Genomic DNA, 61,308 nt, shown 5'->3' with positions numbered 1-61,308 from the left:
CCCATCGTAAATAGGAAAATTTCCCAATGCATGAGGTCCCAATATTTTTCATTCATTAATCCATGTAAATCAACTCTTTCTATTTTCCTTCTTATCATATCATTTTATAACATGGCCTTTAAAACATATATCGGGTTGAATACCGTATCGAAATATATTTACTGTGTATCATTCCTATCATACATCATATTATGTTACATCATGTAAATAACACGTCCTTCAATATATCATATCATATCATGCATGTATCATATCACAAGGCTTATGGCAGGGTATGTTATATGAAAGTGGGTCGTCATGGAAAAATAGATTATTATAAAGTAGTGAACCATTTTCATTTACACTATTTGGCAAAGAGTAAAAGCTCTTTCCCATGGAGGCTTCTATAATAAGAATAACCCTACATAATTAACTTTATAAGGAAATATAAAAATAATGAGAGAAAGCTTAACTTGCATACCTGATGATGCCTGTAGTTGATGGACGAACAAGTTCTTCTTCTCTTCAATATCAAAGTGAAATGTCCATGTTAAGAAGATGAGAAATTGTTTGCCAATCTTCTCCTTTTCCTTCTTAGTACCTCTCTATCATTTTGGGGCTACCCCAAATTCTCAAGAATGGCAAAGAGCTAACATGGTGGCTATCAATACTGATCTGAGGTTTGGACAGTTGTAAACGGATAATCGTGAGAGTGTGAAGTCGCTTATCCATTTGGGTAGGGTTATTAAATTTAGACATGTGCTTATGTGAAGTTCTCTAAGAGTCGTCACATATTGTATCCCATTAGGTAAATAGTCCAATTTAGGAATTCCAAAAATATATAGAACGTAGAGACTTCGAAACTCTTTCCATAGTACATCATTAGTAGGATGTTGTGCAAAAGCAGAAGACATATTTAAACTTTTGCAATATTTGATTTCAAGATGTTTGAGATTTGTGAAATGATAGAATAACTCTTTTGGCAGAAAATCAAGATCATCAATGTTACTAAGATGAAAATAAGACACTTTAGTCTGAGTAGAAGAACACTCTTCAACACAATAATTGATCGTCCTTTCGATTACCACATTAAATAGTTGTAAACTAATTCCACTCAGATATAGTGCCTTCAAAGGTGCTTGCCAAGGAATTGAAGCCAAATGAGGACAACCAACAATCACAAGTTCACAAAGGCAGGACATTGTTATAGGAAATGATGCAATGTTCGGCGAAGCTTCCGATGAATTTTCACTCTTCCACCATCCTTTTAAATTGTGCATGTCTACAATGCTTAACTCTTGGAGGGATGGAAAAAACATTGATGAAGAAGGATATTCATTGTTGTCAATGTAATCAATATTGGGTAATGATTTAAGACTCAAATACTTGAGAAAAGGAAATTGATCAAATTGTGGGAGAGCTTGCAATTTGAAGCAATCTAAAAGGTTTATGCTGACCAAGTTAAAAAGGGTATTAGAGGATAGCCAATCACATAGTCTGACTTCTGGATATCCGCATATGTGTATCATTCGAACCTTTGAATGTGGTTGTAAGCATTTCAAAACCTCTTTGCACTCATTGTCCAAGACATTATTCATATGTTGTTCCTCGTAATAGGTCCAAGCTAACATCAAATTTTGAACACCCAACTTCAATCCCAAGTTAAAAGAACACTTTTCCAAATCATCAGCGGTACAAACTTCCAAACCTTTAATAATTAATGAGCCCTTCAAGTTCTTCAGTCTATTCAACTCGCTTAAATCACAACCCGTATCTTTCTTCAGTACAAACAAATTCATTGTTTGAAGTCTAGTAAGCTCGCCTAGTCCTTTAGGCATATGAGTCAAAGCATTGCAACCACGTAAATCAAGATGCTTAAGGTTGACACATTTTTTAATATCTTTCGGCAGTTCTCTTAATAGAGAGTAATCTTGAAGGATAAGTGTTTCCAAATTGTGCAATGCAGCAATAGAATCTGGGAGGAACTTTATCTTCCGATTTCTAGTAAGGCTTAGATACCTCAGCTTCATCCAATTTCTTGCATCTTTCGGCAACTCTCGTAGACACTCACACTCATCAAGGATGAGTGTTTCCAAATTGTACAATTTAGTTATGGAATTCGGAAGAAACTCAAGTTCACGTAGACATATGTTCAGATATCTTAAATGTTTCAACTTGCCAATAGATCTGAGCAATGCTTTAAAAGTACCAGGAAAGCTCACATTCAAATTCAAACTCAACGTCCTTAATCGCAAAAACATTGAAGGGATTGGGTTAAGGACTTTTTCGCCATGCATACCTCGAGCATGAATAATTAATGTTCTTACATTCTTTGCCGCTAACAATAATTCTAGGGACTTCAATTGTATACCGAACTGATGGCAAATATTGATGTGTCGGGTACTTTCATCGACGACGCTGTTCTCATCCATAGAAATGTATTAATTTTTTACTCTTGAACAAGCAAGATCATGTATCAAGTCGTGCATCTTAAACTGTATTATGTCACCCATTTCATTTATTGTGACGTCTTGAAAGAATGACCTTAATAATAATGTTATGAAATATTCTTCACCAATATCATTTGACTCAACTGTGCCAATTGATTGAATGAAACCTTGCGCCACCCATTGCTTTATCACTTCATCCTTCTGAATGTTATAATCTTTGGGAAACAAAGCACAGTATAAAAAACATTGTTTCAAACTAGGTTCGAGATGGCTATAACTGAGCTCCAAAATTGATAGCATGAATTCTGTCTCTTTTGTTTGCTCCAAAACTCGAGAAAGCTCCATATTTTTGAAATTCAACCAAAGATGATGTTCTGGTTTCTTGGCATATAAAAGACGTCCTATCGTTCTTATTGCAAGAGGAAGACCTTTTAACTTTACCACAATCTCCTCCCCAATTTCGATTAGATCTGAATTTTCAAGTTCTTTTTCTAATCCTTCGCCTCCAAAAGCCATTTTTTTGAATAATAGCCAAGCATTCTTGTCATCCAATGCTCTTAAAGTATAACATGAGGTTGTATCAAAAGTGTTCGCAACTTGCCCATGACGTGTTGTGATCAAAATTTTACTACCTGATGCACCACCCATTAATAATCCTTTGAGAGTAACCCATTTCTCGTATTTTTCATTCCACACATCATCCATGATGAGTAAGAACTTTTTCCCATCAATATGCTTTCGAAGTTCCCTTTGCAACAATTCCAGTTGAAGATTTTCAGGTTTCTTTCTTGTTACCGACTCTATAATCTTTTCAACAATAATTTTTACTCCAAACTCTTCAGAAATACACACCCATAGTTTCATCTCAAAATGTTTCGTGGTGCTTTCATTATTGTAGACAGATTGAGCAAGTGCGGTCTTTCCTAACCCTCCCATTCCAACTATGGCAATCACTACAATATTCTCCTTGGTTTTAGGATTTGTATTTAGGAGAAGATCTATAATTATAATTACTTTCTTGTCGTCATCCCTTCCCACCACTTCATCATCACATATGAAAGAGGAAGTCTCTCGACTCTTCCTCAACTCATCATCTCGAGTATTCATCATACGCTCAGAGAAATGGAATTGGTTTTTATCAGCATCAACAGATTTCAATTTCTCTTTAATGTCTTTAATTTTGTGACTCATTTTAAACCGGAATGCAATTTGATGAGGCAGAGAGAAAACTTCACGTACCTTTTTTCGTCCCTCTTTTAGCTTCGGCCATAACTTGTTGCCTCAAGGTTTCATAAGCGAACTCGTCAATCAAGTCATCGACATCGTAGAAAGCCTCGTTGACCCTTGAAATCCAATTCTTCACTGCATGGGTGTTGGATTGTTGCTCCTCTGCATCAAGAAGCAAAGCTTCCATGGCTGAAATAGTATGTTTCAGCTGGTTAAGCTCGTCATCCACACCCCAAAGCAATTGAAACTTAGGGGTGGATTGTGAGATTCCACGTCGGTTTGGGAGGAGAACCAAACATTTATTTATAAGGGTAGAAACATCTCCCTAGTACATGTGTTTGGTGCGTAAACCTCTATCCTAATATATTTATATTTTTCATTATTAAAACATATTTTGTTCATTGAAATTAAAATAAATAAATAAATAAAACTAAAAGTTTCAATAATGCATGAGAGCACGGATCACGGCCGCATGCCACCAAAATTTTGTCTTCATTCAATAATAATAATAATAATAATAATAATAATAATATAACCAACCAAGTAAAAATAGTATTTATAAATTTAATTTTAAAATAATCAACCAATGTGTTAAACTTGGGCTTTTCTTTTGTTAGGAAAAAAACTGGGCTTTTTTCTAGTTTTATCCGGGCCCAAAAGCCCAAATCGGATAAGAAAATAAATGATTTCCGCAGCCAGGATTCGAACCTGGATTTCTCAACAGAAATTTTCCAGTTGTGCTACTGCGGATTTTGATTGACTAATGCAAAGTAAATTATATATACTTTCAAAAAAAATTTGGGGTAATGAATTATTGATTATATTTTTTCTCTTAGGACGAATCGTTATCTAAAATGTGCATGATATGAGAAAACTTATTAACTTCGTATTATTCTACACTTAATTAATTATAAAGAAGGATTATTAACTATTATGAACTAATAACCTTAAATTTGATTGGTTGTTAGAGTTGGTCTTCGGTCAACGCTCTCGGTTGTCAATCCTAATTTGCTAGGATTAAAGATCGATGACCAAAATTAGGATCAATGATGGAGGTCAACAACTAAAATCATGTATCAGTGATCAACAATTTGGACATTGTGTTTTACCATACTTTTCATTGATTTTCTATTTATATTTTGATTTTATATTATACTTTCAAATTTTATGAGTTAGTTCATACATTTGTGGAGTTAATCGTCTCATTTGTGTTCATGTATATAACAATATGCAAAAAAGAAAAAGAAAAAAAAAACTCACGATAAGGATTTGAAGATCTAATATCGAAAGCTTTCGATGTGAGCAATAAAAAAAGGATTAAAGTGATGAAGACAATTAGAAGTATCTACGAGGGAGCTTACATTTGGCTTTTCGAAATCCCCCATTTGTTGTTATGTAAGCATGCATTTAGTGGCTACTCCCATCCCAAAACATCACGTGTGAAGCTTTGATTGCCACCATATTAGAAGTTAGAGGCAAAGTGATCATTGATATCGTTGAATGGATTAAACTTGATCTTCTGAGATGATTCGAAGAACATAAAAGATAAAATGAAGAATGTGGAGGGAAGAATGTGTTTGAAAATTCAAAAGGAATTACTTGGGCCGGAGAAGAAAATTTTGAGGTTAATTGGGGTGGTAGCGGGATATACCTAATGAACTTAAGTATAGAAATTGTTTATCTTGGAAATAAGAGTTCGACTAGAATTCCACGTAAACATGTTATTATTTTCATATTTTATTAGTCTAATATAATTGATAAGGTGGATGATTGCTTCTCTATAACCAGGTATGAAATAATAATTAAAAAAAAATTATGCTTAAGTAACGAGAATATAATCTAACGATAGATATTAGTTTTTTTTAAGATTAATAGTCAATGATTTTCTCTTCATTAATTAACGAGAATTATATGTTCCGCCCCAAACATACTTAGATTTTGTTTATTTGAGTAATTAAGTTGAAGATTAAATTACATTTTTTTTAAAATATAAATTATATTGAAAATTTAAAATTATTAATTAAATAAATCTTTAAAAAAACATATAAACTAAAAAATAAATGAGATTTTTTTTTTTTTTTCAGGATAAAGATTGATTTTGTTGGGGAAAATATGATATAAATAAAGAGGAAAATATAAATCTATGAAAGATTTAAACTTCATAAAAGAGGTGTACTTTTTTTTTGTTCTATTTATATTATTATTTCTTCCTTAAATTATTTATTTATCTTGATTTTTTTTTAACTCGTCTCTTTTTTTTTTTTTTATATGATTTTTTCTAATTCTTTAAATTATTTATATATATTATTTATTTTTTCAAATTTTCTTATAAATTATTTATTTGAGAATAATTATTAATATTAACGTTTAAACAAAAGGCATATTATTTATGATATATTTATCCATGAATTAAAATTAAATTAAAATTTAATGGATTAAAATTATTTTAATAATTTAATTTAATAAAAATAAACTAACAAAAGTAATAAAATAAAATTGGACTATGAAAAAAATTATGAAATTCTTAAAAGTAATTCATCTTTGTTAGAAGTACGTAATAAAATTATTGAAAATATTTTATTTTATGAAACTCTAGTAACATTTTCTATGCAATACCAAACACCGTTATTTGATTCGTCGTCATCTTGTCCTCTGACATTCTATTACGAGGCATCTTATTCTCCATAAAAAAAAAAAACTCCGACCCCTATATTAACCATACAAAAATTAAAGGGAGATCCCTCTGCTTTTAATTTTTTTCAAAAACACTATTACATCATATCTAAACATACGGTTCAAAGAATAAATTCTTTTAGATATGACAAAAATACTTTTACCATGTCAAAAGCATCTTGGGACGTAGATTCACGATAAGTTTGAGATAACCTCTAAAAGAAAAATTGGATATTTGATTACTCGTTAACTATACATAATTATTTTTATAAAGTTGAGATTAAATTAACAGTTTAGTTATAATTCTTCAACTTTGTATTTGTTTAATCCATACACATTAAAAACTGTCTAATAAATTCTTAAACTTTTAATTTAATAAATTTTCAAAATTTTAATTTTGAATCAAATAACTTACTAGTAAAATATAATTTAAAAATCTAATAAATCTTACTTTTAATTTTTTTAATTTATTCTAACACAAAATTTAGGTAAGAAAATTAATACTAAGATAGAAATAGTGAAGGGCAAAACAGGAAATTTGGCGAAGTTAATTTTGTACGTTGAAGTCTTCAAATAAAACGCGCGTCATCTACAGATGCCATAATCGATTCAGGGACTTGAAATGGAGGAACGTCCCTTTGTTATTTCTACAGAACCACAGCAGGTTCGTCTTCTTTCTCTCTTATCCTTCGATGCGTATTTGTTAATCGATTAGTTATGAATATTTGTATCCGTTTTATACACTCGATTCATTCATTTGTTATTCTTTCCTGTGATTTTGGAGTTGATATGAAGTGGGGAACACTCTTCTGTTAGGATTCTATAATCTTGTTTCTTGCATTTGTGCATTGCCGTTTTCCTGCAAATCTGTCTACTGGCCTTTTGTTTGTTTTGATTCATGTACTGTTTTGTTTTCGTCTGAAAACTCCTTTTTAGAAGTTTTGATTGAAGGAATTGTTATGGTTGGGGTGTGTTTTTAGTGAGGAATTGAACATGGATTAACTTTTGATTGTTGTGATAATTGGTTTGAGGAATTGAATGAATGGTTTTTCTATGTTGCGTACTTTGTTTATGGGTCTTTGAGCCCTTCCTTCCAATGTAGTTTTTGTTTGCTTTTAGTGGATGGGGCTCCGTTGGTTTCTACAAATACATCTAGAGATTTGCAGGAAGGTTTTGTGCCTCCAAGTTGTGTTCAAACCATCTCTTAAGATCAATTATTCAAAGGAACAGAACACCCAACAGCTATCTTATAAGGGCCAATCAATTTAAACTATTATCAAAAGGAAAGAATTATGAAATCTGTATAAAAGTGGAGATTTCCCACATGAATTATTTGCATGATGCTTGTCCTTGTCTTGTAAGGTGGAGGATGGAGGTGAAAGTCCGAGGTACACTATTGATGAAGCTCTTGTATCCATGGGTTTTGGGAATTACCAAATTCTTGTGCTTGTTTATGCTGGAATGGGATGGGTTTCAGAAGCTATGGAAATGATGTTACTCTCCTTTGTTGGACCTGCAGTTCAGTCTGCGTGGAGCCTTTCTCCCCGTGAAGAGTCTTTGATTACCAGTGTGGTTTTTGCAGGCATGTTAGTTGGGGCCTATTCATGGGGCATAGTTTCTGATATCTACGGACGAAGGCAGGTCTCCTTTATTCTAATATCATTTCACTTTCATTTACATATGTGTAAGCTTGATGATGCGACTTCCTTCCACTTCTTAATACATTTTGAACAATCTACTTGCATCCTTGGCTTTCAATTTGAACAATCTTTGGACTGATACTTATAAAAAATTGTATTATATTCCGAACTTTGAAATTGAGTTCTTATGATATAGAACTGAACGTTTATGACAATCTTGATTCTATATTTCCTTTGGTTTTTCTCATTCAGGAAAGGTTTCTTCATTACAGCAACAATCACTTCCATCGCTGGATTTCTAAGTGTTTTTGCCCCAAATTATATATCTTTGTTGATTCTTCGCTGTCTAGTTGGCGTTGGGTTGGGAGGTGGCCCTGTACTTGCATCCTGGTTCTTGGAATTCATTCCTGCTCCTGAAAGAGGCACGTGGATGGTTATTTTTTCAGCATTCTGGACCATTGGAACAATCCTTGAAGCTTCATTGGCATGGGTATAATCTAGCTTTCAGTTATGTTCCAGTGCATGTTCATTTCTAGTCAAGCAACTTTGCAGACGATATCTAATTTTGGAGATTAGGGTGATTTGCCTGCGATGAGCGATGAGACTGAACTCCGAAGTGAGGTAGACACGAGGCAGTGTGTCAGTAAGGACGCTGAACCCCAAAGGGGTGGATTGTGAGATCCCACGTCGGTTGGGGAGGAGAACGAAACATTTTTTAGAAGGGTGTGGAAACCTCTCCCTAATGACTAGTTTTAAAAATTTTGAGGGGAGGAAAGCCTAAAGAGGACAATATCTGCTAGCGGTGGGGTTCGCTGGTTACAATTTTCTTATTTTATTTATTTTTGTATAGTCTATGCTTTTCAGCCGAGACCATTAAAATGGTTGCAGTCACCTTTATGTATGCCCTCTTACTTGCAGATGGTCATGCCAAAATTGGGCTGGAGGTGGCTCCTCGCACTTTCTTCTTTTCCTTCATTTCTCCTACTACTCTTCTACCAATTTACTCCGGAGTCCCCACGATATCTCATTTTACAAGGTAGAACAAGTGATGCAGCTATTATTTTAGAGAAAATAGCACGACGTAATAGAACAAATCTCCCTCCTGGTGTTCTTGTTTCTAGTGACACATGTGATTTTGAGAAGCAACGTATTCCCCTGGAAGTTGCACAATTGCTTTCACCAACACAAACGAAAGTTGAAACTTCTCAAGCAACAAAATTTAATATGGTGGGTCTCTCTCCATTGTTAAAGCTTCTTTCTCGAGAACTGATTGTGTCTACATTACTCCTTTGGGTGGTTTTCTTTGGCAATGCCTTCTCTTACTATGGCCTCGTGTTGCTGACCTCTGAGTTGACTGGGACAGATAGCTGTACGTCTACTGATTTACATCTAAAAGAACATGAAGATTTCCACTTCAGAGATGTCTTTATCTCTAGTTTTGCAGGTAACAGTCTTCTGGTTTTTCCAAAGTTTCCTCTAGTTAGGGGCAACCCTTTGTTGCGTGGATGATAATCTAACCACAAATTTTCTTTGAAGAGTTACCTGGTCTATTATTATCAGCTGTCATGGTTGACAAAATCGGGCGTAAGCTATCGATGTCTTCACTGTTCTTCCTGGGCGCCACATTTCTATTTCCCCTAGCGTTTTATAGGATTGATGGATTGACAACGAGCCTTTTGTTTGGAGCTCGCGTATGTATCACATCTACATTCACAGTTGTCTGTATATATGCTCCTGAGGTAAGTTGGAACACTAAACTTTACATTGCCAAGATAACATTGTGATGTTTTAAGAGAATGGTCTGTTGTTGTCTGCTTTTTAAGAGAATGGTCTGTTGTTGTCTGCTTTTGATACTATGGTTTTTTTTATCTGGACTTGCTTTCTCCTATCATATGCCTTTCTTCTTTAAAACTGAACTCTTTTACTCTTTTATGTTATGGATTGTCATAGATTTACTCTCTTATAAGAACATCTTTATTTTCCTCCATGTTTACGTTTTTTGGTATAACAATGGTTCTTGTCTTGAGATTTTTATGTAGTTTTTCTCAAGCTCTTTCTTATTTATACTCTTACAATCTATGCAATCCTCAGATATATCCGACCTCAATCCGAACAACTGGTTTTGGGGTTGCTAGCTCTATTGGAAGAATAGGGGGAATGTTATGCCCTCTTGTGGCAGTAGCTTTGGTTAAAGGATGCCATCAAACAGCGGCCATTGTTTTGTTTGAGATTGTATTTTTTGTGTCAGGGATCTGTGTTGTGTTCTTCCCATTTGAAACCAAGGGACAAGATCTTCCTGAAACAATGTAGCTGGAAAGCTCAGAAATCATACTGATCACATAGTTCTAGTAGGACTCGATCTCGGCCCCATTACCTTTGTTCATTATCTGCTGCTATAGATGTCGTTGAAGAGACCGTATCCTTCAGTATCGACTCTGCACTCGTCGTGCACATGTATAATACAAGGTGTACCATATTTGTATTCTCAAACTCTTAGATGGATAAAATGTAGGATGACACTAGAATAAGCATACTTCATATGAATATTTATGTTCCGATTAAATTCATGTGGTTTAGACACTTGTTGTAATATCTTTCACGTGTACTAAACACATAGTCGTCTCTTTTGTCGAAGATCTCACATTGAAAAGCTGAAGAGACTTAGAAACTTCTCCCATGGAGTTAATAATGGTTCAAAATAGAGATGTTTATTTTACTCGTAAGGTCATAGCCATGTGGGGACTCGCCCCAAATGGAGAGGGGATTCCCAATTTAGACGGAGAATGAGGGAGGAACAGGGATACATCCCATTAGATAAATTGGGTCAGAGTCGGGATTATATTCTCTACTCCCGTCTTCGCCTTATCCGGCTCGATCCGGTCTAAAAACTATATTTTCTTAGGGTTTAGTTTAAGGTTGAAATGGTAAATTGGTGGGTGTGATAAAAGCAGGGCCAGAAACTAGTTATCCTTTTTCTTCCCATCCTATTATATTCAAGCCATCCATATCAACACGTGGATCAACGCCGATCTTCAAAAAAGCGTTTCAAAAATCAACACACATTATCCAGAAGAAGAGGAAGATGATTCGATTCTCGAAGGCCAGAGCAGAGTAGAGTCAAAATCGAATCCAAAACTTCAGAATGATAAGCCATGTAAAAGGTCCATTTCCACCGATACCAGCCCTAGCGCATCCAAATTGGAACAGCGCCGTCGTCCGATTCACCGCTCCGCTTGCGCTGACCAGAGCCAGTTGCCGGATTGCAACCACTGCGGCGGCGATTTTAGCAGCCGCAGTCGTGATTGTTTCGCCGGCGCCGTCAGCCGCTATCGAGAGTAGCAGCAACTTATCGGAACAACAAGAAGAAAGTACTACGCTGTCTAACATTCCGCAGACGCTTTCCGGCGAGTGCGCGCAGCCGAGCGACTGTAAGAAGGCGAGAATTCAACGGCCGAAGTCGAGGAAGGCGGAATCGTGCACGATTAAGTGCGTTGGAACTTGCATTCGAGGCGGCGATGGATCACCCGGAGAAGGCCCTCTGAACATCAGAAGGTGAGTATAGATTATTGGAAAATGGCAATTGATGAACACACACAAAATTTGTAGGAAATTAAGCGGAATTCTTAGTGTTTGATCTCTGGAATTTCTTCGTTTATTGTTTACAGACCGATTGTTGTTTTCAAGCAAGGTTTTCGAAGTCGTCAATACTGGTACGTATGCCTCTTTGAATCTCAAAGTAATTTTAATTTTATTCCATTTTTGTTTGAGCAAAAAGTCAGTAAATGAAACATTTGAAACCAAGTTTAAAATTGAAGAAAAAAGGGTTACCCATTGGGGATTACCATCAACTAGAGGCCAGTGATCACAACGACCATTTCAGTAATGGTCAGTTGTTGCTGGACTCGATTTCTTGCCGCCGGTCCTGGACACTAGTCATTGTTCGCTCGGTCCCAATCATTGTTCATCAGCCCCCAATCTCTGTTCTCCTATCACCAGCCATCGATCACCAATCCCCAGTCTCAGTCGATGGTCTTTGATCCCAGATGCTACTTATTGGTCCCTGATCTCAATTGGGCCATTGGCGACCCTTGATCACAGTCATTAGTCAGTGATCCTCAACCTTGTTGCTACGATTGACAATTGGGTTCGGTAATTGTTAACCACCTACCACTGTCGGTGACCAACTCTAACCACCACTAAAATTTGAAGTTACTAGTTCGTATCTCGTGTTTGCATATATTAGGTTATCGAAGAAGTCATGTCCCTTGGATGATAAAAGTCTCACATCGGCTAATTGACTGATCATGAGTTTATAATAAAAAAAACTCTCTCAATGAAGCCTTTTGAAAAAGCTCAAAGCAAAGTCACAAAAACTTACACTCAAAGTCAACAATATCATATCATTGTGGAGAGTCGTGTATTCTTTTAGAACCTATTTTTGAACCTTCTTAATAATCGGTTAAGTTTTGGGGATTTTGCAGTTTGGTGGAGTGTTCAGATATCTGCAATTTGATAGGCGATGGTGATGATGGACCTTGACTACACTTTTTTTTCTGTGCTATTTTATTACTTTCATTACAACCTTAAATTCATCTTTTTCATTCTCAAAATTAGTTTCTAATATTGTATTTTATGTTTGTTTGTTTTTTTTTTTTTTTTTTTTTTTTTTTTTTTTTTAATTATTTAAAAAAATGTATTTTTTTTAATATAAAAATTGATTGTTTTGAATATTAATAAACCCGAAAGAAATGTAAATGCTATTTGATTCTACTTTTGAGATTCAAAAACTTAACCAAAACTGGATAACATTTTTAAACTAAAAGAACACTAAAAAATGGAAAATCTAAACGAACTGAATCCAACATCTGTTTGATTATGATCAAACAGACATTTTGGTGAAATTTGAAATTTTTATGTTTTGTTGTTGATCAACTTTTCAAACATAAACTTTCACATTTTCAATTTTAATTAAAATTTTAAAAATTATTTTTTTCACACAAATAAATTAAATTTCAATTTTGTAATTAGTAGATAAGAATATTCATCATGACCTATTAAATATATATTTGACAAAACATTTAATTTTTAAGTAAATATGTGAGGGACCATAGAATACAAATTTGAAACTTTACAAATATATTATTACAGAAAATAACAAATTTAGAGATTTATCCGACACAAATTTAAATATCCTATATTGACACAAATCTAGATTCTTCCAATCTTATATGAACTTGTGCCCCGAGCTTGAGGTTTTTAGGGTCAATCACTAGACATGGTAAATCTTTTTTTTATTATTGTAAACATTAATTTATATATATTCATAATCGTTTAATATTATGTTGTAAAAAAAAAAAAAAAAAAAAAAAAAAAAAAACTAGTAAATTTTAATATCTTTACTAAGAGACCACCCATGAAATTCATATATAAAAAGAACAGGAGATTAGCCAAACTATATAAAATGAAGAAAAAAAAAAAAAAAAAAAAAGGTAAAGCTTATTGGGACTGTATAAATATGCACATGAATCACCCTTAGAATATGAACTAAACTCCCTTCCCCTTAGATGCAAAATATACAAAACTTAGGAGCACCATTTCCACCTACCTAACATCAACAATTCTTCCTAAAATCTAAATTTACACCCACATTGTGCAACCAACCAAAGGCAGGATGGATGAAGATATCATTGCAATGAAGATTTCTCAGCCAAAAACAAGTATCGAAAGCGAGAATCGAAAGGAAGAATACCACAGTTTCGAGACCCGATTAGGCTTTGTCGCCTCTGAGATATGCAACCCTGAACAAACGCAGCTTGATGGGGTGGAAGGTAGTGAGATATCCACACTGCTAAATTTGCATCGTCAACCGAGTTTTTGGCGAAACAATATAGCAGTTTCGGTACCAATAATCTCCCTTTGTTGCTAACACCTACCGAAGCTCGAATGAAATCGCGTTGTGCCTCTACAAGATCCTCTTGAATATTGTTTGCATTGTAGATCCTCACCTATATACGTAGAAAAATGTTAATATGTCGGTACACTATCTTACACGTGAGTTTTCTGGTCTAGAATTACCGCAGGAGATGAGTACGTTCCACAGCTTAGAGCGAATGTTAAAAGTGGTTCGTGTTTGTCTATTGCAAATCTTCGCTGCTCCTCGGTCACCTTCGACTTATGAAGAGCGAGAAGCAAAGCCTGGTTATGATATAGGGTAATGAGGCAATGAAGTGTGATACAGAGAATAACCAAGAAAATGTAAGAACATTTTATAGCAAGTGCATACAATTTGTGGCCTGTGAACTGGTGGTTTCATCTTGAGGATGCCATATTCAATTCCTGTTGCACTGAAAGAATGCCCACCAACTGTGTATGCTGCCTGTAAGAGTACATTTCAAATGATATACATCATTAACACCCAAAAAGAAAGAAGCTGGAGATGAAACTACACATTTTGACTGAACCGGTGCATTGCTTGCTTTCAAAGTGATATCAAGAATGATACATGAACACAAAGACTTTGAATGCACATCTTATCTTATGCAGCCAAGAAGGGTCTCACTCTTTCCATTACACTCATGCATCTCAAGTCTTATCACCAACCAAACCCACCTCTTTTGTTTCTCTCTCCAATCAATGTGGGATCTCACAATCCACCCTCTTTGGAGGCCAGCGTCCTCACTGGCACACTACTCGGTGTCTGGCTTTGATACCATTTGTAATAGCTCAAGCCTATTGCTAGCAAATATTGTCCGTTTTGGCCCGTTACATATTGTTGTTAGCCTTACAGTTTTAAAACGCGTCTGCTGGGAAGAGATTTTCACACTCTTATAAGGAATGCTTTGTTACTCTCTCCAACCGATGTGGGATCTCACAGATGACTACTTGTGGAGGAAAGTAACTATAGGGTAAACCTGAAAACGACCTAACTATATTTTATAATTAAACACAGAAGAAATAAGAGGCTCTAAAATATGAATCCACGTACAAGGAAAAAGAAAGGAGCAAAATAATGCCTTGAAATTCAAACCTTTTGCATCAAAGAGAAAAGTTTCAGTTCACTTTTTGGAACTCCATAAGCCAGGTAAGCCTGTAAAAAATAAGACAAGATATGAACAACCAACTTAGCATTTGTTTGTGTAACGGACCAAGCCCACCTCTAGCAGATATTGTCTTCTTTGGGATTTCCCTCAAGGTTTTTTAAAACGCATCTACTAGGGAGAAGTTTCCACAATCTTATAAAGAATGTTTCGATCTCCATATCTCACAATCCACCCCCTTTCGGGCCCAGCGTCCTCGCTGGTACTCGTGAGATCCCACATCGATTGGAGAGGGGAACAGGTGCCAGCGAGGACATTGGACCCTGAAGGAGGGTGAATTATGAGATCCCACATCGGTTGGAGAGGGGAACGAAACCTTCTTTATAAGGGTGTTGAAACCTATCCCTAGTACACACATGTTAAGAACCTTGACAGGGAGCCCAAAAGAGAAAGTCCAAATAAGACAATATCTGCTAGCAGTGGGCTTGAGAATGCTCTCACAGTTGACCACAAACGTATTAAACCGAATTCAACAAGGAGAAGCCACTTACATGCATGATCAGTGCATTATATAAATTAATCCAGAACGCAAGTCTTTCGTCTCTGTTTAAGTGAATGGGATTCACTTTTGCAAGCTGCTCAACAAGAGTGCTGTTCACAAAACAGATACATTAAGGCAAAAACAGGCCAAAACTAGATTGCAGTAAGATAATATGGTCTATGAACACTACCGGAACTTCCTCAATTCACCAGCAGCATATTCTAATTGCTTCTTCCCGACCGACATCCAAGAAACTTCAGCTGCCTGTGAATAATTCCCAATGTCAGCCCAGCTTAATTTTCCACGTACACTGTATGGATCACAAGCATTCTGTGTGGCTAATACTTCAGAGCTACTTGGAATATCAATTTGTGGACTTTGTACTCTTGATGAAATAATCGACCGTTCAGATGACGACCACCACGACGAATTGGAGAGATGTCCTCGGGGTGACACAGGTGAGTGGTTTTCTATTGTTGATGATTTGGATGGCACAGCTGAATCTGCTAGTGAGATGAATATGTTCTTCATACATCTGACCATTTCTTCTGACAATATATTAGGGTGATGCCAGAGGCCACTTGCTAGTGGACCTCGAGACATTTTGTCACATTCTATTGGTCGGGAACGTTCATTGACCTCTGTCACCGACGTCGTCTCAGGATGTGTTTCAACTAGGCCAACTGCACTCTGATTCAGCATAAACAAAGCTACAGCGTTAACTAAATGCATTGAAGAACTCAGCAGAAAAACGAAGTTTTAGTTAAAGAAAAGATATATATTTACATCAAAAGAAAAGAACATTGTGGTGAGATACCGATTTTTTCTTGGTGTCAGAATTGGAGCAACGAGAAGTTGAACAAGGTGATGAATGCATTAGACGATATTCTGCAAGCTTTCTTTCATTCTTTTCTTGACTAAGTTGGAAATGTAAAGAGACGATTTCTTGCTCGAGTCGTACAACTGCATCTTCCAACACTGCAATGCTAGATAAAAGATCTTGGGCCTGCACAAATTTCAACGCAAGAATATTGCACAATGATTTAAAATTAGAAGAAATTTTGAACAATCCAAGCCACTACTTGCTGATAGGGTCCTCTCTGGGATTTCCCTTCTAGGCTTCCCCTCAAGGTTTTAAATTGCGTTTATTAGAGAGAGGTTTCCACACCCTTATAAGTAATGCTTTATTCCCTTCTCCAACCGATGTGGGACCCCCCACCCAATCCACCCCCTTTGGGGTCCAGCGTCCTTGCTGGCACATTGCCCGGTGTTTGACTCTGATACCATTTTTAATAGCTCAAGCCCACCACTAACAGATATTGTCCTTTTTGGGCTTTCCCTTCTAGGTTTCCCGCAAGGTTTTAAAAATGTGTCTGCTAGAGAGAGGTTTTCATAGCCTTATTATAAGGAATGATTCGTTCCCTTCTCCAATCAATGTGAGATCTCACAATCAACCTCCTTTGGCACACTGCCCGGTGTCTGGCTCTGATACTATTTGTAACCGCCCAAGCCCACCACTAGCAGATATTGCCCGCTTTGGTCCATTACGCATTGCTGTCAACCTCACGATTTTAAAACGCGTTTGCTCGAGAAAGGTTTCCACACCCTGGTAAGGAATGCTTAGTTCCCCTCTCTAACAGTTGTGAGATCTCACAATCCACCCCCTTGAGTGCCAGCATCCTCGGCACACCGAAAAAGAAAAAGAGAAACAGAGAAGATCCTTGAGGAAACTAAAATTTGGTAGCTCTAAAGCACTTAAAATGGCTTTACTTCACTACCAGTATATTATTTCATAATCCCCCAAAGATCATCATTATTAGTAAAATTGGATATTGAGGAGGTTTTTCAAATTTTGAAGCATAAATAGAATGGAATATATCTTAAATCATTAAACTCACCAACTGGATACTCAATAAATTGCGTAGTTACAAGCAACATACATGATGAGGGAGGCATGAGAAGTTGGCTAATCTTAGATCCTTCTTTTGAATAGCATCTTCAAGCGAGGTATGCAGCTCAATCTCTTCTTGCAACTTTTGTTGTAACCTTCTCACCTACAACATAACATTTTTAACCCAACAATCAAACCAACTGGGAATCTCCTAGTCACGTTGAAACACTAAGTTCAATAGATCCAATGATCTTGGAAAAAGGAACAGGATGACAGGATTTCTTTGAAGCGTAGGTGACATTTCCTGATGCTTTACTAACTTAAATATAAACATGTTGAAGGCAAATCTATGATGATATTTAGACACTTACATCTTGTTCAAGCTGAAATCTGTAGGGAAAAGAACCATCATCTTTCTCCAATACGCCATGATTGCTCTGCTACATTAAGCAAAACTCAGAAACAATGGGGAATGTAATGCGTAGATTACATTTTACAGCCAAATCATGTTGTTAAAAAGCAATAGATGACTAGATTAATCGACTCACTAAAACGTTACGACGCTACTAGTGTTTTAAGGCGAACCATTCAAATAGAGAAACAGAAGGAGAAGAAGATCTTTCAACTTTTCCTCTCCTAGGTAGTTTGATTCTCGCTTCAAATTTATCCGAGCTATCTAAGCATCGTGCCACATAAGCTTGTCGCCCGTCACAAATTAACACACAGTAAAAGAATAGTATAATTGAAAAACGTTAAAGCACGAATTGGAACTATTTGCTAATAGAGATGAAACTAAAACAGATATTCAAGTTACTTAAAATATTGTCCTCTTTGGGCTTTCCCTTTCAAGCTTTTTTTCAAGTGTTTTAAACCACGTCTCCTAGGAAGAGGTTTCCACACCCTTATAAAGAATGCTACGTTCTCCTCCCTAACCGATGTGGGATCTCACATTTTCTGTGTTCAGAACTTAGCTATACACGAGAGAGAAATAAGTTCACAAGCTAATACCAATATAAAGCAAACTCCTCAATCCTGTACATTGAGCATAATAGTCAGCATTTATCAGCTCAGTCGAAGGTTGAGGACGTATGGCTCGAGGTGAAGGAACCCGACCTCAACCACTTTGCAGTTAGCAATTACCTTAGTTCGTGCTATACGTCACTAGTAGTTTGCAGTGAGCAATTATCAGATATTTGCACAGAACAAAAAACAGCAATTATTAGACAACAATTGTGTTTACGGGTATCATTATTTTTCACTCTCAAGTCAGTTTTTGCTGCAACCCAAGCCCACCACTAGCAAATATTGTCCGCTCCATTAGCTTTACGGTTTTAAAACGCATCTACTAGGGGAGGTTTCCACACCTTTATAAGAAATGCTTCGTTTCCCACCCAACCGATGTGAGATCTCACAGTTTTTGTGCATAGTTACAGTTCGAAATTACAGTAGAACATTAGAAAACATTGTAATCCTTCCTTCCATTTATACCCAGTAACAAAAAACCATGTCCATAACACCTTACCTCTAAAAACGAGTCAGCACAGCCAAGCTCAACAACATTCCCTGAATTAGAACTGAACCCAGAGAGGGGATCACATCTGTGACATCAAAATGACAATAAAAGGAAAGAAAATCATTGAAAAGGAAGCACAACTGGATCTCTACAAAAAACAAAAGAAATGAAGAACATAATAAGTCCAAGGAGAAGAGCAGCTTTACAAGCAAACTCCAGTTTGAGCAGGTAAATCCGACATTCTGGGTTTATGAGGTTCAGTGGCCTCTACATAACAAAAAAAAGATCCAAAATAAGCATCACAAGTCCGACATTCACCCCAAAATCTAGATTCTGGGTAACCCACATCTTAAACGAAGAACCCATATCTGCTAACCTTACAGAGCATCCGAATCGAGAGCCATGGCCCAGAGATGCAGACTCATAAATGCACAGTGACGCCGTCGCCTGCGAAGAGACGACATAATAAAAATGAAGACAAAAAAGGAAATAGCCCCTCATGAAGGCACAGTTACGAGTCATTTTCAAGAAGAAAAGGCAACCCATTACATTATAAACACAATGAGAACCAGTGAACCTAATCAAACGATGATTCAAAAGTAAGGCATAAACAAAAGAAAAACCCAAAGAAGAGCCGAAAAACCTCAACTGATGTGATGGGTGTTCCGCGAAAATCAGGGCTGAGCCAAAAAAGAAGGAATGATTCAAGTTTTTGTGGGAAAGTGGAGCTGTTCGTTCTTCAAATTTATTTTCGTTTCCGCTTTTTGCAGTGGGAGTGGTTAAAAGTTTTGAAGAAGCCACAAAAGTTGAGCAATATGATTAAATAAAGCAATAAAGGAGCCTCCACTGTCGCAGCGACCCACTTCCCTCGTGTTGGTGGAAAGTCGGTGGCGTTTTGTGTATCAGTGAAATTCATATCAATATCTCATCTCATCGACTAAACGTCAAAATTCAAATTTAATCCACTTAGCTCCTTCATTTATTATTGTTGTTTTAGATTAGGGTGGGAGATTCAAACACTAATCTTTTAGTTAAGTAATAAAACGTTACCTAAAAGTCAAACCAATCTGAAAATACTATTTTTTGTTTTAGATGGATAACTTTATCCAAACTCAAAATATAAAGTGACATTTTTTACGATACCCAACAAGAAAAAGAAAACCGTTCATCATCCAATTCCGTAAACATCGTACGAAGAATTGGCAAATGTAAGATTTTCTGGACAAAACGCCTTGAATCAGAGGAAAAGAGGGCCTCAACGTGGCACTCCTACTGCGAGAAAGATCGTCGAAATGCCCATCTTCTTTGCGTGGTTGGGAAAATTCAGAGCCATGAACAGTCCCTTCTCAGCTTCTACCACTAATTTCCATTTCATTTTTGCATTTTCTGGGCTTCTTCCTTTTTCTATGGGCGAGAAACCAAATGGGTTGCTTTCATTTTCCAATCCAAACTTCAAACTGATCGATTCCTCAGGTAACCGTTGGTTCAGAGTTCAATGCCTATGGAGGCAATGGCCGCGACGATATCTTGTGGGAATTTGAGCAGTACAACAACCCATCAGTGTAAATGGAAGCAGAGATTGAGACGGTCATCAGATCCATACAGAACGGTCTTCTTCTCTAATTCCTTTCGGAGTGGTAATGGAAGGTTTCCCGATCGTTGATTACGAGGGCCGCTGCGAATACTGACAATAAGGGCGAAAAGAAAGCTGCTGATGAAGAGAAAGTGGATTCTAGTGAAGGGTTTCAACAGCCGCCGCCGAAGCCGAAGATTACATTGGACGATGTGAATCCGGTTGGGTTGGGACGGAAGTCCCGCCAACTGTTCGATGAAATGTGGAGGAATTTTTCTGGGTTGGGACAGATCTCGAGGACCACACGGATGGATGATAAGGAAGCTCTTGATGCTCTGCTTATTAGGGAGGGGCCTATGTGTGAGTTCGCTATCCCTGGGGCTCAAAATACCACTGTGCTTGTTGTTGGTGCCACTAGCCGCATTGGCCGCATTGTTGTTCGTAAGCTTATGCTCAGAGGCTACAGTGTCAAGGTTTTACTTCTTTTGTTCTTGTCTGATGAAATCATGTTTGTAGATGTTATGTTCATTGAGCCATCGATTTATCCTTAAGCTAAGCAGGCTTTAGTGAGGAAGGCAGATGATGATGTCGTGGATGTGCTTCCACGGTCGGTGGAAATAGTGATTGGAGATGTTGGTGATGCTAATACCCTTAAGGCTGCTGTGGAAGGATGCAATAAAATCATCTATTGTGCAACTGCTCGTTCCACCATTACTGCTGATCTCTTCAGGGTTGATCATCAAGGAGTTTACAATATCACCAAAGCATTTCAGGTCTGTCTTTCTGCACTCATAAATCATAATCACCGAGCACTTTGTTTGTAATAGCCCAAGTCCACCGCTAGCAGATATTGTCTTGTTTGGCTTTCGAACTTTCCCTCAAGGTTTCGTTCTCCTCCCCAACCGATGTGGGATCTCACAATCCACCCCTTTCGGGGCCCAGTATCCTCACGGGCACTCATTCCTTTCTCCAATCAATGTGGGTCCCTCCAATCCACCCCTTCGGGGCCCAGCATCCTTGCTGGCACACCACCTCGTGTCCACCCTCCTTCGGGGTTCAACCTCCTCACTAGCATATTACTCGATGTCTGGCTCTAATACCATTTGTGCCCAAGCCCACTGCTAGTAGATATTGTCCTATTTGGCTTTCCCTCAAGATTTTAAAACGTGTCTACTAGCGAGAGGTTTCCACACCCTTATAAAGAATGTTTCGTTCTCCTCACTAATCGATGTGGGATCTCACAATCCACTCCCTTCGGGGCCCAGTGTCCTCGCTGGCACTCGTTCCTCTCTCCAATCGACGTGGAATCTCACAGTAATGGAATGGACTGGACTGTTGGTTGCATTTTCACTGAAATTTTAAGCATTAGATATTGGCTCCTTTATTTCTCTTAAATGTCATAGTTGCCCATGCATCTATTCCTCGAACTGTCAAAGAAGAGATGAATGAGCCAGAACAGTCAGTCAATCCTCAACTCAAGACTGAAGATGAATGAGACTTGACAGGGTTTGAAATCGGGTATAGGAAATCGGGTATAGGAAAGAAAAGAGCTCACAATAGATCATTCATGCAAACCCAATACCCACGAAAGTGCTTGGCAAAAGCTGATACCTGATATAAATTGCAGGACTATAATAATAAGCTAGCCCAACTTCGAGCTGGAAAAAGCAGCAAAAGTAAGCTTCTGCTTGCGAAGTTCAAATCTGAAGAATCGCTGAATGGCTGGGAAGTTCGCCAAGGAACTTACTTCCAGGATGTTGTTGCTGCTAAGTATGATGGAGGCATGGATGCAAAATTTGAATATACCGAAACTGGAGAGGCTGTCTTCTCAGGTAAAACTCATTTATACTGAATAAATCATACAATATGGCTGGTTCATGGAATTTCTCTCCACTTAGTGATAAATTTAAGACCAGTGGGGCTGCGTTGAACCAAATTAATAATACAATAATGTATATAGATATGAATCAGCATATAATGTTTTTGACATTCATTGTAGGATACGTTTTTACAAGGGGAGGGTATGTTGAGTTATCGACAAAGCTTTCCTTACCATTGGGATCCACTCTTGACAGGTTCCTGATTTACTTAAATATCATTATCAATTTTGGTCAAGAGTTCTTCATTTTAATAAAGGTTTGATTATAAATACCTTTGTTTCTTCTATGTTTGATCTCTAGATATGAGGGGCTCATTCTTTCAGTAGGTGGGAATGGTAGATCTTATGTGTTAATTCTTGAAGCTGGTCCTTCAGCTGATACAACTCAAAGTAAACTATATTTCTCAAGATTTAGCACAAAAGCTGGATTTTGTAGGGTAAGAATCTCTTAACAAAAGTATTGTAATATCATACAGATGCAAACATCTTGAACAAATTCAAATTTGTTAATATCGCCATGTTCGAAACAGTTCACAAGATTGTATCAATGATTGACAGGTTAGAATACCTTTCTCATCGTTCCGCCCTGTAAAACCGGATGATCCTCCTCTTGATCCATTTCTTGTGCATACATTGACCATTCGTTTCGAGCCCAGGAGACAGGTTGGTGCGTCAACTCTGTAAGAGATGATCAAGTAAAGCAACTTTATTATACAGGATGCATGATAAAGACCATAACTCTACGTTCAATTTTGCAGAGAGCTGTTGAAGGGCCTGCAGCAGGCGTAAAGCAGCAAGACTTGAGAAGCTTTGAACTAATATTGGAGTATATAAAAGCCTTGCCTGTGAGTTATTTTAGGTGCTTCTACGTTTTTTCATTTTGATGGGCATCATTTGAGGAATGTTATATCAGCTGTAGTCTGCTCTGACTTCAGTCTGGCAAATGCCTTGATCATTAGTACATGATAAAGTTATGGCATGTTTGATCACATTGTCGTTTTTTTGAATTAAACATGTTTTCTTACCATTTATTTATTTTGTTCTTCATCTTCTTTAAGAAAAGTTTGGAGTTCATAACCAAATTGCAAAAAGAAAATCAGATTTTTTGAAAGCCACGGTATTGTTTGATAACATTTTTGTTCTGGTAGATGTAAGATCCCACATCGGTTAGAGAGGTGAAACATTTCTTATAAGGGTGTGGAAACCTCTCCCTAACAGACGCATTTTAAAACTATGAGGCTAACAGCGATACGTAATGAGCTAAAGCAGACAATATCTACTAGCTGTGCGTTTGGGCTGTTACAAATGGTATCAGAGCTAGGCACCAAGCGGTGTGCCAGCGAGGACGTTGGAACCTCGAAGGGGTGGGTTGTGAGAACCCACATCAATTGGAGAGGAGAACGAAACATTCCTTATAAGGGTGTGAAAACTTCTCCCTAACAGACGTGTTTTAGAACGTGAGGCTGATGGTGATACGTAACGGGCCAAAGCGAACAATATCTACTAGCGGTGGGCTTGGGCTGTTACAAATGATATCAGAGCTGGCCATCGAACGGTGTGCCAGTGAGGACACTAGGACCCAAGAGGGGTGGATTGTGAGATCCCACATCGGTTGGAGGGGAGAACGAAACATTTCTTATAAAGGTGTGGAAACATCTCCCTAACAGACGCGTTTTAAAACCATGAGGCTGATAACGATATGTAATGGGTCAAAGCGGACAATATCTGCTAGCGGTAGGCTTGGGCTGTTACAAATGGTATCAAAGCTAGGCAGTGAGCGATGTGCCAGCAAGAACGTTGGGCCCCCAAGGAGGGGTGGGTTGTGAGATCCCACATCGGTTGGAGAGGAAAACGAAACATTCCTTATAAGGGTGTGGAAACATCTTCCTAACATACGCGTTTTAAAATCGTGAGGCTGATGGTGATATGTAACGGGCCAAAGCAGACAATATCTGCTAGCGGTAGGCTTGGACTGTTACATATCTCATTTGGCTAGAAAACATTTACATATTTTCTTACGAAAGCGTCCATAATCGGTGTGTTTACAGACTGGGCAGGAGACAGACTTCATCTTGGTTTCATGTACAGGATCTGGTGTAGAACCAACCAGAAGGGAGCAGGTTCTCAAGTCGAAAAGGGTATCCTTCTTTTCCTCATATTGTTCCTTTTGGCCATTTCACTATTCAGTGTTCTTTATAAATGTATAGAACTTCTTGCCTTCAGGCTGGGGAAGATTCATTGAGAAGATCAGGCCTCGGTTACACAATTATCCGTCCAGGCCCCCTCAAGGTATAGTTTTCACAGCATTCGATATATGTGTGACAGTAACAATTGAAATGTGAGCAGTTTTCCAAGTTTCTTGTTCCTTGTTCTTCAGAAATGTAACAAAAAATTTGTTGATGCAGGAAGAACCTGGCGGCCAACGTGCCCTCATATTCGACCAGGGAAACAGGATAACTCAGGTAAGAAAAATGATCTTTTTTCCTCAACATAGACGATCAAACTCGGTCCTTACTCCTTTGCTGGTTTACCATTTGAACATTTTAGGCCATAAGCTGTGCTGATGTTGCTGATATCTGTGTAAAAGCGTTGCATGATTCTACTGCAAGAAACAAGAGCTTTGACGTGAGTAGAAACTTTTCTTTCATGAGCATTACTGTTCTTTCTCATGACCAGCAAAGTTAAAGTCGTACTGTTTCCAGGTTTGCTATGAATATATTGCTGAGCAAGGAAGAGAACTCTATGAGCTGGTAAGAAACCAAGAATCTTTTTCCGTGTCCAACTTTTAACAAGTTTCATTTCTTATGCTTGATTCTTCAGATAATCAGAACTTATTAATCATATCACAATCAAACATTTAAATCAAATTGGAAGAGTTCGTTGGAAGTCGAAAACTACTTGGTACCCAACTTATTGGTCTATTAAGAACGTTACCCTTCTAACCTCCTTGGGTTGGTCCAATGGTCAATAAGGGCTAAGCCATGGTGGCCACCTACTTAGGGTAGTTACCTAGACAACCAAATATAGTAAGATCAGGTGGTTGTTCGGTGGGAACAGTCAGGGTATAAGACAAGCTGGCCCAAACACTTGTGGATATAAAAGGAAAACAAAATGTCGTGGTGGTGAGTTTGCTAGTCGTCTTCAAGGTCTCATGCTTTTATGTGTTTGTTTGCAGGTAGCTCACTTGCCAGACAAAGCCAACAACTACCTGACCCCTGCCTTGTCTGTTCTGGAAAAGAATACATGATATAGTATCACAGGCCTCTTCTCATCACCTCCAGAGTTCGTATTCATCAACAACGAATACTACATCTCTTGAAAGTTGCCTCTAAAATCATAGTTCTACACAGTATATACAAAACATGTACAAATTCATTCCCTGTTTGGCAATAGTTCTTCTTTTCTGTATAAGAAATCAAACTTTGTTGCATAAAATTGAGTTTTTTCTTCAAAATATTCTCTATGGATTGAATAGATGGATGAGTACACTTCATAAGATGATAATAGTGGGATCAAAAGGGAAGATTGAACATAGAAAATCAGAGATTGACTAAACTAGCCAGATGTGAGAAATGAAATGGATGACTACTTATAGACATTGATAACATTACTTTCTGTACAACTTTTCACATAATAATTGTTCTCAAAAGTGACAATAATAAATATAAATAAATAAATAAATAAAAGAAGTCCAGTCCTCAGCACCACAAATGAAGGAATGGAAACACCTACTTGGTCTTAGCTTCCTCTTTGGCCCCCTATAGCTTAGCATCTGACTTGTTGAACTGTTACAAAAACACATATATGAAGAAAGTATTCAGGGTTCATTAAGTTATTCACCACCCAGGAGAAAGGAATTTCGCATTTTGGTTCAATCCCTTGGATCCTAACAAGCTTGATGCTTGGATGATAAGATTGAACATGTTCATCACAAAAATTTGGTCCCCTCTCTTCTGTTTTTTTACAATCCACCTGTTCTGTACAATCACTTTGTTCTTCTTCACCTATAATATTTGTTGATTCCTCCTTGGTAGTTGCCTTCTCGAGGAAAAGCTCGGATAACAGACTCCTAATAGCATCATGTAAGGTGAAGCACTTACCTGCAATGTATAGAGATGAGGACAAGAATCTCTGCATATGCTGAAGACTTTGACTACTAAATGAAATTGCTACGTAACGACACAATATAAGTTGACGCTTCAATGTGTTTTTTTTTTTTCCTCTCAGTTCAACAACATGCGAGGGTGGGGATTTATTTGTGGACCTTTTTGGTGGAAGATATACACCTTAAATCAATTGAGCTATATTCAAGTTTAAAAAAAGCACATTCAAGTTTAAAAAAAGCACATTCAAGTTTAAAAAAAGCACAAGACAAAGAGTTATGATTCATTGTGAAAAATCAGTCCCCTCCCTGTTCATAAATTAGCTTCTATCTTTCTGTTATCATTCTTTGATCGATAGGACAACATAAATCTGGCTACTCAATAACACAGTACTCATAAAATAGGCTTTTCCAAAAGAATAAGAAAACTAAAAACAAAGAGAATGATAGCGTTGCCTTACATTCTTCATGAATCTCTACTGGACGGTTAATGTATGAGACATCATCCCAATTATTAACTGGTGGTGCATCTTCTAAATTATCAAAATCTTCACCTACATTCCTCACATACAATCGAACTGGAATTCGACCTGGACATGCTTAAATAATAAGAAACTTGTCCTAAAAAGTAAAACGATAACATAAAGCGGGTTAATGAATATTAGCCTTGAAGGAAGAGAGCAACAGATGTAAGTGCAAACTTAAAAAAAAAACACACACACACACACACGGTACCCTCATGTAAAGTTCGATGAAAATCCAATATCTTGCAACACAATACTTGCTTTCCTTGGCATACAGAAGCATTAATAGACATTCTTTTGCTTCTCATAGAGACTACCCAGAAAGTAGAATGATAAAACACTACTAGTTTGATTTAAAGAGGTTTCTCCTTCCACAAGATGGCCCATAAACCCCAATAAACCGCCAAAAGAATCCATCGGAAATAGAAACAAGGATGGAAAGAGGAAGCCTACCTAAAGCACCTCAATAATCTCAACAAGGACATCCTTCGAAAGAACGAGAATACAATCAGGGGAGACATCCACATCTAAAGATGCCCTAGATTTGACAAAGTTTCTATTCAGCATCCGTGATTTCGTTTCTATGGGAATCACAAAGTCTGGTTTAGTTGACAATGGTTCTTTTAGCGCAAGAACCAAAACCTCTCACATTTGAAGTCAAAACAACAATTTGGAACAACTCTCCCTCTCCAAGAGAAAATATATGCCGTCCAAAACTTCACTTGATGGTGAATTCTTTTAAAAGGATAGATGAAGAGACAAATGATTGGGAATAATGGTTACATCTTGTAATTATTGTCTACCGAATGGTTACAATGGTTACGTTTTGTAATTATTGTCTACATTTGGAATAAATGTGGCTACCCAAGGATCACTGCCATTGGAAAGAAGTTGTAAAGGGTCTACAGAATAAATCTCCAATATGCAAATTAGATACAGAGGACAAAGAATCTTTTAGCAGAAGCACAAAGAAACCAAAAGGCAATATAGTCCCAAACCTATAAAATTCCTCTTCTTTACTCCCGAACTTTCTCTAATTTCCAGCTTTCATATCTCCAAACAGAAACTACAAGGTAAATGCAGACAAAACCTCTCAAAATCCCTCCACATTTATCTCCATTCCCCAAAAGGTACATCCAACCGCATGATTTGGAGACCTAATCCTATGTAGTACCCACATACAGAATGGCATTACTACAAGTACACAAAAATCTTGCTATACCTCAATGTAACCCAACAAGGCATGAAGCAGAAAGTAAAGTAATGAATAGAAAGTTCATAAAATATACAGTAAGAAGACAGAAAATTGGGAGGGAGGGGAAGGAACTAGAAGAGACCCCAGGCATGAAGCAGAAAGGTAACGAATAGAAAGTTCACAAAGATGGGAGGGAGGGAGAAAGAACCAGAAGAGTAGAACCCTCTTTCATGACCTCTATTCCAAGAGTTGATTCTACACTCTGCCGACCCAAAACATTTTTGGTGGAAAAATTCAGTATAAACAATCTTTATCATCGAACTTGTGCTTGATAAATTGTACTTCAAACTGAAATGCCTACAAGTGGTTGTCATACCTGTCAATACTTTTCCTGCTATATCCATCTCACTAGTACTTTGACCAGGCAATGATGAAGTTGATATAGAATTCAACACTTGCTCGTGGTCAGTTCCTCCAAGCTTAAGTTTAGATGATATACGTAAGTAGGCTTCCAAGTCACCTGCTAGTAGCCAATGATCAAGCCGAACAAATTAGAGAAAAAACACATTATAAAGTCCATTGGATTTCCTTTGTATTTTTCATAAATCTTAGTCATATTAGTTATATAGATTTATACTACCTTATCTTTTTTGTATTTTTTATTAAATATAGAGAGTGTTTCTCCAAATTTCCACATAATTTATGTTCCTGCCTTTACAATAGAAATATGAAAGCTTTTTATACAAATCGATGAAGAGACATATAAAGAGGGAGAGCCCTTCTAACCAATTGAGCTTGCCAAGAATATTACTATTGGAGTAAATAAATAAAAGAGGAATTATTACAAAAGTTCATCAAAATGGTGCTGTCGTTTGGCTGATTAGGAAGGAAACGTACAACACACTACTTCTTGGTAGTGCTCTAACCACAAAAAACTATTATGTAACTACACATTTTTATGATTATCAACAATTAAAAGGCTCCCCTTTTATAGTTTCAAGTAGGGCTTTTCTCTATCCCTGGCTCCTAGGCTGTATATTACACAGTTCCATTAGAAAACAGAGCTCTAATTGGAGGCTGCAAAAGTAACTATATCACCAAAATGATTGAAGTTCAAAATCACAAAATAATATTGCAATATTAACTTAGATTGAAGTGCAAAATTATGGAAAGTAAAGTAAAATGCCATCAAGGAATCAGCATTTCACTTGAGAAACTACTGATTTAATTTCTAAAACAAAGGTTCTTATGGCTTGCTAGTATACCATTCAATACAGAACGCCATAACTCCACCAGATCAGGTTGAGACATGCTCATGACATTCTTGGTGTTCCCATTGACAATGTAATCGGCCTGGTTATAATGAACATCCCTTAATCAACTTGTAGAAAATCACTCTCACCAACTATCATAAATTACCAAGAGTGTCAACTTAAAATTACACAACAAGACATCAATCATATTAATAACAATGATAACAAATTAATAATAATGAAATCTTCGAAGTGACTAGCAGATGTTTTTATGGTCTTTGGGAGTTTGTTTGCCAGACAGTCGTTCCTGCTAGTTTTATTGACTTAATTGGGGTCCTTTCATAGACTCGCTGTTTCAAGATTTTGGAGGAGATGACTCATCTCTTTTTTCTTTTTGTATCTTCCCATTTTTTGATATGATACAGTAAGTGTCTCTCATCAAATATAACAACATTAAAAATAGTAATTAGGAAAAATTAGAAATATAAAGAAGAAATTGTAATTTGGTGAATTGGGCTCCTTCTTAGGTCCTCCTTTTGAGGTTTCAGGAGGAGATGCTTTATCCTCTGTTGTTTTTGTGCATCTTTCCTTTTTTTAATATGATACGCCATGTGTCTCTTATGGGGAAAAACAATAAAAATAACAAGCATCAATAGAAAAAAATAGTCATTAAGGAAAACGATAAATAAAAAGGATAAAGCGTTTCGAGTGAAAATTGTAATCTTTTTATTTTTCCTTATTGACGGTTGACTTCCATTTTTCTCTTTTTTTGTTCTTCTCTCATTATTACGACAACATATTTAAATCAAATTTCAATGAGAGGTGTGGCAGATGAAACCATGAATAAATTTTTTTTGTCTTATTCCAAAAAAGTTTGGGGGCGCAAAAATTAAGAATTCTATACTGGTCATTAGTAAAAAAGGTGCTTGCTAGTGCCATCTCCTCTTCACGAGAGATACTTGTGAGTGGAAAACAAATATTGTATTGGGTTCTGATAGCAAATCAGGCACCAAAAGAATATCTGATTAAGGAACGCATAATCATCAAGGTATAGTACTTTGAGAGAAGGCTTATAATCACATGATTTGGTGTTTTTGTATGAGAATGTGTCCAAAAGGGTTTTAAAGAATATCTGATTAAGGAACGCATAATCATCAAGGTATAGTATTTTGAGAGAAGGCTTATAATCACATGATTTGGTGTTTTTGTATGAGAATGAATCCAAAAGGGTTTTGACTTTAAATGGAAAATGTGTTAACGGAATTGCCTTCAGTCAACTAATTTCTCTAATGTGAACAATGGCCGACCAAGAGGACATTTTTGCCACCGGGAAATTAGACAGAGTCAACACTCAACACCTTTGCCCTTCCTCTTTATTAGTGTGGCAGATGTCCTAAGTTGGCTATTGATGAAAGGGATAGAGAGGTGTGCTATAATCCAAAGTCCTAAGTTGGCTAATGATGAAAGGGATAGAGAGGTGTGCTATAATCCCATAGGCAGCTCATTGACACTGATTGGTGCTTTCCCCCTCCCCAATGTAGTTTGAGACCCACTCTTTCCCTATATTGTACTTGAGAAAAAGAAAAAAAGGTTCCTGGGTCAATCAGAAGTAAGTTAGAAAGAAAAAAGAACTCAAAGATTATTTACAGGGTGGAAAGTCTAAGGCCCTATTTAACGTTTTAAAATTTTAGGAATCCATTAGACATAAAATTGAAAGTTTATTTTCTACATCCTTTTGGTGCCTTAAAACAAAGTTATGTGTGTAGTATTCTTCTTGAAGAGATTGTAACGATTTTGACAAGATTTAAAGAAAGTATTACCAACCTCTTTTAATGAGTTAATAAAGCTCCACTTTATACTATCTTCACCTTCACAAGGAATTAACAGTTGTCTTGGATAGCCTCTAAAATGTACCTGTTAAAAAGAGAGAGATGTCTATCACTTCACATTTGACACAAAATATGAGAAAGTAAAGGCAATACCTAATTTCAAACTGTTCTAGCTTTAGCTAACATAACCCAATAACCAAATTCGTTTTACAGAATGGATATTGCATTTACACTCCTAGGTAAAAACAGAGCATTTGGTATCAGAGAATGGGAACGTGATACTCTAGAAGTAGGACCCATGGGATTTGGAAACCAAAGCATAAGTGCATTAACCATGGGAATTGCTAATTAATCCTTTTTCCGAAGGATAAAAACATTGAAAAAAATTACAGTGTGGATATACTGACGTACTTATTTTGGATGCTGACCAAAAATCACCTTCAACTTTTCGCTTCGCAAACATTCATACTCCTAAGGACGGGAACTAAAACTTATGCTGGATTCCATGAAACTTTATTGAAATGTTTAACTTTGAATTGAGTTATAATCTGAAAAAAGAAATTTAAACAGAAACTTTGAAGTAGCTGAAATTCCGTTCCTACAAAAAGTTCAACCAGCAGTGATGTACCACCAATGCTAAATTCAACATTAACGCACCTAAGGTTCTCACACTGGGAATGCAAGTGCAGTCACATCAAGACCCAGATATATATTAATTCTCATGTGCAACCAACGCGAGGTCGGAACTTTTCCATTTGATAAAATTTTGGAAAAATAAAATTGTACTTTTAAACTTTGGTGGTTGTATCAATTAAAATCTCAAATTAATATCATATCAATTAAAACTCTAAACTTCGTAAGTAGATCAATTTAGACCCTCCATTAGGATTCAAATTTCGAACTATTAATACATAACTCTGACATGTACATAAGACTTCTTTAAATGCAGTGATTAACAAAATATTAGAAAGAACGCTAAAATCAAATGAATGGTAGGGGTTTTCATTAATATGAGTAGTTTATCATATTTTCTTTTTCCTCAATTTTTATACCTATTTAAAAAAGAACTATGGGATAAATTTTTCTTATTACTTTTGGTAGGATTTTGAGAGAATAATCTTTTTATTTAGGTGATTTTGAATTCATTTTAAATAGAATAAAGTGAAAAAGTTAAAAACCACTAATGGAGGGTCTGAATTGATTTACTTTTGAAAGTTTAGGATTTACATTGATACAATTATTAGTTTGTAGTTTTTTAATTGATATAACCCAAAGTAAGTTTAGGAGTATAAATGAATTTTTTCCTAAATTTAAAGGAAAATGGGTGTCAGATACAATAAAAATATAGCAGCTTGAACTATAAAGATAAAGAGAAAGAACTTGAACCGTTAGATTCCACGGTCTTTCTGGTTCTGCACATAGAAGGTCAAACAGTACACCAGTCGGTATATGCCTGAGAAGAATGCACCAGATTCTATCATGAGCAACACAATCTTTTGCCAGGACTGTTAATTCTGAATAAATTAGTAAAACTATAATCTTCTAAAAGGTGAAATCCTGACATACTAAATGACTATGGAAATATTGTTGTCAAACTAAACTGACAATTACTTTGGGTTATATTGTTGTCAAACTAAACTGACAATTAAGTCAAAGACATTAGCCAAGAATCCACTTGCGCAATCTCAATTTATTATTTTCTATTACCAGCTTAAACACTCTTGTTCTTCCAGTTACAGCCCTGAGCAGTTATAGACCATTTGAAACAAATATCTATAAAATCATCTTAAAACTTCTATGTCTCCACAAAAAAACAATAAACATAATAATTAAAGCAGCCATTTGACAGATTTGACTTGAGATAAATAAATAAATTTTCAGGAGAGGCAAGATTCAAAGATACTTTCTGAAATCTTGGGAGCTTATTTACTTTAGCGCCTCTAATTGGAGTGTTCCTTGTAGAAGTTGTGACACTTTTCGCCTTTTTTTTTTATGTCAATTCAAAAGTGTCAGTCTATTGGCATACCATTATACTCACGAAAAAAATGCTCATTTTCAAAAAAAAAAAAAAACATTAAAAGCTAAATTTGGGCCTTCTCCTAGCAACTAGTCACCGAATGACACCAAGCACTCCAAAGTCCTTTGGAAGGATATTTGAAAAACCAAAAAGCTAATCTCTTACTGAGTTTCCCATTCTTTTGATGGTCTTAGTGCCTTGACCACATCAAGAAGATCCCAGATTGCAAGTAGCTGGCTCAAAAGTTGGAAACCACCTATTAAGCTCAATATGCCATCGCAAAAGAAAGCCCACAAAAAACCTCTGAGGAGCAAACCTGATGCCCTACACTACTCAACCATAAGTTCATCCACATGCCCACACCATTGGTGTCAAACAATCTATTTGCATGGCCCAGTGCTCCCACCATGCACCCCTGGTCTCCACCGCCCATCAGTGTTTTCCTCACACAACCCATCATTGTGCATCCATAAAGGAAGCCCATGCCCACGTAGGCCTATCAGCACAAGCCAGCATGCACTTACGGCCATACGCCCTTTGTCTAGACCCTGCCTTGCAACAACTTGTGTCTTTGCATGCTGCCTTAATGCCCTAGGCATGTTGCCCGACACCCATGTTGATCAACGATGACCTAGATGCACGCCCACCAGCTGCTTGTCGTGCACCACTCTTACGCCCACGTATATTGTCTTGTTGCCAACCTTGCCTCTTTCAATTTTTGCAATTTTAACTCAATGTATGATTCTTAGGAATGAAGGTTAGATGGATCAATGGTCAATTATCTTACAATTCCCATTTTTAGAATAGTTTTTTAATTATCCCTTTATTGTTTAGGATTTTCAAGCTCTAGAGTCTTTAGATTCTCCATATTTCTCACCCTTGGTTATATAAACCCAAGGAATGTCATGTTCTTCTTAGACATTGATGATGAACGATATTTGATTACTTTTCTTGACACAACAGAGTGTCAGTTCCCTTTGCAAGCCTAGTGTTAAGATTGCATATCTTCAAACATTCAAGTTCGGTTACCAAACTTGTGAAGTGTTTGAACCTGAGATAAGAATGAATTCTCTAATCTTTTCATCATAAACCATAAGTAATATGTTTCTAACATTTTCGTAGGTATTTTTTTTGTATTGATACGAAAATGTTGAGGTTCATGGTTGGGATGTTTCCTACACCAAAGCTTTTAGTGTTGTTGTATCAAGACCCTTGGAGAGGTAATACCTCCCTTGCTTCCTCTACCCACAACTATATTCCCCTTGTGTTGATTCAAATACGATAGTTGCCCAAATTTAGTCAATGAACTTTTGATTTGGAATTTGCTCACAAGAAATTCTAATGGCAAGGACTTTGCATATGGACTCTCTCCTTCGTGACATATTTAAGGTTGATCCTCCTCCAGTTCCCCAGATTAATGGTCTTGTAAAGGAAATTGCTCTAAAGTCTAAACAACAGCAACACCATGACAAAATTCAGAGGAGGAATCTGCATCCAGCTCTCTCCCCTAATTGGTTTGGTCTTTGCAAAAGGACCTCAAAACAGCAATACCACATTTTTGTTCATTGCCAATTCGTCACCACCATGCGGAATCCTATTACAACCTACTTTTGCTATGCCCATCCATGTGATAAAGACATTAGTTCCAATCTCACTCCCTCCTTTTTAGTTCAACAAAACGCAGGATGGAGAGATTTAAACATCTAACCTCTTGGTCGAGAGCATATACCTTAACCAGTTGAGTTATAGTCATGTTAAGCCTCACTCCCTCCTACAAAACCATCCCTCCAAGGAATAGGCTAACTTTCTATGGATCAGTTTCATCACAAGTTTCTAATGGATGTAACACACCTTAGTCTTGGTGTTTGGGGAAAACTTCCCCCTTTCTTGGGGATCACGTCCTTTAGACAGCGACTTGATGGTGTAGACTTAACAAAACTTTTAGTAATCATCCTTTAACAGATATAACACACCTTAGTCTTGGTGAAGGCTCTCTTTCCCTCTCATTTCTTTTGCTTTACCTACGAAATTGTTTCCCTTCAACCATTTTCTTTTATCATGAATGTCTATCATCTTCTTCCATTCTAAATCACTAGGTTGAGATGAATATCTTATCCTATTTCTTCTTTCTATAGTTTTCAATATTAACGGAATTCCTTCCTACTAAAACATAGTACATATTACTAATTTAACACGTCTCAATTTTCAGCTTTCCTCTACGTGTACCTTGTGAGACATACGCAATAAGAGAAAGAAAGAGTTCTATCAAAAGCGAAGAAGTAGCAAGAACAGTTATACAAGACAGCCAGAAGTACAACCCCAAGAGACACAGAATAACGGAGAAGAGCGGTGTCGTAGTAACAAAAACAGAGAATAGTAGTAGATTATTAGAGAAAACTCAAACTGATCTACAAAATTCGAAGAAACCATTAACAAAGATGAAATTTAAAAGAGAAAAGAAGAGCGTACCATTTGAGGGGCAAACCCTTGTACTCAAACCAAATGGTGTCCACTCCAGGAGGAAGCGTACTACTGAAGTAAGGTTTAATCTGAGAAGCCAACAGAGGCAAGTAGCCAATCCGAGGAGCCAAGACCTAGAGTAGATCAAAATACAAAATTCCACATGGAAAGCAATTCGATTCAGTTCAATCAAAGATCGATGTACTTGGGGGTACAGTAGACACATAAAAAAATCATCCCTTATTCAAAACTTCAGATTGAAAAACACAAAGAAGCAGGAAATACAAACAACCCTTGTAAAGAAAAAAAGTCAAATTTCCCAGAGGAAAAGAGATAAATAAACAGAATGAGGCCATGATATTCATCTGTTGATCAAATTGAGAGCCGGAAATTTGATAGTTAGAAAAGGGAAAGTGCAGCAGCGAAGGGAGGAAACAGAGAAATACCATTGCAGGCGGTGGAGGAGGGATGGTGGTGACTTCAGACTCATGGAGATGAATCTGTAATGGAATTGCACCTCCCCAGATGTACCTCAGTGCTTCCATGCCCCCTCTCTCTGTCTCTCTCTCTCTCTCCCTCCCTTCTGCTTCTTCTGCTTCTTCTTCTTCTTCTTCTTCTTCTTCTTCTTCTGCTTCTTCTCTCACTCTGTTCTGCTCGTCAATACAGCATTTTGGTCATTTGCTTCGATCTTTTTTTTTTTTTTTTTTTTTTTTTTTTTTTTTTTTTTTTCTCGTTGCTTTCCTGAAATACCTACCTCCTTCATGATTCGCTTACAAGATTTCATTTTCTCAAATTTAAAATATTTAAAATAAAAAAAAAATAACCTTTAATTTTGTGTTTTTCTAATACCAATTTAATTTGTGTATTCTCTTCAAAAACAATTTTTGTCAAAAATTTTGTGTTAAAACATGAATTTATGAACTAATTTGGTTAAAATTTAAAATAAAAAAAATGTTTTTGATGCAATTATATATATAATTTAATTGTTTTAGTTTTTTTTTGGTAATATAATTTTTTATTAGTTCAATATTTGTTAATAAATAAATACATATTTAGTTGGGTTGGGCTGGTGATTTTTAAATCAATTGTTTAATTATCTTATTAAATATTCTAATTGTAATCATTTGGGTCCTTTTTTAATAGGGTAGATCAAATTCTTTAACTTTTTCAAATTTTTTTTTTAATAATTAGTATATAATTTGAATTTTATATGTAGTAGAAGTTTAAGTTTTTAATTTTATATGTGACCTATTTTAAATAATTTAAAATTAAAAAATATTAAATTTATAATTTTAAAAGTTTATGTATAAAAAATACCAATTTTAAAATTTAGAGAGAGAATTTATAATTTAACAAAAGAAATAAATAAAAAGAATAAAAGCTTTGAATCGTAAATGCGGAATTAAAAAATCTAAGCTTATTTGGGCTTAACTCAAATTTTTATAATGGGCTTAGATTAGATTATTTAGCTTTGATCCGGTCCATATTTTTACCAAGTTTGAGATAAATTAGACTAAGTTTAGGGCATAGGTCTGATACTACGTTAATAATCACTTTGTTAGATGTTTGAGAATTTTATTGTCAGTTTAAAAAGCATGACTCTGATACCATGTTGATACTATGTTAGCAATCTTTGAAGATTTTATAGTTATGGCTGTTTAGAGCATGACTCTGATACTATATTAGCAATCACTTTGTTCGATGTTTGAGAATTTTATTGTCATGGCTCTGATACCATGTTGATACTATGTTAGTAATCACTTTGTTCGATGTCTTATGGTTTTATGGTCATGGCTGTTTAGAGCATGGCTCTGATACTATGTTAGCAATCACGACTCTCCATAATAGTACAATATTGTTCACTTTAAATATAAGCTCTTATAGTTTTACTATGGGCTTTCCGAAAAGACATTTATACTAATGAAGATAGTATTCCTCACTTATAAACACACGATCTTCCACTAAATTAACCAATGTGTGACTCACTCCCAATAATCCTAACATATAATACTTAAAAACTCGAGGAGGTATACACCAACTTTATAGATAAAAACATATTAAATTCATATGTATGAGTAGAGATAGTGATTAAAGAATTAAGCAATGGGGGAATAAAGTAAAGAATTAAGTAATTGGAGTTTAAATATTTGAATTCGTGACTCAAATTATGATTACAAATCCTTATAATATCTACCACAGATCCGCTGCAACTCAACTGTAAGTGCTAAGTAACTGATTAAATAAACACTTTTTTTAAAAAGGTGGCGGTGGTGGGGGTAGTGGTGGTGATGGTGGTGGTGGTGGAGGAGGGGACCAGAGCAGCAACATGGTACTCGCCGGTGGCTCTCTGCATGACGGACCTGTCCTGTCTTGGATGCTGTGCTGAGCGGCGCAAAGCCAAAGCTGTCGGAAACTGCCATGGCTGTCACAAAACTGTACTCTCTATTATATGCTTATCTAAATCACTTTCTTTTGGCAGCTGTGCGAGAGCGATGGAAGGGAAGATTGGATTTTTGCTCTTATATTTCCAAAAATCTTCTTTAAGGGTGTTCATATGATTCGAAAGTTTAAGCAATTCATTATTTTCCATTTGGGTTCGGTTGAATTTTTGAAAAAACCGACAAATTTGAGTCGGTTCAAAGTTTTTTTACCCGACCAACCCGGAAATAAAGTTACAATTCAATTCAACTCTAGCCCTATTTAAAAGACATTATAAGTATTAAGAATATTTGATATCTGTAGCCAATGTTAATGATACTGTTACGAATCACGACTCTCCACAATCGTATGATATTGTCCACTTTGAGCATAAGTTATCATGGCTTTGCTTTGGGCTTTCCCAAGAGGCCTCCTACCTATGTAGAAAGTATTCCTCACTTATAAACTCATAATCTTCCACTAAATTGACATCACTTCCAATAATCCTCAACAAATATCTCGTTACTTATAGATGTTTGATTCTTAAGTTTTATGAAATTTTGGTTATTAATATAACATAAATAAACAATCCAACTAAACCCAATTTGAAAATATTGAGTTGGGTCGGACTGTAAACTCTATTTGGGTTGTTCATGTCACAAACCCAGCCAACTCAAAATTTCGAGTTTATCCATAAGATTTTTCCAACCCCATCTAACCCATGTACGTCTCTAACGAGAATTAAAAAAACAAATTAACTGGATCAGTGAGACGATCTAGATAGTTCATAGTCACACTGTTCAAAATTTTAAAGAATTTCAGGAAAGAGCATAAATAATATACAGAGTTTTAAAAGAATAAAGTAGACGAGTAAGTGTACTATTGTAATAAAAGTAATATCTCGAGTACCCTCGAGAAAGGCAACACTGTTTGATTGAGGTAAGGCGTTTTCATTAATTTTTGACATTCATTTTTGTTTGATATCCAATGGATCAATAAAATAAGCTCAAACTCACGTGGAAGATTATGATACGTGAGAATCGAAGTTAGGATTCAGTTGGGAGTGTTTGCCTAACTTCAAAATAATATATTATATATTTATATAACCAATGAAAGCTTCAATTTTTTTCTTTTTTTTGTTTGTATGGGTTCTACAAAACAAAAGGAGGAATCCTCTTTAAACATGTGCTTAGGCCTTCTAGTGCCTACTTAATAGCCTTGCCTTTATAGCCTATTTTCCTTTTAAAATATCCACCCAACTTCCTCTTTCATCCCTAACCATACTTTCCCGTTACGATGCTCGCACCTATCTTTCGTTATGTGCAAAACTGAGGTGGGTCGACTTAGTTAGACGATAGACAATGAGTGAAACCCAGCTCGTAGACATGTATTTTTCTTACCTCTCTGTTATTACACTATTTTGATTTTAAAATATGGGGGAAAGTTCGTATTCCTTCCCCGAGAGTACTTCTCGATTGGAATGACTGCACCTATCTTTTGTAAGCTCACCTAACCACGAAGTTGAAAAAAAAAAAAAAAAATTTTGTCACGTGAAAAACTGTAGTTGGACGACTGAGTTGAACGGTAGAAAATGAGTGAGACCCAGCTTGTAGACGTGTGTTTTTCTTACCTCTTTGGTTGATAGCATTGCCTTTATAGCCTATTTCAAGTTCCTATTCCATCTCCAACAATACTTCCGTGTTGGGATGACCGCACCTATCTTTTGCATGCTCACCTAACCACAAAGTCAAAAAAAGGAAATTTTTGTCACGTGAAAAACTGTGGTTGGACGACCGAGTTAAACTATAGAAAATGAACGAGTCCTAGCTTGTGAGATCCCACGTAGATTGAGGAGGAGAATAAAACATTTTTTACAAGGGTGTGGATACCTCACCCCAGCAAACGAGTGGAAGCCCAAAAAAGACAATATTTGCTTGCAGTGGGCTTGAGCCGTTACACAGCTCGTCGACATGTCTTTTTCTTACCTCTCGATTAATAAATCTACCTTTGCTATACATATATGGTTTTAGATGGGTACAACTAGCCGGTTTTTACCTCGACCTTCTTGAGATTGATTCTTGAGGAACAGAAGCGTTTGATAACTATTTGTGTTTGGTAACACTTTTCGTTTCGGATTTTTTTCGTACTCAACTAGATAAGACACGAGTTTTTAAGGTAAAAGAAGTCAGAGAGACTCTGATTTCCTAAACAAATCAGCCCCTTGATCTTGACTCCAAATGTGATTCTCAACAAGGATCTTTAATATTCCTTTATCCATTTCCCATAATTAAACAACATCAATAATTAACCCACCATCTCTTTCTCTCTCTCTTCTTCCCCACTTCGCCCCTCTCTTATTTGCCTTCATTCAATCTTCTCCTCTGTTCAACATTCTGCAGTTTGGGCTTGTGTAGAACCAACACCACTGAGTTATGAAACCATTTCTTGATCTTCAAAAGGAGCCTTCTTGTTTGGCAAATGATTCTGATATTAGTAGCCAAGTTGGTTCTATCTGTTGCGGGTCGAGGACTCCTCCACCTTCTCCTTCTCCTTCTCCTTCCACTCATCCAGGATTTAAGTCGGTTTGCCTCGACTTGACTCTCAACTTTAACATCGTTGAAGATATTGGAACACGTCCCGATTCGACGCGATTTTCATTGTCGAGCACAAGTGATCAGAGTAGTAATGAACCAACGGCTGTCCCAAGGGTATTTTCTTGCAACTACTGTCAGCGCAAGTTCTTTAGTTCACAAGCTCTTGGTGGTCACCAGAATGCACATAAGCGCGAGCGAACGATGGCGAAACGGGCGATGCGTATGGGCATTCTAGCTGAAAGATATGCTAGTCTAGCTTCTTTACCATTGAAAGGTTCATCATTCAAGTCCTTGGGGATCAAAGCACACTCTTCACTACTCCATGGAATGACTGCACCAATGATGCCTATTGACATCAGGAGCAGTGCTAGATTCGAACCGGAACCGGGATATATAGGCATGCCGATTTTCTTGGAGGATGATGAAGCAGACGTTATGTGGCCGGGTAGTTTTCGTGCAATGGCAGAAACTAGAAACACTCGTGAACTAACTCAACCAAGTTTCAGATTGACCGATCTTTCAAGCATAAGCTCAATAGAGAAGACATCGATACAGGACGTAGAAAACTCGACCCCTGATCTCACACTTAAACTCTAAGAGGCTTATATGATGAGGGATCATCACTATTTCTGCTTTTTCTCTGTACAGTAAGTGCAAGTTTCAATCAAACACAACTTAGCTTTCCCATTTTAAGTACTTATTATCAGTCTTTGCTTGCTATAAGTCATTTTCCTTGCTTAAGGGAGCTCCTTTACAAGCATTTTCTTGCTTTCTAGTCCTTCTTCTTCTGCCATAAACATCCCCTTACCTTATAGTAATGCAAGTGCTCTGCCATTTTGTCCATTTCGTTTGACCTTGGTTTTTACTTCACACATAGTTGGGCTCTTATATATGTAATTTTGGTATACTTTATGCGTGCGCTCTCGGGCTGTAGTTCCACTTTCACGGAAGAATCGACGAGCTTTTTCAAAAGATTCCAAAGCGCACACTCGAAAGTGCTTCGAATTGAAATTAGTCATTCGTTGTTCGAGACCGGTTGAGAATTTGGAAAACAAAAAAGAAAGACCTCTTCCGACGCGCACGCACGAGAAAAACTCTAATTCATTGTTACCACAGGCGATTCTGAAATATAGGCCGATTACTGAGCCCCACACCACTTAGGGTGCAAGCCATTCAAGAAACAAGCTATTACAGCGTGCGACTGGAACTGTAAGGAGCCGAGTAGCAAAACTGTAGTATAGCCTTGAAGTAGTGAAGAATGCTTTTTGAAAAAGTGTTTATGGAAAAAAGCTTACTTTCGAAAGGTACTTTACTCGGAGAACTTTTACTTTCAAAATCATTTTAAACTCAAATCTAAACTTGTAATCATTGAGGTGACTGGTGGTTCGATCTTTTATTAGATGAATCTTATACTTTTATTAAAAGAGTTACCAACTAAGATCTATCATGATTTATTTAGTTTTTTACAATGATATGATAATGTCTCTAAAACATATACTAGTTGAGTAGACATGACGTGCAAAGACAAATGATAGACGTATATCTTTCTCATTTATCAAGCAACATAGAAATATCAATTGATTTTAAAATTTTTGCCTACTTCAATGCATAACTCAAATGGTTAAAGTATATATGCTCGATCAAAAAGTTAGAGAGGTTCAAATTCCTCTCACCAACACGAAGTTAGAGAGGTTCAAATTCCTCTCACCAACACGTGGAACTGAAAAAATATTTTCGAATGACTTTTTAAACAAGAACGATAGATATTAGTTTATTTTAAGATCGAACTTGGTAGAATTCGATTGTTTATAATCCAAACTTTGAACCAAATTCTAATTATAGGTTGGAAGTGATATTGAAATGTATATAAAGGATCATAAACTTTAGTTTCCCATCTTCACATTGAAGCTTTACAAACATTCATTTCATCTGGGAATTTTTGTAAACAAGACATGGTCCAAGAACATAAACCAAAGTCCAAGCTACCAGAAAAGTAAAGCAGTATTTTACCGGCAGTTTTCGAAACCCTTCCACCCCCTCCCCTCCTTCGTTCTATGACTTTAAGCATTGAACAAGAACCGCAGCAAACCAGAGAGCATTTACAAGAGAATTTGGTGCAGACATGGTTAGTTTACCTGCCCTGCTGCATTTCTGTTCCACGACAAATAGGATGGATCACCGAGAGGCCTGCATAACATTAATCAAGTTATTATTGGATGTTCAAGAACAACTGATGAAATATTATCAAGCATTTCAAGCTAAATCAAAAACGTCTCAGATTTTCCTTTACAGGAGTTTTAACTTGTATTTGTCACAAATTATACAGAACTTCCATGGAGAATGCGAAATCTTAGCCTCATACAGTTGATAAGAAATAGGGTAGTAATTGGAATGGGTCTTCTCCAAGAGGCAAATCAACTAAGAACAGAGAAAATAACGAAATGTTATCAAGGGAAGAAATCATCCACCCTTTTAAGGACGACCACCAATGGCAGTTCTCTGTAAAGCCTACCGAGATTATCACAGAGGCGTTTGTTTAGGAACTTGATATAATTCGGACGTACCCACCAAGAGAGCTCAAAGAGTTTCCGAGATATCAATGATCTACTTTATCTTTGACACTATATGCACCAAAATCATCATGATATTATACCAGCCCATATAGGCCTGGACAATTCAAATCAGAATAAAAGTTAAGAGTTGTCAAAACTCCATACTTGGAGATATTGAAAGGAGAGAAAAATCTATCTAGACTAGTTCATTAGTTTTTAAGATATCCATATTTAAGAAACTTCTTGGAAATACCAGACTAGCTATTATCCATATTTAAGAGACTTCTTGGAAAGACCTTGATCATATGCTGTGAGATTGTCAATTTTCTCAGTACCCTTGGAATGGACGAGACCATTCGGTGTTTGTGAAGCTCAAAATAGAGATGGTAGATCTATAATGGAGGAGGTACTTATGAATTCTCCTTTTAGAGAGGAGCAAAGTGTTGTGGCATGCGAGATTTTTTTTTTGTAATTTTATGGGACAATTGACTTGAGAGGAACAATAGAATCTTTAGAGAGGTTCAGATGAAGAGGTTTGGGAGGTAGCTATGTTTAATGTTTTTGTGGGCATTGATCACTAAGCCTCATTGTAATTGTGAACTTGGTCTTGTATATTAGCACAATTTTTTACCCCCAAAAAAACCAACAAACACATCTTCCATCACACAAGCACAATGACAGCAATTTCCAATGGACAAACTCTCGTATAGGTTGAAGCGACCCCATTCCGATACTTGAGCTTACTCGTTCCATCAAAATCAAAGCATACAACTTCTTCCAAATCCTATATTAGTGAATAAAATATCTCATCTTTGTCCCAACAAAAGGTGCAAAGGCATGCAAACTTCCAGCACAACTACTAATAAAAATGAAAAAGAAACAGAAATATTTGCAACTAGCAAGTTGTTGATTAACATTAATAATGGAAGCCCTGTTTCACGAAGATACGAATTTAAATCTAAAGAACAGAGAGCAGTTGCATTTGTCATATTCTGTAAATTTCATCAAGTGAATATCTTTCCCTAAATTATTAAATGTAGCAGATCTTTGTAAGTTTAGAAGAGAAATGTATCTCACCTTGGCTTGATGACGTAAAGGAGTATGAAGGATATCGCTAAAAACAAGCACAGTCCTCCAACACTAAGATAAGCTATGCCTAGAAAATCGTTCTTCCCACCGATCCAACTTGAGGTTGAAAGAACCAGCTTCTTTTTACCACCGAAGCTATACGTATTATAGTTGTTTTCTATCACCACTGTTATTATATCATTAGCTTCAAAGTTTGCTTCTATCTTCCCATATAGTTTCCTGAAGGTGGGCAGTGCAGCAGTTCGCATCCAAACAATAAGATCCTCTTGCTGGCTCAGCTGTTACACACAAAAAGGTAAGTATATTTATCCATTAAAGAGAAAAAGCGGTATAGAATGCAAATTAAGCATACTCACAGGTATGCTCTCATTTAGTTTTGCACCACCAATCAAAGTCCCACTCTGGAAGTTTTTAGGATAGACATCAGATCCAAATTTCTTTTCTCGGTCGCTTTTCCAGGCTATGTCCTTGCTGATATGTAGTGCCTTATTCTTCATAGAAAAACCATACGTATCATTGAACAAACTCCATGCGATGAGGCCACAAGGGACGATTGGAGCCCCTTTCCCAATGGTTGCTTCTGGTGCACATGTTTTTGTATCTGCTTCAGCTGCCCTGCTTCGTAATTGCTTATCACTTCTGCTTTTTACATAACTGATGCAAATGCAACAGAAAAATATATTAATATGAAGAGCGAGAACCAGAAATGTTGTGAAGACTTGAAGTACACTTGAACAAGTAGGTAGGCTTGTATCAGTTAACACGTGACACGATTTCCATACTTCAGATCTTTACTTTACAAACTAAATCACGTTCTTCTTTACTTTAATAAGTTACATGACCTTACTTGAACATGGATCTGTTTCATAGATCGTACAGCACGTCCTTGAGTTCTAAATAATAAGCTATGATCATACTCACAAATCATGAAATAAACAGTACCCTTCTGTTCGCTCATGAACAGTTTATTTCTCCCATAGTCAAGACTACTAAGTTTTTTGGTCGATTTCCACATACCGTCGGTGATTCTGATAAAAGTTATCAAGCTGGTAATAGATGTAGACCGGACCTTTCATTGGTTTAGGAACCTGAAAAGCATTCAGTTGGAAGAACTCTTTAAGACAGATAAATTAAGAGACAAATATGAAAAGGAACCCAAATCCAGTCTTCTCTTTAACAAAGACATTAGAATCTGTACTTACAATCAACCTCCTGCTACAGGTTTTATTAGTTGTACTGTCTTTAATAAACGTAAGAGGATCACCGCGATACTCAGAAGGAAGGCAATCATGATCGTATTGGTCCACAATTTCAACAACCTGAGTATTATGTAAAGCATATGGCTCAAGTTAAGCATTTAGTAGTTCAAAACTAAATTAATAGATAAAAACTGAATTTTATCATATTTGCAAGGATGTGGCAGATGAGAAGGTACTTGTTCTGATGCAAATAACGAAGCAATGCCTATCGGGATAAAGATAATGCCAACAGCAACGAAGGATGTTATAACCTGAAATCAAATAGTGACACCAATAAAAAGAGTGCATAATGCTACGACAGCGACCAAATCAGAAAACAACTTCAAATCTCTTTTAGGAATACCCATCCTGGTGTTAGAATTGGTTTGCAAGCAGGAAGCTCTTGCTGTGTAAATCTAGAATCTGCAATTCAATTAACAATAAAGTATGAGCATGAACCAAATGGCCATAACATTGCCAATAGAATCGACCTTACTTCAATGATAGATAGCAGAAATACAGAACCCCATGACATGAGAATGAAGCATACAAATGGCTAGAAGGAATTGCATTTAAAACGATTATATCGCGACGATGCACAAACATGAATTCTGATGGACCCAGAAGCACAACTACATAGGTTTTCTTCAGATGAATTATACAAACAATGCCCAAATAACGATGAAGTACGAGAACACGGGTTAAGAGGTAAACTTCAAACAGATTTAGGCATAGAATGGAAGAGATTGCATACGAAAAATCAAACAGCCATTAACAATCAATATATAAAAAAGAAAACAAAACAAAACCTAAAGAAAAATTGCAGGACTCCTTAACATGAGAATGGAGCATAAGAATGCTAGAAGGAACGCATTTAAAACGATTAAAATGCAAAAGAGGCACAAACATTTCAGACCCAGAAGCACAAACCAAAAGATTTGCTCCACAGAAGTGCTTCTCTTAAACTTTACAAACAATGCCCAAAAAGCAATGAAGTACAAAAGAATAGGTCGTATACAAAAACCCAAAAGAACAAACAGAATAATTCTTAACAATAGTTATAAAAATTAACACGAACAGAACAAACGAAAACTAGAACAAAAGTAGATATATGACATTTTGGTATCTTCGATTGCTTGGGCGGAGTGGACGAATCAGAATCAGAATCTCCATGCTGCATTCTACTTGCCGAGCTCGTTGCCGCGTGAGTATTATTCATTTCTACGCACCAACAAGAAGAGAACAAGGTTATTAATCTTCAATCTCATCTTTCTGCAATTTTTTCCCCTTTTCTTTCGAAATCGAATAGTGGGTTACAACAAATCTTTATCTTTCTCTTATGGGTTGATCGATGATGATAAAAGAAACACAAGATTAAGGGAAACATTGATTTGGGTGTGGAGGAAATTCAAGAAAAAAGACGAAAATAAGTTAGAAACGCGACCTGATCGATGAATCTCATCCGATCGGTGGCCCTTGCTTCACATACCCAGTTACTTTTCCGTAATGCTGCCCAAACATATCACCCATAATCGAGATTTAGTGGAAGTACCTTCGCGCGTTTTTCAATTTTTCTTTTTTTTTTTTAATAATTTTTTTCTATTCTATTTTGTAAGAATTTCTTTATTATGCCTCATCTTTTTGGGATTCTTTCAGTCCTAATCAAGATTTAGAGAGTTGAATCCATGTCTATACACATGTCTCAGTCAACTCCTTTTACTACCCTCCTCTCCTCTTTTTGTCTTTTGAGATTCAACTCTTTAATTTTTATTTATATGGGAAGCTAAAGATTTTAGTACCTTATAAATTTATGAGCATAACTCAAATCGATCCAATATAATATAATCTATTTTCACTATAAATTCATGTGACCTTTATTTTAGCTCCACTCAAAATGTCTTATACTAACAAAAATATTTTTGTCACCGGTGGTTTCAAATTTTCATTTGTTTGAATTTGTTAGAAGGTTGTAGGGTTCAATGGAGCGTGTTCTGTTTTTGGTGATTCTTTATTTGTCTTGCCAAATTGCAATTTGTGGGGCTGGTTTTCGTCTTCTTCGTCCTTGGACTCTACCATGGATCCTTTTAAGCATTAAAGTGTTGCTGAATTTTCCATGGAGGGTTTCGATGATCGAAAGGGGGGTGAGGCGAATTGAGAATGCTAAGAACAAATTGACTTTGTCCAATTGTTTCTGGGAAAGTGCTTATAGGCATCTATTTGAGGGCTGCTCTGAGAAAAATTCATATGACATTTTTGATTCCTTGAATTCTCTTGGTATTCAAATACAACAAGTGGCTCAAACGTCAAGGAAACGAGAAGATCACATGGTCACTTTGCTAAACCACTCAAAAGAAGTTTATGAACCATCCAGGAGTTATCTGAAGAAATTGAAGATTTTGATTATGATCTTCCAGAGGAAACAGGGGAGTAATAACATAAACAAGAATGATCAACAGTGAATTGTTGTTTCATTTTCATTTACCCCAAGAACAAAAAATTAGGATTCATCAATGAGCGTGCTTGAATTGGGCATCTCAGCAGCACAACCATACCTACAATTAGAACGACGTCTTTAAATTTTCAACATGTTCATAATATAGCATCTTGAGCCCTGTGATCACAATATGGATGAAGGATTGAGTTCAATATTATATCTGATAACCTTTGATCTTTTGACAGATCTTTCTTTCCTTTTTTTTTTTTTTTTTCAGACAGATCAGAATCGATGGTGGAGCATCTTAGCCTCTACAATTACTAGAAGAACTAAAGCTCCTGAAATTCAGTTAGACAGAAGGGCCAGCATACAAGGTGCAGACATTAGCACAGATGTTTCCGAGGTAGATATATCCATTTCACCCAGAGACCTTTCCTTGATAACATTAGCGTTTACGTAGATGTTGTTTATACAATAAGCTTGTTGTTTGTCAAAAATAGAATTACAAATACACTGGTTTACAATCACTATCAATGGATTCTTTTACAGCATCCATCACTAGCTGTGTCTTCCTGCTTATCTGTGGCCACTTGCTATCAGGACGAGACCCTGTTGTTTTTATGGCCCCTACAAGCCTGGCGAACTCTGCAACCATCAGAGCCTCTTGTGGTAGCTCATTAACCACCTCAACTTCTTCAGGTCTTGTGTTCCATCCAATATGGAGTTCTGCAAACTTTGCTCCTGAGGTGAACTCAAATGATGCTGAAGTCTCTTGGTAAGGGATGATGAAGTCGTAAACGTTCAGCGATCCACAGGCACCAGATATGGCTATGTCCATGGAGGTATGAGATAGGAAAGAGCAATGAATTGTTGCAGATGTTTCGTTTGATGTTTTACCCCATTGAAGGGAGGCTGTGCAGGACAAGATAACACCTGCTGAATTCTTGGTAACATCTGGTAGCGCATGGACTTGTGTTGGCAATTTGTAGTCCTTCGCCCACAAAAGGGCCCCTATGCAGTACCAGGCCAAGTCTCCCAATGCACCCAAGGCATCCAGGTCCGGTTTCACTCTTATATTTTCCTCAAGAAATTGTTTTGTTCCTGATGTTGTTGATGTGCTGTGAATCTTGAAATTGCAAAAAGAAACAATACTCGTCACTTGCAGCATTTAGAGGTTTTTCTGGTTAAAAATATGCTAAATTACATGAATGGTTCTACTTCTACGTAGCCTTAATGTCATTGTTAATTTTTTAGGTGAGATCCCCACATCGGTTGGGGAGGAGAACGAAGCCTTCTTTATAAGGGCGTGGAAACATTTCCTTAGCAGACACATCTTAAAAACATTGAGGGGAAGCCAAAAGAGAACGCTTAAAGAAGACCATAACTCCTAGTAGAGGGAAAGCTTAGAGAGGACAACAGAAAGCATACGCATTTTAAAAACCTCGAGGGGAAATACAAAGGCCAAAGGGGAATGCTCAAAGAGGACTCTTAGCAGAGGGAAAGCACAGAGAGGACCACCAAAAGCAGACGCACTTTGAGGGGAAATACAAAGATCACGATATCTGCCAACGGTGGACTCGAGCTTCTAAACTATCTAATATCTAATTTAGTTTATGTTCCTGCCCTTAACTATTGGACTGAATTTGGTTGACAACTTAAAAATGACGACTTAACTTGATTTCAGGACCAATGTGCCATATGAACAGTGTTACTTATTAGGACCAAAACCCCTTAAAATTTTAAGATACTGAAGTTGGGAAAAGATCTTACATAGTTAACATGGCCAAAAAGCTTAGTATCAGAGATAATCTCCTTCATTTTGGCAGTTCTAGGGTGATGCAGCCACATAGATCCATCCATGAACTGCACACCGTTCAACTCACAGGCATCAAGAATCTTATCAAGCTCAGCAACGTCCAGCGCCGTGGGTTTCTCCAACAGAATATGCTTCTTCTTCTCAGCAGCCAAAATTGCCCACCGCTGGTGAAGACTGGTCGGCAGTGGCATGTACACGGCATCCACACAAGGGTCGTCGAGAATCTGATCGTATCCTCCGTAAACCTTGACAGTTTTCGGTAAGCCATTGACGGCGGCGAAGTTCAAGGCCTTGTCAAGTGATCGGCTGGCAACGGCGGAGACGGTGGAGTTGGGTGCTGAATTTATGGCTCTGGCTACTTTTCTGGCAATCTCGGCGCAGCCGACGATGCCGAAACGGATCGGGTTCTCCGCCATCTAGGGAAAAGTGAAGAAAATGGAAGGATTACAGAGAGGGCTGTGGAAGAAAGAAGGTCAAGTTGTTTTGGGCTATGGATTTGTGGATGCCGATGTGGTCTGGGTGGCTGTGTGTGGTTTGGACAAGCGGAATGATAAAATGCAGCAGCCAGAAAATAATAATAATAATAATAATAAAAGTAAAAAATTTAAAAGAAAAATAGGTTTTAGAATACGTGGAACTAACTAAGATCTCTAAAAATCTCTAAAAATCTCGACTAACCCTAATAAGATAGATGAGTACCAATGAGATATACGATCAAGATAGATCAATTTATTATATTCTAAGGAGTTAGGCTACCGAGAATGATGCACTCCAAGGGACTAGATAGATTATATGCTTCGACTAGTTCCAAGAAACTAGCCTATGATAAGACGTTAAAACTCCCGGGAGTTAAATTATGAGGAAGAATAAGCTTCGAGGAGCTAAAACTTAAAAGTAGAGCCTACATGTAAGACTTATCAGGTAAAACTAAAAGAATGGTTGAAGAGCCTACATGTAGGTTACTATATTTGGTCACCCAATCATACACACTCGTGCTACTTCTGCAGTTTTCTCACTCCTCAGGTTTGTAGCCAGCTCTTCAGCTGGTTAAGTCGATGTTTGACTTGGTCAATTTTGGTTCAATTCAATTTTTGTTCCGTGTCCAAGTATTATTCGTTGATTTCTTTACTTGTTCAGGTCAAGACATTTTCCTTTAGTTGACTCATTTTTAAGCTTTTTCTCTATAATCAGGCTTAGGGAGTGAGTTCATGTATATGCACAGCAAATGCATAACCTGAAAGTGAAGTGAAGTTCAAGGCCAGATAAATTTTAGGTGATTGCAATTTTCAACCTCAACAGAGGGCTCAGGTAATGCATATTTTTAAATACTCAACATTTTTTCATATGTTCAAATGTTCGTCTAATAAAACTCGTTAGTATTGTTTTTAAGAATGACATAAAGTTCATCAATAATATTAAATAAACAAAAAGATGTACGTGAATAAGAACTTTCTATATAACAATTTCAATTCGATAAGTTTTACATTCATTTAAGAAACGCAATAAACAAGTGGGGACTCAAACGTGTTAACTCATATTTCAATAACTACCAAAGTATTTCATCAAAACAAACCCAAATATGAAATCTAAAAGTATGTTTCAAACCAAAATATGATTTGAAAGTTACCCTTGCACTTACGACATAACTTTTACAAAAAAAAAAAAAAAAAAAATCTAGTAGGATTCATGAAAAATTCTTCGATTTGTGATACATGTTTCGTAGATAGTCAGGACTTTGAGTAATATCCCAAAGACCATTAAGGGAATCGATCGGATTCTTCCTTTACTCGTGTTTGGTTGGAAGAAAAGGAAGATGCTCACACATAGAGGGGAGAGAGGGAGAGAGATTTAGAGAGGTGAAGCAAAAGGGTAGGTCAAAACATTGAACAAAATGACTATATATATCTTCATCATCTTGTTCCCCCCAAGCTAAAATCTGTTCCAATTGTGTATCTCTAATATCTATATGTATATGTCACTCACCAAATTTAGTGTTCTTCCACATCCCACTCTGCTCTGCCTAACCTGAACTCCAAGCTTGGTTTGTTGCAGCATTCTGAATTGTATCTCTTCATTGCACCTGAATCACATTCCTGTCATATACTTTGTTCAAATTCTCCCACACTTTTTTCATCTTTAAAATTAACAACAATCACTCCCAAACATGCTATAAGCCTACCTGAATTTGGTGCATGCATTTCTGCTGCATTTTGGCATACAAACTTGGCCTAATCACATCCATTTCATTGCCGTTTGTTTGTGCCCAAACATCTCTGCAAGATGAAGCAAAAACAATATGATTGAATTTCAAGAACACCCACAAAAACAAAATTCATTTCTAAGATACACAAAATGAGGATTGTTCATTTAGAAACAAGGTAGAATCCCGAATCGGACCCAGCACTCTTAGGATGGCTTTTTGGCTCAATGACCTCGAGCCATTCTAGAAGCGCTTGATCTACAACTCACCCAAACTAGGATTCAAAGGTGAATGACCAAGACCATTTTCTTTCCTTAAACACGTGGAAAAATCGTGTAGTTTGATACCAAATTTAATTTTATGTCTAATAGAATTATGACGTTATCACATTGTTCATCAGTTTCGTTCAAATTGCTATACATTTTTCGAGAAGAAAACTATTAGAGCTAAACGACCATCAAAGCTTCCATTCTATCCAATATACATTCTCTTCACATTCCCTAAGCAAACCCTAACTAAACATTACCCTAAATATTCAATTCCAAACCAAAAACACATATATTTATCACCAAATTGTAAGAGACAAGAGAGAAATGGAAAAATGAATGTAAGTAACCTTGAACAATTAGACCAAAGAGTGGAGGAGCCAAATTCCGAATCGGCCGGTTGCTGGCCGGACCGGTCGGGCGAAGCTCTTTGATCGGAAAATTGTTTGGCGCCATGATCCCCGCTAATTGTCCCCAATGTAGGCGATACCTCATCTTCTCCCGAACCGTCTGATTGGCCTTCATTACCCCAACAACAAATCAAATACCTCAATACTTAGTGAAGATTCAAACGCAAAATTAACGTTTAAATTTACAGATTTCTTCAACTCAATTTGAATTAAGCATAAGAAACAAAACAAAACCAAATTGAATCGAACAGAAGTCCAACACACACTCCAAACGCTCTTGAAGATCGAAAAAGAAATAGTAAAATGAATAAAAAAAAAAAAAGAGAGCCAAGCAATACCAATTACCTGAGGAAGCTGCAGGCTTGTCAGTGGTCTTAACAGTTCGATACATCTGCATCAAAAATAAATAAATAACTCTCTCTTCTATGAACTGTCTATGTTTGTTCATTATATTTGAATCCAAGTTTATATTATTTTGTAATGATGACAACCTTTTCCCCCTCTTTCTCTCTCTTCCTCTATTCTCCACAAACACAAAATTCATTCATTCATTCAATCACTCACCATTTAAGAGAGAGAAAACAGAATGATTTGGTGATTACAATGAAGGGATTTAGAGATGATTACCTGTAAATGGCTTTTCACATGAGCCAGTGTTAGATCCTTCACATCCATCAGCTCAAGAACTGATTTTGGTGTTGCTCCTGCAAAACAAAACCCGGGTTTTGTCCCTTTTCAAATTCGATAAATATACGCTCTACTCTCTAATAATTTCGTGTTTACTTCGATGATGCTCGACAAATTAGTAGAAATTTTGATGATTTTGGACTTTTTCGTCTAAATTTCTGCTAATTAATTGAGTAAACTCACCGACAGGCGAAAACACGAAAAGGGTATTAGTGAAACATGTCGAGAAGATCAAATCGAACAATAAAGAAGAAAAAATGTGATTTTTTTTGGTTGTTTACTTTCATGGCCGCCGAGATGTTCGACGGCGTGAACGAAGCGAGCGTGTAAGGAGGTAGTCCATCGCATTCTAGGAGCCCTCATGCTTCGTTTTGCAGGAAGCTTCTGCAAAAATCTGGATCTCATCATCATTCCATGAGAACAAACATGAGAAGAAGAAGAAGCTGCATTACTATAATTACTATGATTATTATAGTTCAAAGATTTAACTGCTTCTATAGAAACAACCCCATTGTTGAACCTCGGAGACGAGTTATTTCCTCCGATTCCTCGATGATGATGATGATGATGATAACCCATTTGAACAACTCCGTTCGAGTTCGAGTAATTTGGGAAGAAGCAAGGAGATGGAAATTGATGGTGAAAATAATGATCTTTTTGATCCACACCCAAAAATGGAAACGGACGATTGTGATACACGGGAATTCCTTTGATCGGTTGCAACCCGTCAGATGATATGTCGAACATTGAAAGCCCTCGAAGACGAGGAGGCGGTGTTGGAGTATCCAGTGGCACTCCGCTAAGGGAATTGTTGTTGTTGTTGTTGTTGTTGTTGGTTCCTAGAGAGAGCTCGGTGCGAGCTCGAGGGTCGTTTCTTTGAATCAAAAGATCAAACCTTGTTTGTGCAAATCCATGGCTGAGGGTTCTAATTGAAGAGGAAGAAGAAGAAGAAGAAGAAGAAGAAGAAGAAGAAGAAGAAGAAACATTTGGAGGGCTGATTTGAAGAGAGAGATCAGGAAGTGGGGTTGAAGAAGGTTCAATAAAAACACCTTCTAAGGGCATCTTGTTCTTGGTGTTCTTGGTGTTCTTGGTGTTCTTGGTGTTCTTGGTTTAGCAGCTTTTTGTTTGTTTGTTTGTTTGTGGGTAACTTAGTGATGAAGGAAGTGAAAAGAAAGAGGAATTTAGAAAAGGTGGGAGCTTTGGATGTTCTTCAATGGAGGGAAGCTCTTCTCAAGATCTGATTTTTCTTGAGAAAGGTTTCATGGGGGATTCAAAAGATAGGTTTTTTGTTGTAATTTGATAAACCCAGATGGGAAAACTCACAAAAACTTGCAAAAAGCTAAACCCACAAACCCAAATAAACAGAAAAATGGTGTAGAGAGAGAAGTTAAGAGAGAGAAGTTAGGAGAGAGAAAATAAGAGAGAGAAGAAAAAAGATAGAGAAATGAAAAGGATATGGGATTTTGGATTTGGGTTTTGAGTATTATGGTGTTTCTCTCCAGAAAATGACACTAAGAAGAAAGTAAGAGCTAAATTTTGTAGTCCAGTGATGTTCAAATTGGTAATTTAATCTATTACTTAACCTGTAAATCGTCAAATTTACCTTACAATAATTAATTGTTACCCTCTTTAAAACAATAGTGCTAATTCTTACTGTTCCATGAAAGTCCAAAGTGCATGGTTAATTTGGGAAATGATCGTGAATTTATAATCAAATAATACTATTTCCATTGTTACGAAACCTTTTGGAGAAGCACAAAGCAAGCCATGAGAGTTTATGCTCAAGTGGACAGTATCATAATATTGTAGAGAGTCGTGTTCATCTAACATGGTATCAGAGCCCTGCCCTAAAAACTTAGTCATGTCAAAATCCTCAAATGTCGAACCAAAGTATTGAGTCTCGAAGGCATAGTAAAAAATGATTAAGACTCCAAAACTCCAAAAGAAAATGAGTCGGGTTTAATTAACAGAGGCGTACTTTTTTTTTTTATGAATATGTACTTCTAATTAAGAGGGAAATGTCGAAAATGAAAAAATTCATAATAAAATTTTATTTACTATCAAAATTTGGAGTGTGATCCTCAAGAATATATTTGGGAAAATTATCATTATTACCATTTAAATAATTTTGATAAAATATAAATTCATATTTAAACTAAGGACGAATTATTTTAGGAATTATAAAAAAACTTTAAAATTAAATTTAGATATTTAATATTTAAAAAAAAAAAAAAAAGGAAAAAGGGAGAGTTTGGAGAAAAAAATGTTAGAGAGAGAAAGACAGGTTCACGTGTGATTACTTTTTATTATTATTATTATTTTTTTTTTAACAAATAAATTCGTAATGTCCATTTATTTTTATAGGACCAAAATATATTTATTTTAATTTTGAAAATTATAAATAAATACTCTCTTTATTTTTGTACCATGCGAAGTGAACAAAAAAATAATTTCAGTCCTTTTTCAGTAAATGAAACACAATTATTCTAAATATTTACTTGCTTTCATTTATTGGGATTTTAATGAAATAAATAAATCATTTTTAATTTTATCACTTAATATTGGTTCGATTATGCGAGTATAAGTCGTAGGTTTGAATTACGAAACTTGTATTTATTGATTTATTGACATGATATTAAATATTTATATGAATTTTTTTAGTTAAATATTTGAATAATATAAAACTATGTTAACTATAATCGAGTAAGAATGTCAGATAGAACGATCATACTTGTCCCTAGTATAAGGGTTGTCGAGTTGTTCTTTTTTTAAAGAATAAAATATTTTTTAAAAAAATTATACTTGTCTACTGTGAGATCGCATGTTGGTTGAAGAAGAGAACTAAATATTCTTTATAAACGTGTGGAAACCTCTCTCTAGTACAAACGTTTAATACCGTGAGGCTGACGACGATACATAACGGTCTCAAACGGACAATATCTACAATACATGTTACATAAAGACTCAAATTTTGTTAGTTTTTCAAAAATTCAACCCAACCTAAATCGAAAAGAATTTACGAACACTCCTAATAATGCTTCGGTTGGATGAAGTGCAGCATCCCATGAAGAAGGATCTTCTAACTTGGGCATTAGACTCGAGTTATTGGAAAGTGGCCCGACTTCGTGGCCTTCAACAAAGAGATTGATTGTCATGAACGCTTTGGTTAGGTGCTTTCCTCTACATTCGTTATGGTAGACACTGAAACTACGTTCGAATGAAAGTGATTCTAAAAAATACTTAAAATAATTGATAGTTACAACATGTATCAAAAAGTCGTATGTTTTTTTTTTTTTTTTTGATAACTCAATCATAAAAACTCTAAAGTAAAATGTGATTAGCTTTGAACCGTTTATATGTTGAGTCTCTCTGAAATTCTAGAAAGTACGTGAGTGAGAAAAAAAATCATTCTAAAAAGACCCATATTGGTTTATAGGGATGATCTTCACTTTCAAAAACACTTCAAAAAAAAAAAAGTGACGTGGTCATGTCGTAGAGGAATGTCAAGTCCATCAAGTACCGAATTCATATTCTAAATAATCTCACTCTTAGAAGTACGTAAATGGATCATGTAACAGGAAAATATCGAGACTACTTTATTGTATATGTTTCTATTAGACGACACTTCAATTTCAATTCGATACCTGATGGCTCTAATATTCTCGTGCGATATGATATTGTGAGTACTTTATTGTATATGTTTCTATTAGACGACACTTCAATTTCAATTCGATACCTGATGGCTCTAATATTCTCGTGCGATATGATATTGTGAGTACTTTATTGTATATGTTTCTATTAGACGACACTTCAATTTCAATTCGATACCTGATGGCTCTAATATTCTCGTGCGATATGATATTGTGAGGCAACATGTTCCGTGCCCCACCTTATCTTTCTGTTCGATCTTGGTTGATTTTTTATGGTGTCACATCTCTAATTTCTTTTTCTGGGAGAGTTGTTTTATGATTGGTAGAGGTGTGGGTATGCATTAAATGCTTAGTTGGTTGTATTAAATGCTTGCTTGGTTTTACTTTATAAGGAACATCTCTCTTACAAATTGCACATCTTGTAGGGTCAATTTTCAATTTACATGCATTCAATTTTGTTCGGAAATCACTTTTTTCCTAACTTCGACGTTCATTAATGTTCACAATTCTCGCTCTTTCCTCTCCATCACTTTAACCCTCTATGCTTGGTCCACCTCTCACGAACCCGGTAAAAAATACATGAGTTCTTTCGATGTGCTTCGTCCTCACTCATATGCATCACTCCAAGTAAAGCACGTTTAACCACAGAGTTCCTATGATTGAAATACTGAAAACAAAAGTGTATATTATTAGTATTCGTAATAACTTTCAGTTATTTTAAGTCCTATTTTATTCGGGTGTCACATTGTCATAACCATGGTTTTTAAGACACGTGGACACCGCATAACCATTCAATTCATAGTTGATTTGGCCTATCAAAATTCCCAACGTGTCACTTAAAAACAAAAAACATGATCCTTATTACAGACAACCTTACTGCCAATCATATTGCTAGAATGTTCTTGGATAAGAGTCTGATAAGCACCATCCAAAGATGGTTGAGTGGTCTGAACATAAACCATCATCCAATCCCAATGGATGAAACTTTTCATCGAGTAAGATGATCTTCGACATGATAAGGAATCGATACTCCTGATCCTTGATTCAATACTCTTCATGATCAAGCATCTGTTAAAAATCACGACTCTTTATGAGCATAAGCTCTCATGGACTTACTTTTGGTTTCCCCAAAATGTCTCGTACCAATCGAGATATATTCCTTATTTATAAACTCATGATCAGCCTCTTATTAGTCGATGTAGGACATCTCTCCTAATTATCCTCAACAGCATTATTTTCTTGAACGACTGAAGATGGTGGCACAAAACCCGACATGGGTCGATAGCCAATGGGTCGGAAAATGGCGACCGCTAACGAAGATGATAACTATATTATGGTATAATCTAATGGAATGGAATTTAATTTGACAGATGGAAGTAGTGAAAACAAGAGTGAGAGGCTCGTTTTCCAAAGCCAAACTTAAAGTGTAATTTACGTAAAATAAATGAGGCAATTCATAGTATGATCAGAAGAAAAAGACTGAAGCCTTTAACAATTCAACTCGATGTGTACATATCATTTTCTTCCAACCTATATCATACGTAGGCCACAGAAAAAGATCCCTTGAGCTTAAATGCTATCCACCTAATCTCATCAACCCTAATTAATACTCGGATAAAAAGTTAATACTTTCGATTCTAAATTTGAGTTCGATAAATTTTGGTTCTTGCTTGCCACTGTTATGAGAAATAAATGATCGCTCGATACAATCTACCATAAGAATTACTTGAAATCTTAGAAATGACGGGATGATACTCAAATTTCTAAGGGCGGAAGTCTCGAGATTTTTATATGCAAATTTGTGGGTATTTATCGTCTCCCTGCAAAAGAAACTTTTAACCCTTCAAATGACGATTAAAAGAAATTATTTACTATAACAAGTTATGACCGTGATTAACAAATTTAATTGCAAGGCTTTCTAATGGAAGGAGTGAGAAAGAGTTTCAACTTTAGGAATGTAATAATGTATACTTCATTTACTATGTGAGATGGTCGGGGATGAGTAGAGGTGTATGGACGTTTACTCTCTTTGAAAAGTCAGCCTTCATGGGCTAGCAAGATGGCAAATGTAACTTTCATAGTTCCTCTATGCACCTTATCAAGATCATATTGACATATTCTTCCAACAATAAATAAATAAACGACTTCATACTTACGGGCCAAAGCGGACAATATTTGCTAGTGGTGGGTTTTGGCTGTTACAAATGGTATCAAAGCTAAAAATCGAGCGGTGTGTCAGAAGACGCTCTTGTAGAATGGAAATGATCTCTAGATTGATCAGAATCCCCTTTCAATTGGCTAGAATCTGTTATTAACAAATCCAAATATTGTGGAATCATATTAAATATTTAACTAGCATCTTTTATTCTCATTCACGTCCTTTTTAAGAAAATTTTCAAAGGATCATTCAACATATAATTGCTCCAAATAAAACAAGCTTAACTTTAAAATTCCTATTATTAAGCCATCGAAAAAGAAGGTGCACATTGTTAGTATAGGTAGTAACTTTCAATTCTTTAGTCATTCTATTATAGTTTCAGTTTATTCATGCACCCTACCCTATCTTTACTGAGTGTCACATAATTTGGGTTTGACTATTTGATCTCAACAGTAATCCAAACACTTACGATCAAAACATATCAAATCAATCCATCATTTCAAATCATCCCAATTTTCAAACATCCCTAAAAAAGATTACCAATAAATAAACGTCGAAAACATGAAAAGACAGATTTGCCCTCAAATAATTAAGATGTGTAAAGAATATGCATATGGGTTGATGGAGAGATGCCCTCACACTCCAATAATGTATGCATATTCCTCTAAGTAATACTCCTCAAAGAATATATTGGAGAATGAGAGCCTCACTGCCACCACCTTTGACCCTTTGTTTCTCTTGTGGGCTCAAACCAGCTGCCTTGACTGCCTCTATTAGCTGTCGCCCTCAATGTCTAGAGAACAGGGAAGTGATTAAATCATCTTTCTTGATTCAAAACCGAAAGGGAACCATAACGGGAATCATCTTTAACCTTTATAAGGGTGTGAAAACTTTTCTCTGACCGATGCGTTTTAAAATCGTGAAGCTGATGACTATACATAACGGATTAAAGCAGACAATATCTGGTAGCTATATTATAAAAGACGAAGAAAAACAAAGTCACCATGAAAATTGAAGTATGTTCAAAGACATCTTTTACTGTCGGATTTTGCAGAGAGATTTATTAAGAAACATGCAGTGTGGGGTTATGTACAGAACAGCACAAACCGACACACATTTAAATTGAGAAAAAAATAATAATTCAATATTTAAAAGGTTCATTCAATTAAAAGGAAAAAAATAAATTTATTTATTTTAATTGAAAGAATCAAACCAATAATTCCCATAATCATTTAGGGTATTTGTATTAATCGTCTCCGTCTCTTATTTAGAATTCGATATTTGATGGTCTCGATATTTCTCTATATCTCACGTGACATGATCGTGTTACTTACTCCTCGCTTCTAAGAATAAAAACTATCTCTACAGACCAATATGAGTTATTTCACCATGTTTTGTCCTCGATCACATGCATCTTACGAAAATTTCCCAGAGCTAACGCAATATAAAATTGCTCCAACCACGCTTAACTATAGAGTTCTTAAGATTGAGCAACGGAATAGAAACATGCATCTTGTTGGTGTAGATAGTGACTTTCAATTCTTTTAAGTCTTTTTTAGCTATCCTATTCTTAGGACTCCTCTCATTCAGATGAGGTCTTGGTTCATTCATGTACTCTTATTTTACTTGGAACTCGAGTGTCATAAGTTTTGTAGACTAAAATTGTGTTTTTTTTTTTTTCAATGGTTTAATCATAAGAACTTCAAAATTAAACATGTTTAGTTTTGAAAAATCTTATGTTGGGTGATCTCCTCAAAATTTTCCATAGGAGCAAATGAACGAGGAGACAAACCAGGCTAAAAAGACTCGTGTTGGTTTATGACAATTGTTTCATTCTTAAAACCACTTCAAGACAAGTAGGTAGCATGGTCATGTTACAATAGATGTAGAGGGATATCAGAGCAATTAAATGTCGAATATAGATTCCAAATCTTGATCCGAATCTTGGACATAAGACATTACAAAAACAAAGTGTGTAAGTGTGAGATCTAACATCCTTTAGAGAGAGGAATG

General features: G+C 36.4%; 9 protein-coding genes and 1 pseudogene across 18 annotated transcripts; 4 read left to right on the top strand and 6 right to left on the bottom strand.

The window, feature by feature from the left end:
* Window positions 1–611: 611 nt before the first annotated feature.
* On the bottom strand, window positions 612–5,041 carry LOC111805949 (disease resistance protein RGA2-like; annotated as a pseudogene).
* Window positions 5,042–6,877: 1,836 nt separating this feature from the next.
* Window positions 6,878–10,603, top strand: LOC111791770 (organic cation/carnitine transporter 7). Of its 2 annotated transcripts, none has more exons than XM_023673241.2 (6): window positions 6,878–6,993; window positions 7,692–7,966; window positions 8,222–8,459; window positions 8,888–9,413; window positions 9,506–9,708; window positions 10,061–10,603. In XM_023673241.2, the coding sequence occupies exons 1-6, from the start codon at window positions 6,952–6,954 to the stop codon at window positions 10,277–10,279; spliced, it is 1,503 nt and encodes a 500-aa protein (XP_023529009.2). In that variant the 5' UTR covers window positions 6,878–6,951; the 3' UTR covers window positions 10,280–10,603. The 2 variants fall into 2 exon arrangements, with proteins under 2 accessions (XP_023529009.2, XP_086978677.1); XM_087122551.1 differs by having other exon boundaries at window positions 6,933–6,993; window positions 7,849–7,966.
* Window positions 10,604–10,912: 309 nt separating this feature from the next.
* LOC111790064 (uncharacterized) lies at window positions 10,913–12,629 on the top strand. 2 transcript variants are annotated; one of them, XM_023670854.2, is made up of 3 exons: window positions 10,913–11,521; window positions 11,635–11,679; window positions 11,966–12,089. In XM_023670854.2, the coding sequence occupies exons 1-3, from the start codon at window positions 11,112–11,114 to the stop codon at window positions 12,072–12,074; spliced, it is 564 nt and encodes a 187-aa protein (XP_023526622.2). In that variant the 5' UTR covers window positions 10,913–11,111; the 3' UTR covers window positions 12,075–12,089. The 2 variants fall into 2 exon arrangements, with proteins under 2 accessions (XP_023526622.2, XP_023526623.1); XM_023670855.2 differs by lacking the exon at window positions 11,966–12,089 and adding an exon at window positions 12,451–12,629 and having other exon boundaries at window positions 10,932–11,521.
* An 817-nt stretch (window positions 12,630–13,446) lies between these two features.
* On the bottom strand, window positions 13,447–19,760 carry LOC111791085 (uncharacterized). 2 transcript variants are annotated; one of them, XM_023672286.2, is made up of 13 exons: window positions 19,601–19,760; window positions 19,328–19,398; window positions 19,158–19,218; window positions 18,961–19,036; window positions 17,810–17,875; window positions 17,488–17,601; window positions 16,365–16,553; window positions 15,738–16,237; window positions 15,558–15,657; window positions 14,997–15,056; window positions 14,253–14,345; window positions 14,045–14,164; window positions 13,447–13,974 (listed from the first exon to the last, which is right to left on the bottom strand). In XM_023672286.2, exons 3-13 carry the CDS (start codon window positions 19,190–19,192, stop codon window positions 13,654–13,656), a joined length of 1,674 nt encoding a protein of 557 aa, XP_023528054.2. In that variant the 5' UTR covers window positions 19,193–19,218; window positions 19,328–19,398; window positions 19,601–19,760; the 3' UTR covers window positions 13,447–13,653. The 2 variants fall into 2 exon arrangements, with proteins under 2 accessions (XP_023528054.2, XP_086977997.1); XM_087121871.1 differs by having other exon boundaries at window positions 19,595–19,750.
* A 286-nt stretch (window positions 19,761–20,046) lies between these two features.
* On the top strand, window positions 20,047–25,783 carry LOC111791084 (protein HIGH CHLOROPHYLL FLUORESCENCE PHENOTYPE 173, chloroplastic-like). The gene is given in 14 exon segments (XM_087121870.1): window positions 20,047–20,597; window positions 20,600–20,997; window positions 21,085–21,297; window positions 22,152–22,356; window positions 22,524–22,599; window positions 22,705–22,840; window positions 22,962–23,066; window positions 23,162–23,248; window positions 24,452–24,541; window positions 24,627–24,692; window positions 24,809–24,865; window positions 24,951–25,028; window positions 25,106–25,153; window positions 25,579–25,783. Coding segments are annotated over 14 exon segments (1,782 nt in total). The 5' UTR covers window positions 20,047–20,446; the 3' UTR covers window positions 25,651–25,783.
* A 186-nt stretch (window positions 25,784–25,969) lies between these two features.
* On the bottom strand, window positions 25,970–36,430 carry APG5 (autophagy protein Apg5 family). Of its 4 annotated transcripts, none has more exons than XM_087121872.1 (9): window positions 36,230–36,430; window positions 35,793–35,917; window positions 32,693–32,759; window positions 31,302–31,391; window positions 29,490–29,577; window positions 28,601–28,744; window positions 28,433–28,486; window positions 26,967–27,095; window positions 25,970–26,503 (listed from the first exon to the last, which is right to left on the bottom strand). In XM_087121872.1, the coding sequence occupies exons 1-9, from the start codon at window positions 36,326–36,328 to the stop codon at window positions 26,169–26,171; spliced, it is 1,131 nt and encodes a 376-aa protein (XP_086977998.1). In that variant the 5' UTR covers window positions 36,329–36,430; the 3' UTR covers window positions 25,970–26,168. The 4 variants fall into 4 exon arrangements, with proteins under 4 accessions (XP_086977998.1, XP_086977999.1, XP_023528055.2 ...); XM_087121873.1 differs by having other exon boundaries at window positions 28,601–28,747; window positions 36,230–36,428; XM_023672287.2 differs by lacking the exon at window positions 28,433–28,486 and having other exon boundaries at window positions 28,601–28,747; window positions 36,230–36,429.
* A 4,036-nt stretch (window positions 36,431–40,466) lies between these two features.
* LOC111791083 (zinc finger protein 7-like) lies at window positions 40,467–41,638 on the top strand. Its single transcript, XM_023672283.2, has one exon. The coding sequence runs from the start codon at window positions 40,634–40,636 to the stop codon at window positions 41,390–41,392; it is 759 nt and encodes a 252-aa protein (XP_023528051.2). The 5' UTR covers window positions 40,467–40,633; the 3' UTR covers window positions 41,393–41,638.
* A 987-nt stretch (window positions 41,639–42,625) lies between these two features.
* Window positions 42,626–47,274, bottom strand: LOC111791082 (putative ALA-interacting subunit 4). Its single transcript, XM_023672282.2, has 9 exons — window positions 47,119–47,274; window positions 46,791–46,895; window positions 46,039–46,097; window positions 45,872–45,946; window positions 45,639–45,755; window positions 45,454–45,524; window positions 44,793–45,090; window positions 44,425–44,714; window positions 42,626–42,982 (listed from the first exon to the last, which is right to left on the bottom strand). The coding sequence occupies exons 2-9, from the start codon at window positions 46,891–46,893 to the stop codon at window positions 42,922–42,924; spliced, it is 1,074 nt and encodes a 357-aa protein (XP_023528050.2). The 5' UTR covers window positions 46,894–46,895; window positions 47,119–47,274; the 3' UTR covers window positions 42,626–42,921.
* Window positions 47,275–48,503: 1,229 nt separating this feature from the next.
* Window positions 48,504–50,490, bottom strand: LOC111791081 (putative oxidoreductase At4g09670). The gene is made up of 2 exons (XM_023672281.2): window positions 49,879–50,490; window positions 48,504–49,234 (listed from the first exon to the last, which is right to left on the bottom strand). The coding sequence occupies exons 1-2, from the start codon at window positions 50,338–50,340 to the stop codon at window positions 48,611–48,613; spliced, it is 1,086 nt and encodes a 361-aa protein (XP_023528049.2). The 5' UTR covers window positions 50,341–50,490; the 3' UTR covers window positions 48,504–48,610.
* A 942-nt stretch (window positions 50,491–51,432) lies between these two features.
* On the bottom strand, window positions 51,433–54,935 carry LOC111791079 (transcription repressor KAN1). 4 transcript variants are annotated; one of them, XM_023672278.2, is made up of 7 exons: window positions 53,977–54,935; window positions 53,769–53,871; window positions 53,428–53,504; window positions 53,146–53,191; window positions 52,741–52,909; window positions 52,104–52,197; window positions 51,433–52,017 (listed from the first exon to the last, which is right to left on the bottom strand). In XM_023672278.2, exons 1-7 carry the CDS (start codon window positions 54,547–54,549, stop codon window positions 51,913–51,915), a joined length of 1,167 nt encoding a protein of 388 aa, XP_023528046.2. In that variant the 5' UTR covers window positions 54,550–54,935; the 3' UTR covers window positions 51,433–51,912. The 4 variants fall into 4 exon arrangements, with proteins under 4 accessions (XP_023528046.2, XP_023528048.2, XP_023528045.2 ...); XM_023672280.2 differs by having other exon boundaries at window positions 53,769–53,881; window positions 54,008–54,935; XM_023672277.2 differs by having other exon boundaries at window positions 51,433–52,004; window positions 53,769–54,935.
* Window positions 54,936–61,308: the final 6,373 nt, after the last annotated feature.

Source organism: Cucurbita pepo, chromosome 3, assembly GCF_057944985.1.
Source record: "Cucurbita pepo subsp. pepo isolate OVF chromosome 3, ASM5794498v1, whole genome shotgun sequence".
Lineage (NCBI taxonomy): Eukaryota > Viridiplantae > Streptophyta > Magnoliopsida > Cucurbitales > Cucurbitaceae > Cucurbita > Cucurbita pepo.
This window is presented reverse-complemented; position numbering and strand designations above follow the sequence as displayed.

Bases quoted from the DNA above. Each gene is read 5' to 3' on its own strand.
- APG5 (XM_087121873.1), bottom strand. From the start codon at position 36,328: ATGGAAGCACTGAGGTACATCTGGGGAGGTGCAATTCCATTACAGATT. The intron at 31,392-32,692 runs GTTCAAGTTCTT...TCTTTTTAACAG, and splicing joins AAAGACCGTGGAATCTAACG to GTACATTTTAGAGGCTATCC. The intron at 28,748-29,489 runs GTATACTAGCAA...ATTGGCTACTAG, and splicing joins ATGGCGTTCTGTATTGAATG to CAGGTGACTTGGAAGCCTAC.
- LOC111791085 (XM_023672286.2), bottom strand. From the start codon at position 19,192: ATGTCGGATTTACCTGCTCAAACTGGAGTTTGCTT. The intron at 15,658-15,737 runs GTAGTGTTCATA...TTTTGTGAACAG, and splicing joins GGTGAATTGAGGAAGTTCCG to CACTCTTGTTGAGCAGCTTG. The intron at 15,057-15,557 runs GTAAGTGGCTTC...TATTTTTTACAG, and splicing joins ATAATGCACTGATCATGCAT to GCTTACCTGGCTTATGGAGT.
- LOC111791770 (XM_023673241.2), top strand. From the start codon at position 6,952: ATGGAGGAACGTCCCTTTGTTATTTCTACAGAACCACAGCAG. The intron at 8,460-8,887 runs GTATAATCTAGC...TCTTACTTGCAG, and splicing joins TTGAAGCTTCATTGGCATGG to ATGGTCATGCCAAAATTGGG. The intron at 9,414-9,505 runs GTAACAGTCTTC...TTTTCTTTGAAG, and splicing joins CTTTATCTCTAGTTTTGCAG to AGTTACCTGGTCTATTATTA.
- LOC111791079 (XM_023672276.2), bottom strand. From the start codon at position 54,549: ATGCCCTTAGAAGGTGTTTTTATTGAACCTTCTTCAACCCCACTTCCT. The intron at 52,910-53,145 runs GTAATTGGTATT...GGGGTAATGAAG, and splicing joins CAAGCCTGCAGCTTCCTCAG to GCCAATCAGACGGTTCGGGA. The intron at 52,198-52,740 runs GTTACTTACATT...TTCATCTTGCAG, and splicing joins CTTTGGTCTAATTGTTCAAG to AGATGTTTGGGCACAAACAA.
- LOC111790064 (XM_023670854.2), top strand. From the start codon at position 11,112: ATGATAAGCCATGTAAAAGGTCCATTTCCACCGATACCAGCCCTAGCG. The intron at 11,522-11,634 runs GTGAGTATAGAT...TATTGTTTACAG, and splicing joins GGCCCTCTGAACATCAGAAG to ACCGATTGTTGTTTTCAAGC. The intron at 11,680-11,965 runs GTACGTATGCCT...TCCTATCACCAG, and splicing joins TTTCGAAGTCGTCAATACTG to CCATCGATCACCAATCCCCA.
- LOC111791082 (XM_023672282.2), bottom strand. From the start codon at position 46,893: ATGAATAATACTCACGCGGCAACGAGCTCGGCAAGTAGAATGCAGCAT. The intron at 45,525-45,638 runs GTAAGTACAGAT...AATGCTTTTCAG, and splicing joins CCTGTAGCAGGAGGTTGATT to GTTCCTAAACCAATGAAAGG. The intron at 42,983-44,424 runs GTGAGATACATT...AATGTTATGCAG, and splicing joins CTTTACGTCATCAAGCCAAG to GCCTCTCGGTGATCCATCCT.
- LOC111791081 (XM_023672281.2), bottom strand. From the start codon at position 50,340: ATGGCGGAGAACCCGATCCGTTTCGGCATCGTCGGCTGCGCCGAGATT. The intron at 49,235-49,878 runs GTAAGATCTTTT...TGCAATTTCAAG, and splicing joins TTTTTGGCCATGTTAACTAT to ATTCACAGCACATCAACAAC.
- LOC111791083 (XM_023672283.2), top strand. From the start codon at position 40,634: ATGAAACCATTTCTTGATCTTCAAAAGGAGCCTTCTTGTTTGGCAAAT.